Here is a 72,089-nt window from a genome sequence, read left to right on the forward strand (position 1 = left end):
ACTGCACAAAATAGCATCTTCATATGCTTGATTTAGTACCGGTGTAGTTCTGATTGTCTTCACAAAAACCCTCCTTCAATTTTCAAATGATGTCTGCATGTATAGCTCTGCTTATTCTTGCATATACCTTCACACAATCCTTTTTCGCATTCCACATCTGATCTTACAAATAAGATCTTACATTTATACCATAACCTAAGACCAATTTTAGTAGGTCAGCTCTACAAGGTATTACAATAGAAACATTTTACAAACAATACAATATCCGATGCAATAAATGATTCAACATGTCGGCTTAATGCATTTACAACAATAATTAATCATCTCCATAGCGTGCCATGCTGATCTGGAAAAGATAAACCTACCGGTGTAACCTTGGACCTATTTGCCGGTAACAACAAATATGCAAATATGAATATACCTATAAACAAAACTCTAGGACAAGATGTCCAAATGATGTCTTCAACATTACCAAATGTTTTCCATATCATTCCAAGTGTAGGTGATCATAATATCTTGTCAGTGTACCAGATACCGGTGACTGTGCATGAGTCACTTGCTTGCCGGTGAATGTTGCCGATTCTTCAAAGTGCCAGAGTTGATAAGTGTTTAGTAGGTGTTGACATCAATGACAAAACCATACCAAAATACCAACATTAGCATAATAATGAGGTCTCTTTGGGGCTCTTGAAAATCCACCCTCAGGATATTTGTTGCTTTGAGACCGGTTTTTTTTGGCTCTAATAGCCATGCATCATTAATATGCCGTTTTTAAATTAGAAGTGTCTTTTATAAACAAAGAAATATCTTTCTCTTCTGTTGTCACCAATACCTTTTCCGTTACTGGTATTACAGAAGTCATTGCTATCATGTCTGGGGAAAGGTCCACAATTACATTTCCATTGGCATCCACACATTGTCTTATTTCTAGCTAATAGTATTTTGCAATAGTTAAGATGAGCTCAAGTGACTGTGTTTCTTGAGGGAAAATGGTTGCTTCTACCAAGCTCGATCTTTTGATCCTTCTATACGAGGCTTCTAATGCTTCGACTTGCAATTGAGCTTCAATATCCTCCAGCTCTATGTGGCCAATCTTCATATCAGTTACCCACTACACTTCGTCTTCCATCTTGGAAGCTAGAGTCTATCCCTAATATTGATATTTCATCATTATCGACTTCTTGTCCAACTTTATTTCTTCTTTGGTCTTCTTCTTTCTTGGGGATGGGTCCATCAATCTCCTTTATCTTGCAAGAAGAGATCCATAATCACCTATTATATCATATTATAAAATCATCACATACTCCAGAACTCTTGGGTTCTGGGGCATGAAAACCCTTAAAATTAGCTAATTTCAGGACTCCAAGGTTTTGGGGTTCCGAGTTAAGAAAAGCTAGAAAACAACTAACTCTGGAACTCTGGGGTTCCTGGGTTCCGAGTTTGGTAATAGATCTCAAAAGGTTGACTTCGGAACTTTGGAGTTCTGAGGTTAAAACACTATAAGGATCAACTTCAGAATTCTGGGGTTTCGAGGTGAGTAAAAGCACTCTAAGGATAAACTTAGAAACTACAGGGTTCTGGGATTCTGAGGTGGGTAATATTGCTCAAAACATAAACTCTGGGATTTTAGAACCCTAAAATCTCAGAACAGGATAAATTTCTCAAGGACATATCATCGAAACTCCAGAGTTTCGTGGTGGGAAAGACCAAAATTTTAAATTGAGCTCAAGGATTCAGGATTCCGGAGTTCCGAATGTTACTACTTATCAAGTTGCCATTAGTTTTATGTTCAAAGTTATTCTATATACTCTAGTCGGTTACTACTACTGAAATATTCAGTTGGTATGAACAGTCCAGTCGGTTATTGAAGAAAGTAGTCTCAGAACGTAGTATACACCGAGCTGTCTACCGAGTATCATTCCATGTCTACCGAGCAACAAAGATGACACATCGAGTTGATATACACCGAGTGAAATGTGTTACCAGATTCATTGAACCTGGACATACATATGAAAACGTGTTACAAGATCGAGGAACATCTAACCGTTATCACATTGGAAATTGCACTTAAAGATTGTGTATGATTTTGAGGTCATCTAACCAATGAAATATTTTGCATGGTTATTCATTTGATAAAACATGTTTGTAAGATCGAAACAATGAAAGGATCACCATCATAAGAGATCTATTTATACAACATGGATTAAGATAAAAAATATACATGTAGCATGACATAAAAGAAGATATAGAGATATATGAAGCAAGACATGTGAAAGCACTAAGTGTTATGACTGTTACAGAGACACAGAGGTCACCGAGAAAGATTTCAGAAAACAGTCAAAGAACAGAGTAAACAGAAGGGTTTACTGAGTTACTATATGGTTTACCGAGGTATGCTATAAGCAAGGTAATCTTATTCTGAGCACATAGAATCTGCTATAACATTCCAGATGTAAAGTTGTATATATTTGTAATGATTTATTGTAATATTTTGAAGTTGTAAGAGAAACCTTTAACAGGGTAAAAGACTCTAATCAAGTCTATAAATTGTAAAGCCTCTAACCAGGTGCAACATTTAGTTTAAGTGTTGTAAAATCCTTTAGGAAGGTAGATCTAATAGATCTTGTTACTCCTAACAGGGCAAGCTATTAGAAATAGCTAAACATGTAGCTCTAACCAAGCACTCTTTATTATTGAAGTAGTGAAGTTGTGGGTTCCATCCCCACCGCAATTTTTCTCTCTAACCAAGAGTTTCTGTGTAACCAAAATATATGCGTTATGGAGTGAATCATGTATGCTTGTTATCTATTTGTTTTAGCTTTATATTATGTTACTGCACTATTCCGTTTATGCATAACAGTAAAGTTATTATTGAAGAAAAGTTTTGAAGTACGGATTCACCCCTCCCCTCTCAGTGCATTAGCTTTCCATATTGGGCCTAACAATTGGTATCAGAGCTTGAATCTTGGAAAAGGGTTTAACTGCCTAAAGAGAAAGATCTTATCAATGGAAGGCTATAAATAATCTCGGAGGATTGTGTATCTGCAAGAAGAGCTGGATCATGCTAATCAAGTAATTGCAAACATGAAAAGGCAAATGCAAAAATCTCTGAAAGTGAGAAGAAGATTATCTGATGATTTGTAGGACTCTCAAGAGTTAGTGGAACAAATTGAGACATCATCTGAGAATAGTATATCTGAAGAGACTGAAGAAATGATTGGAGTATTGAGAGAAAAAAACAAAGCACTGGCTGATCAACTAAAAGCAATGAAAAGAGAACATGAACATTTTAGCACACAGATGACTGAAAATCTTGATGCATTGAGGACAGCCGAGGATAAATTAAGAGATCTACAAAGAGAGAAACAACAAGTTGAAGTCTTAGTATCTGATAGGAATGATGAAATCACAAGGTTGACTGGAATTCAACAAAATCTATCAGATCGACTAGGTTATGCACATCATGAAGCAAATCTGAAGGATGATGAGAATCAAGCATTGAAACTTGAAGTATCAAGGTTGACCGATGAACTTAAAATAGAGAAGAAATCCAAAGAAACATTGAAGAAGAGTTATGAAGCATCAAAGATGTTGGATGAGCAACTGAATACAAGAAGACCCAACAAAGATGCATGACTCAGTTACAAAGGAAAAGACTCTACCGAGAAGGGAATTCATACTACCGAGAGAGGATAATCATCAAAGCAAGCTGGATTCAAGAAGAACATCAAAGGAAAGAAGCCTATTTGCAACTACTATGGAAATCAAGGTCATACAACCAACATGTGCCAAATCAGAAAAGGTAAGCAACCAAATGTCACTAAGTCCAATGGTTATTGTTACAATTGCAATAAATATGGTCACACATCTAATCAATGTAGGACAAAGTCTGTAAACAATTATCAGAAGGCAAAATTCAAAGGGTTTTGTAAAAACTGCAATAGATATGGACATAGTACTGAGAAGTGTTGGTTTAAGCAAAAGAAGTATATGTGGTTTGCACATCGAACAAATGCTAGAGGTTACCGAACTCATACAAATCCTTACCGACAGTATTCTGTAGTACCATGGGATTACAATATAAGGATATGGTGTAAATGTTGTGGAAGATATGGAAATATAAGTGCCAACTATTTTATAAGGTTTGGGATGTACAACTAAAGATCATGGAGAAATCCTGGTATGGCATGTTTTCATTGTCACAAAGTTGGACACTTAGCTAGAGATTGCAGAGATCAACCTAGAAAAGACACTGAAGAAATAAAAGAAAAATTACAGATGATTCAGAAAAAGAAGGAAATTGTGTCAAATGAAGAAAGAACCTTACCTACCGAGTTAGGTGCTCCTATTCCAAATTAATCGGTAAAGGTATGAAGGGACTGCATTATCTCAAGGTTAAATCTTAACAGTTCCTATTTTATTATGTACTTAATTCAAAATCTGCATAATTGAGATGTATTAGTAAGTTTGAAATTCTATCAAAGTCTTTTGAAGCACTTTATAGGAAACCTGTCAAGTTGATGAATACAGGAAGCTTGTCAAGTCGGTAAATGAAGGAAGTTTGGTTACCCGGTTAAAACGAAAAAGGAGAGTAAATCGGTTAAATGGAACCGAGTGCATTTAATGTTTTTGACCTAACCTGCACGGAGCCCGATAAGGCATATTGTGTACTTAAAAGCATTTTCATGGTCATTTTCAACTCACCAAGTTTTCAAGAGAGTAGAGCAAAGTGAATCTAAGGTGATCAAACCTCCTACAAAGCAAATTCAAGGTATTTACATCAATCTCAACGCATTGTTAAGCTGGTTTACCGATCTTATCAAGTTGCTATTATTTGCTAAGTGTGAAGCGTCTACCGTTTGAAATCCTAAAATCCTAAGGATCTTTTGTTAGTTTTTATCTGAAATGTAAAATGGCACCTAAGATCCAAGATCCCATTGTTGTCAAGAATGTAGAGAAGCCCTAAATACTCTTTGACTCCCAAAGTTGCATCTGAATCGGATGACAAAACCACATTTTCACTCATCCTGAATAGAGTGTTGTTAGTCGAGGATGTGAGATTCTTCACCAAATGTCGTGTTGAAGAACTCGGTCATGTTGAAATCAAAGACACCTATGATGAGCTGTGTACCGATGGTAAATTGAATAGCAAGTATGAGCACATTAAGATCAAGGGATCAACTGAAGCCCTAACCTATCCTTGTGTGTTCAAACCCCAGTGGGTCAAGTTTGTTCTGAGCAGAGTTCACGATGATTTCATGTGGCTAGAAGAGAAACTATTTAAGATTACCAAGGAAATCATTCATCTGATTACCAGTTACCCTATTTATGATCATGCCCGAGCCCAAAAGATGATATCACAAAAGGAATTGATCAGTTTAACCGGAGTGGAATCAGATTGCAAAGGATTGAAATTGAACAATGTCACAGATGAAGAACTAAAATTTGCCATAAGAGTAATAGGTTACTGTTTCTTCCAATCAGCAAGGGAAAACAATGTACCCTATGCAACAGTAGACCTAGCATACAAAATTGTGAAAAAGGGAATGAAAATTGATCTATGTGAGGTGTTGCTGAAAAACCTGTTTGAGAATTTGAACACCATCAGGAAGCCGAAGAAGAACAACTCGGCTAATACACTAAAGTTTGGATCATTACTTGTATGCATGTTTTTCTATTTTGAAAAATTCTTTCCATTAGTCGGTAAAGTTGTTTGGGAACTACATCGACCAATCACCCATAAGATCAATGACTTCATCAAGAAGTTAGGTGATAATTTCAATGATATTATGGATGATTACTTCAGTAAATTTCAAGAGAAAATGCATAACAGATATCGGATTCCACCCTAGCTAGTGGAGAAATACAAAAATGACATGTTTTGAAGTAGACACTGATTACTGTTATGTGAATGCCGTGGAACCAAGAACTCAATATTTGTCACCTATGGGTTACGAGATTGATTTTGACATCACACAATAGCAAATTGATGCATTTCTTACATTGCCAAGACATGCTACCTAGCTGAGGTATGGAACCTATGAAGAAGTAAAGGAAAAAGTAAAAATGAGCATTGTAGTACCCAAAGCTAGAAGAAAGGCAACAAAGATGATAAAGGCATTATCGGAGAAATTCAGAGAAGACTCTTCCTCTACACCTATCAAAGGCACCATTACCATTACCGAAGAGGAATTTGAAGCCCAAGAGGCAGCTATAACACTGAGAATCGAATTGCCTAAGGGAAAAGTGTTGAAGAGAAAGAAACAAGACACATCAAAGGCCTCACCAACTCCACCTCCAAAGCGACCTAACACTAGAGCATCTGCAGCTTCACCGAGTAAGAAAACAAAGAGTGTTACCGTTCCCAAGGTAACAAAGACCTACAAGAAATCTACTCGGAGACTCATTTTGGCAAAAGAGTCTAGTGATACCGAATCAGAGGATGCAAGCAAATTTCAGATTGTCAAGAGCAAGAAGGCAAATGTACATAGTGTTGAAAACTTTTGTGTTAATCTGAAATAATATGGAGGATTTGGATCATTCAGATATGTAAAGTATGAAACCAAAAATAATGATGAGAAGAGACAAATTGAAGAAGATGTCATCTGCACACTTCTAAAATTTCAATTAGCTCCATTGGAACTAGCTAAGTCACTTCCGAATGAACTTTATTTGCATATTGATAATAGGTGGAAGTATGCAATGGAATCGGAGAAATAGATCAGAGAAAGAAGTCTAGTACATCTCTTTCCTGACATGTCAGTAGCTGAAATAAAAGAACATCTGACAACCTACAACTCAAAGTTTCTTGTCAAACAGAGAGCCTTAAAACTGATGAATGGGCTGTATATTGAAGTTGAAAATGAGACAAAAGTAAAGTGGCAGGAAATATTTAAACTCAAGGATGCCGGTGAGCAAGCTACAATTGAAATTGTTGATGTCACCGAGCAAGATCCTGATGTTACCGAGCAAGACCCTGCTGACACCATTCAAATAGATGAAGATGTCATGGATACAGAGGCACCAGAACAAGAAATGATAGAAGGAAATGCATATGCAAAACTTGTATCCAGTGAATCAGTCTTGGAACAAGTTCAGCCTTATCCACTGGTCAAGCAACCTGTCTCAACCGAAACCCCTCAGGATACAGATCAAGGCACTGAAGGTCACAAGTCTACAATGGGAGAAGGTGCTACTCAAGGATAGACATCTCAAGCACCTTCTAGCACTACAAATGTTGCAACTAAGACACCAAGTACCGAGACACCAAAGGACTCTACAGAGGCTAAAGAAACCGATCAAAGTGTTGCCTCTACCGAGCAACCTACCGAGGGTCATCAAGCCTCACAAGACATTGTCTTAGTTCCATCGGTAAAAGGTAAAGAAAAGAAGATGAAAAAGCATAGTTTTAAAGTTGATTTGTCAAAACCAATAGTGTTGCCCAATGTAGATATATCAAAATTAAAGGGGCAAGCACTCATTGATTTCGGTGAACTATGCAAAGCAAAGGCTGAACAAGAGAAGCAAATGGCAATTCAAAAGAAAAATAAGGTTCTTCAGAAGGTGAAAGCACTCTTAATAGATATGTTACTCGAAGCTACAGTGTCAACAGATGCAGCCATCCACATTCAACTGGATGAACTCCTAACAAAGATAGAGACATCTGGAGTAGATGCATTGGAGTATTTGAGCAAGCTAAAAGACAAAGAGCTCACTGCAAAAATGATAGAAGAGGTACAAAAAGCTATAGCTATTGGCAAAGTTAAACTTGTTAAATTTATTGCTGAGTTTACTCCTCAACTCAAGCACATTTTTTATTTATTTCAGAAACTCTGCACATTTTCTTTATTCATTAAAGACATTAAGAATAAAACAAAGGCAATTGAGAAAGAGATCACCGATCTCTCAAATAAGTTGACCACAGAGCCTAATTTAGTTTAGAATTTCTATACAAGGTTCCAACAGCTCATGGCTCAACAATTGGACCTAAGAAATGAAGAACACAAGATCAGGATGGACATAATGACACTTCAGACATTATTCCTTCCTCATCTTTCATCCGTCCAAGAACAGATCAACCGAGCCACTTCCTTATCTACTACACAAGAGGGAAGCACTCTAGATGGCTTAATATCATTATTGGCTGATATTCAAGCACATAATTCTTTAATGGACAGTGTAAAGAATGCACTCTCTATTGCTCTCACCGAAGCCTGGACCAAGTACAAATCCATTTTTGACTAGTTACCACCCCCGAATGGTAATTAAGTTTTGATGTTTGTCCAAAAGGGGGAGTGATACAGTATTGGGGGAGTGCTATAGTATTCAAAGTATCAAACAAAAGGAGTATAATATATAGGGGGAGTATACCGAGTAGAGTAAGCAGAGTATCTAGGAGCAGTGAACCGACCAGTAAATAGAACAGTAAGCAAAGAACGAGAACAGATCAACCGAGCATGCAAAATTAGAGTTTTGTACAATTATATTGATAAGGGGAGTATATCTTCATTGACTATTGTATATACTGTTAGTATAGTCAAATTTTGCAAGTATATAGATTATTGAGTTATAACTTTGAAAGTAGTTTTTGTCAGACATCTCAACTAATGTAAAAAGGGGAGATTGTTACCACTTATCAAGTTGCCATTAGTTTTATGTTCAAAGTTATTCTATATACTCTAGTCAGTTACTACTACCGAAATATTCAGTCGGTATGAACAGTCCAGTCAGTTATTGAAGAAAGTAGTCTCAGAACGTAGTATACACTGAGCTGTCTACCGAGTATCATTCCATGTCTACCGAGCAGCAAAGATGACACACTGAGTGGATATACACCGAGTGAAACGTGTTACCAGATTCATTGAACCTGGACATACATAAGAAAATGTGTTACAAGATCTAGGAACATCTAACCGTTATCACATTGAAAATTGCACTTAAAAATTGTGTATGATTTTGAGGTCATCTAACCAATGAAATATTTTGCATGGTTATTCATTCGATAAAACATGTTTGTAAGATCGAAGCAATGAAAGGATCACCATCATAAGAGATCTATTTATACAACATGGATTAAGATCAGAAATATACATGTAGCATGACAGAAAGGAAGATATAGAGATATATGAAGCAAGACATGTGAAAGCACTAAGTGTTATGACTAGTACAAAGACACAGAGGTCACCGAGAAGGATTTCAGAGAACAGTCAAAGAACAGAGTAAACAGAAGGGTTTACCAAGTTACTATATGGGTTACCGAGGTATGCTATAAGCAAGGTAATCTTATTCTGAGCACATAGAATCTGCTATAACATTCCAGATGTAAAGTTGCAAATATTTGTAATGATTTATTGTAATATTTTGAAGTTGCAAGAGAAACCTTTAACAGGGTAAAAGACTCTAATCAAGTCTATAAATTGTAAAGCCTCTAACCAGGTGCATCATTTAGATTAAGTGTTGTAAAATCCTTTAGCAAGGTAGATCTAACAAATCTTGTTACTCCTAACAGGGCAAGCTATCAGAAATAGCTAAACATGTAGCTCTAACCGAGCACTCTTTATTATTGCAGTAGTGAAGTTGTGGGTGCCATCCCCACCGCAGTTTTTCTCTCTAACCAAGAGTTTCTACATAACCAAAATATATGTGTTATGGAGTGAATCATGTATGATTATTATCTATTTGTTTTAGCTTTATATTATGTTACTACACTATTCAGTTTATGCATAACAGTAAAGTTATTATTGAAGAAAAGTTTTGAAGTACTGATTCACCCCTCCCCTCTCAGTGCATTAGCTTTCCATATTGGGCCTAACACCAAAATCCTAAAATGGGTAAAACCTTTTAGATAGTCACTTCAAAACTTCATAATTTTGAAGTTATGGGGTAGGTAAGATGAGGAAAAAGATGAGGGCCTCAGGATTTTGGGGTTCTGGGATCCCGAAGTGCCAAGACTAGGTTCCACGAGGTGAAAAAAATGAAAAAGGCCCAAAATTAATGGAAAACATGCAAATCTAATCTAACCCTAGCTAAAAAAAAATACAAAAAATAAGAAAAGAAAGCAACACAATAAAGGAAACCAACCTAGAAAGGAGGCAAGATGGAAAGCATGGGTGACTGAGGAGGCCAAACAGGCAGGAGGAAGAGGTCAAATTTTGTAGAAGTAGATTGCATAAATGAATGAAAATCATTCCTTTTGGCCTATTTATACTCCCCCCTTTGCGACTGTACGACCTCAATAAACACGACCTTGGGACTTCAGGGTTCTGGGGTCCCGAGACAAAACAAAGAGAAGCTCAGAACTCCGGGGTTTCGAGGCTTTGAAAATAACACAAAAGCATACCTCGGGGCTGTGGGGTTTCGGATTTTTGAGGTGGAACACAAAACAAGCTCGGGATTCTGAGGTTCTGAAGTTCCGAGGAGAACACAACAAGACATGAAGAACTCGATATTCTAGAATTTCGGGATTTTGAGGCTTCAACAGGAAAAAAACCACAAGAATTTGGAAATCCAGGATTTTGGGGTTCCAGGGTCTTGAAGAAAACAAAAAGGGAGGACCTCGGGACTTCAGGGTTCTGAAGTTCTGGGGTCCTAATAGAGAACAAAAGAACAAAGGGACAAGGAAACCATTTTGGAACTTCGGGGTTCTGAGGTCCAAAATGGAGCAAAACAAAACAAAAGAGCAATGAGACCATTTCGGAACTCCGGGATTCTGAAACAGAATAAAAAAGAAGACAAAGATCACCTTAGTACTTTGGGGTTTCGAGTGAATAGAACAAAAACACAAAACAAAAAGAAGAAAGACAAACAAGAAACAAAAAAAGGAGAATACTATTTTAAATCAAAGAAAATGATGGGGTGGGTATGCAAGGCATAACAAATGACGACTTTATGGGAAAAGTGACTCTAGGCATTTTAGAACTTCAGAATATTTGGTTTCGTAGACCTCCAAACCTACTATCATTCAGGGTAACATATAAAGGAAAAAGAATGAATGAACCAAATATTTAGACGATTTAATTAGGAATAAAACAAAATCAACTATTAAGTGTGTGTGTTTCATTTATTACTCCATATTTTTTATCAGGAAGGTAGACAACAAATCCTGGGCCCTAACTACATGGGTGAAGTCACTTATGTGTTTTGTGCAATGTTATCCTGGGCATAGCTCTGCTGCTAGCCAAGCATTTATATCCGCGACAGAGATACCTCTGGTCCCTATCAAGCAGTGCTCCACTACCAGCCAGGCATCTATAGCCCCAGTGGAGATTACTTGAGACACCCTAATAAGCTATTAGTTCTGATACTTGATGTAAGGTATAGATGCCAATAGCTAATCAAGATGAGAGGGGGGGGGGTGAATCATACAAACTTAAACTTCCATAAATCAACAGATTCAACCTCGGTAACTTATACTTCAACAACTTAACCAAAAACTGTTAAACATGAAAACTTATAAACAGATAACACCACAAAACATATAACACCAGATTTAACGTGGAACCCAAATAGGGAAAAACCACTGTGGGATTTAAGACCCACTAAGAAATATACTCTTCTAGAGTATGCTTGGTTAAAAGCAAATCCTGTTAAAGATTACATTGCTAGATGTGACCTGGTTAAGGGATTTCCCTCAGATCTGTTAGGATCTTCACCTTGTTAGAGGTGACCTTGTTAAAGGGTTTCAAACACTCAATCATAATGTCACCTTGCTAGAGGATTTGCAAATAAGACTGTTAAGTCCACTCAGTTAAGAGATTTTCTGTCACTTACAAATAAACAACAGTAATGAGTATGTCTGCAACTTTGCATTTAAAATGCTAAAGCAAATTCTTATTTGCTCAATACAATCTAGTCATAGGACTTATCTTGTCCCTCTGTTGGGCTCCTCTACTCTGTTATTCAAATAGGTCTTCAAGCTTCTGTGCTCGTTAATCACTATGTAGCATCCCTGTGCTTACACTTGCCCGCATACATTATTTATTAATAGTTCCTTATTTATAAACAATTTGCTATCTGCTTAATCTTTTTGATCATATTTCCCATGATCAATCATAGCCATCAGATCTTCAATCTTGACTAGGTTCATTGTATCCTTTCAATCTGAAAATGTTTTACCTCGCCTTGGAACTTACATACATTTCTTGGAACTTGTGCTAGGGTATTGCGGTTCAATTTGAGCTGTAGATCTTTCTGCCAATCTTTCAATGCCATAGATCCTTAACAAACTTCATACACATTGTATCAATCATTTAATCATATCCAGCTCATCAGCTTCCATCATTAAATAATGCATGTATTCATCCAATGCATTCTGTTATTACTCAGTTTCAACTCGGTAAATACTAAACTTCACTCGGTAGACTTCATTAACCGATAGCGATAACCTTAGGGTTTACCGACTAGGTTCCTTGCTTGGTAACATAGTATAGTATTAACCTTACAAACAATAGCATAAGTAGAATATCAAAACAATCTAAATATCATGATCTCATCATTGTCTAACTCGGTAATAGTTACCTATTGAATAACTTATTCCTCCCCTTATTCATCACATTCTTTCTGTGTCTTTTACTGACTTCTTAATTCTCTTCAAAACATACTTCTTAAGATATGGCAACATCATACTAAATCAGAAAATCAATTTCTTGACATCAATGACAAAATAATATTGTTAAGACAGTAAACATTTTTAATCAGTTATATCCATAATCATCAACAACCTTCTCAATATCCTTATTGAAATGCCAACAATCTCTTCTTGTCTGTTATAATGCCAACAATCTCCCCCTTTGGCATTGATGGCAAAACCAATTGATTTGACCTAAATTATTTGAATTCAGATTGCTGTGACGCTCTCCCCCTTTCATTAGTCTTCTCCCCCACACATTAGTCTTCTCCCCCTTTGAAAACAATGCCAAAAGAAAACTAATACATATTTTCTTCCTGTGTGAAGTAATTCCTTTGCTGTTCGGTATCAACTCAGTCTCAGTTAGAGCATTTTGTCTTCAATTCCTCTTCCCTATTTTTGTTTCCTGCACACCTTTAGTGAAGCCTCCTAAAGTGTGTAAATCAACATCAACTCCTAAAAGGTATTCTTTAGAGTCATCTAATTGATGCTTTCACTGAACTCGGTCAGTGAGTAGAAGATAGGCGTAGGACCCCTAACTTACTTCTGAGATACTCAAAAGTGTCCCTTGGCAGTGGCTTGGTGAAAATATCTGCTATTTGTTCCTTTGAGCTAACATATTCCAATGCCATTTTCTTCTCTTGAACTTCTTTTCTAAGATAATGATATTTGATAGAGACGTGCTTTGTCTTAGAGTGCATTACAGGATTCTTTGAAATGTTAATGGCACTAGTATTATCACAAAATATAGTTACTGGCTTGGTAACTTTCTCATTTATGCCTTCCAACAGCTGTTTGATCCATGCTATATTGGTACAATTCAATTTTGCAACAACATATTCAGCTTCTGCTATTGATTGTGAAATACATCCTTGTTTCTTGCTAAGCCAACTTACTAGTCTTTCTCCTAAAAAGAAAGCTCCACCACTTGTGCTTTTCCTATCGTCTATGTTGCCTGCCCAATCAACATCAGTATAAACTTTTAAATCAAAGTCATTTCCTTTCTGATATACTAAGCCATAATCCTCAATGCCTTTCAAGTATCTGAAAAATCTATTGATTGCTGTCATATGAGTTTCCTTAGGATCTGCAGAGAATCTTGCTACAATACCTACTGCATGTGCTATATTTGGCCTGCTGTGAACAACATATTGCAACTTTCCAATCATAGATTAGTAAAGTGTCTCATCAACAGATGTAGATTCATCATTCTTTGATAGTTTACAGTTGGTAGTCATAGGAGTACTTACTGGTTTTGAATCCTCCATTCCAAATTTCTTCAAGATTTCCTTTATGTACTTGGATTGAGTAATGAAAATCTCATCTTTCATTTGCAGTATATGTAGACCTATAAAATACTTTATTTCACCGATTAATGACATCTCAAATTCTTTGCCCATTTCATTTCCAAAGTTCTTGCATAAAGAGTCATTTCCACAAAATATAATGTCATCAACAAATATGGCTGAAATCAATATTCCATTGTCCTCATCTCTCTTCTTGTACATATTGCTATTTTCACTTGTCCTTATAAAACCAATCTTGATTAAATAAGAGTGCAATCTTTCATACCATGCTCTAGGTGCTTGTTTCAGACCTTTTAAAGCTTTGTTCAGTTTACATACCTGATCTTTACTCTTGTCTTCAACAAATCCTTCAGGTTGTTCAATGTAAACTTCTTTTAGTATACCACTAAAAAATGCAGATTTGACATCCATTTGATATACCTTGAAATTTTTGAAAGCAACATATGCCAACAATGTTCTTATTCCTTCAAGTCTAGCCACAGGTGCAAAGGTTTCACCATAATCTATTCCTTCTTCTTGAGCATAACCTTTGCAAACTAGTCTTGCTTTATTTCAAATGACCTCACCTTTTTCATTTAGCTTGTTTCTGAAAATCCACTTTGTACCGATCACATTTTTGTCCTTTGGTCTTGGGATTAGTGTCCATGTGTCATTCTTCTTGATTTGATCAATCTCTTCTGTCATAGCATTTACCCAATCTTCACTGTTAAATGCCTCTTTCACTATTCTCGGTTCAAATTCAGATATTAGACATGTGTTCTGTCTCAGTTTGTTCCTTGTCATCAATGGATCATCCTTATCTCCTATAATCTGACTTGATGCATGATGTCTTCTGACATATTTGGCTAATATAGGCTCGATAGGTTCTGTATGATCTTCTTCATCACTCGGTAACTGGATATTCTCTTCATTTCCTTTAGCAGTTTTCTTGGTAGGACTTCTTGGTTGAACATATACAAATCCTTCATTATCTTATTGTTCTTTGGAGTTTCCTTCATCATTTCTTTCTGCAAATTCATCAATTTTCACATTTGGACTTTCTAGTATTTTGTTAGATGATTTGATCAGACATTTAAATGCTTTGCTTCTAGAAGAATAACCAAGAAATGTTCCTTCTTCACTTTTCTGATCAAACTTACCATTTCTGTCATCTTTGTGAACATAGCATCTACTTCCAAAGATTTTAAAGTAACTTACATTAGGTTTCTTGTCATACCAGATCTCATATGGTGTCTTCATAGTTCCTTTCTTCAATTGAACTCGGTTCAGGGTGTAAACAACAGTGCTTATTGCTTCTCTCCAAAATTTTTGTGGTACTTTCTTTTCTATCATCAAGGTTCTTGCACAATCCATAATTGATCTATTTCTTCTCTCGGCTATCATATTTTGCTGGGGTATTCTCAGTGCAGATACTTGCCTCTTTATACCATGATCATTGCAGTATAAGTTAAATTCATCAGAAGTGAATTCTCCTCCTCTATCAGATCTAAGACATTTCAGTTGTCTTCCTATTTCATTTTCAACTCTTGCCTTGTACCATTTAAACATTTGAAAAGCTTCTAATTTTTCTTTTAAAAACATTACTAACATCATCCTTGAGTAATCATCCACAAATAATATGAAATATTTATCACCATAATAACTCTGAACTTTCATAGGACCACAAAGATCAGTATACACTAGATCTAAAATTCCTTTAGAAGTGTAGGACTTACTTGTAACGCTTGATCTTGTCATCTTACCCATCTGACATCCTCGACACATAGCATTCTCAGGTTTTTCAAGACTCGGTAGACCTCTTACTCAGTGCTTCTTGCTTATTTTGATCAGATTATCAAAATTTACATGACAAAACCTTTTATGCCATAACCAGGTATCATCTATCTTTGCATATAGACACTTATTTCAAGTTGAGTCAAGGTGAAATGTGTTACCTTTTGTTTGTGTCCCGGTAGTTGCTAACTTTCCATGCTTGTCATGAACTTTGAAAATTCCTTTTTGAAACTCTATTCGGTATCCTGTATTGTTTAGCTGTGCTACACTCAACAAATTGTATTTCAAACCTTCAACCCAATAAACATCATCACATTTAGTATTGTCAAGAAGTGTTATATATCCTTTACCTTTCACTAGACATGGTGTATCATTACCAAATCTTACATAACCTCCATCATAATCTTCTAATATAACAAACTTGTGTTTATCACCTATCATGTGATGTGAGCATCCACTATCTATGATCCAAGAATCATTAGTATTTATGTGAGATATTAAAGCTTTTTCTTCATACCTTTCTTCATCTGATCCATCTTCGATAGCCACATAAACAACTTCCTCTGTATCAGTTTCATCTGATTTATCATCATTAGATTCCTCATCAGCTATTAGACATGTCTTTTTATCTCTTCTTCTGAAGTCTCGATGTCCTCTGTAATGATTATCTTTCTGTCTGTCATATCAGTAATCTCTCTTTTCACTGGATTCTTTGTCAGGATAATTAGAAGCCATATGTCCTATTATATCAACGTTAAAACATTTCGAAGGCAACTTTCCTTTGTACTTCCCTTTTCCTCTCGGTAGCCTTTTGGCTAATAGTGCTTCAAACTCTTCTTGCTTTCTGATTTCTTCATAAATTTTGTGTACCTCCTCCATGTTTTTGTGAAATCTTTCACTTGCTCCACTGTGATTCCCTTCAGAATACTTATACTTTCTATCATTGTAATCATCAGATTCATCAAGATGAAAAGAAATAAATGCAGACTCATTTTATTTAATGAAGACCCACTGTTATCAGAGTTACCTAACTCAAATGCATGTAGCTTACCAATAGTAGCATCCAAAGAAACTGGCATATTGGGTATAGACCTCAATTCATTGATTGCAGAGACTCAGATTGCATAAGTAGGTAGAAGGGTTCTTAATAACTTACTTGTGACATCCTTCTCTTCAATGGTTCCTCCTGCTCCTTTGATTTGATTGACAATCTCCTTTAACCTTGTACTGTACTGGGTTATGTCCTCTTAGACTGTCCACTTTTGCTCTTTGAACATGTTCATCACCACCATACACAGATATGAGCTTGTCCCACATTGCCTTGGCATCATTGCAGCCTTCTAGATCATTAAACTCTGAGTCGGTCAATGCAGATGTTATTTCAATCATTGCTTGAATATGTTCTTGCTTTGCCTTTATCTCTTCCATTGTCAATGGATAGGTGCTAGGTGTAATGAAATCATTCTCTAGATAATATACAACATATTCTCTAGGTGCAGCTTCATCCTTTTCTGCCATGTAGAGAAACTTGACTTGTTCAGCTTCGGTGCATCCCTCTTATACATCTTTGGATCTTTTCCTCAAGTACCTTTAAACTTTTCTTCCAGAGTCCAAAGCTCTGATACCAATTGTTAGTTCTAATACTTGATGTAAAGTATAGATTCCATTAGCTAATCAAGATGAGAGGGGGGGGGGTGAATCATACAAACTTCAACTTCCATAAATCAACAGATTCAACCTCGGTAACTTATACTTCAGCAACTTAACCAAAAACTGTTAAACATGAAAACTTATAAATAGATAACACCACAAAACATATAACACCAGATTTAATGTGGAAACCCAAATAGGGAAAAACCACTATGGGATTTCAGACCCACTAAGAAATATACTCTTCTAGAGTATGCTCGGTTAAAAGCAAATCCTATTAAAGATTACAAACACATTGCTAGATGTGACCCGGTTAAGGGATTTCCCTCAGATCTGTTAGGATCTTCACCTTGTTAGAGGTGACCTTGTTAAAGGGTTTCAAACACTCAATCAAAATTTCACCTTGCTAGAGGATTTACAAATAAGACTGTTAAGTCCACTCGGTTAAGAGATTTTCTGTCACTTACAAATAAACAACAATAATGAGTATGTCTGCAACTTTGCATCTAAAATGCTAAAGAAGATTCTTATTTGCTCAATACAATCTAGTCATAGGACTTATCTTGTCCTTCTGCTGGGCTCCTCTACTCTATTATTCAAACAGGTCTTCAAGCTTCTGTGCTCGTTAATCACTATGTAGCATCCCTGTGCTTACACTTGCCTGCATACATTGTTTATCAACAGTTCCTTATTTATAAACAATTTGCTAACTGCTTAATCTTTTTGATCACATTTCCCATGATCAATCATAGCCATCAGATCTTCAATCTTGACTAGGTTCAATGTATCCTTTCGATATGAAAACATTTTACCTCGCCTTGGAACTTGCATACATTTCTTGGAACTTGTGTTAGGGTATTGCGGTTCAATATGGGTTGTAGATCTTTCTGCTGATCTTTCAATGCCATAGATCCTTAACAAACTTCATACACGTTGTATCAATCATTTAATCATATCCAACTCATCACCTTCCATCATTAAATAACACATGTATTCATCCAATGCATTCTGTTATTACTCGGTTGCAACTCGGTAAATACTAAACTTCACTCGATAGACATTCTGCCTTCATTAATTGATAGCGATAACCTTAGGGCTTACCGACTAGGTTCCTTGCTCGGTAACATAGTATAGTATTAACCTTACAAATAATAGCATAAGTAGGATAACAAAACAATCTAAACATCATGATCTCATCATTGTCTAACTCGGTAATAGTTGCCCATTGAATAAATTATTCCTCCCCTTATTCATCACATTCTTTCTGTGTCTTTTACCGACATCTTAATTATCTTCAAAACATACTTCTTAAGATATGGCAACATCATACTAAATTAGAAAATCAATTTCTTGACATCAATGACAAAATAATATTGTTAAGACAGTAAACATCCTTAATCAGTTATATCCATAATCATCAACAACCTTCTCAATATCCTTATTGAAATGCCAACAATCTCTTCTTGTCTGTTATAATGCCAACATAAGCTTCATCAGACTAATATTTTCACTCTTATTCTTTTCTTTCTTTTTTTTGTTTAGAACATATTTTCACTTTGCTAGATACAAAGCCTTGACTGCTTGAAATTTTGAAGCAACTTTCAAAACGATGAAGCTTTGAGACTGGGTTGGGGACCATAGTGGACAATGAAAACAACTTAACTTCATATTTTTCACTCGGAAACAAGTTCTGCTAACACCTTCAATAATTTCATGATGTATCTTAGTGTGATGATAGTGCTGGGTAATCATGTTAGTCCTCACCAATCGAATATCAAAATTCAAATCATTATTAATCTCTTATATCTGACCTTGGACGAATGTAGGCAAGGATTTCAAAACTAACCAATAGAATTATGAAGTTATAAAGAGCTAAGAGTTGAATTCTCCCCAAAGATAACCATGTCATGTAGAGAATATCAACCATGCCAAAAAATTTGAAACTAAATGCTTTCCCAAAATAGAACAGAACAACCGAGCAAAAGCAAAGGAACATGACAAAAGGAAAAACAAGCAAAGCATGAAAACAAGCAAAACAAGACAACAAATAAAATAACTAAACTAATATAGTACAAAGGATCAAGCTCCACTAAGGGTTAATCAAATTAATGCTTGAGAAACTGACCGTTGATGGGAAACGGTACAGGTTCTTTAGTCAAGGAGCTCAATAGAAAAGTGTTCTCTCCTAAAATCTCGGCAATCTAGTAAGGACCTAACCATAATATCTCAAACTTATTGTGATCACCCTTCTTCTCCTTGGCCTTGTCCCATAAAAGAACTAAGTCAAAGATCTGAAAGGCTTTCACCTTGGCTCTTTTATCAAAGAATCGCTTAACAATGACTTGATGCTTAGCAAAGTGTTGTAGGGTATTTATCCTTTTCTCATCAAGTTTTAACAAATTCAGGAGGCAAACTTCTACCTGGTCCTCAATTCAAGTTCTTTCATCAATTGGAGGATAGGGATTTGCAAATTGACTGGGAAAACAAGGTCTTGGCCATAAACAAGATAGTATGGGGAAGTTCCTAGGCCATCCTTAATTCTTGTTCTATCAACCCAAAGAGCATATTTCAATTGGGTATGCCAGTCTCTAGGATTCTTCTCAAGCAGTTTCTTAATGACATCTAAAATATTCTTATTTGTTGACTCAACTACTCCATTTTGCTGAGGATAATAGCTAGATAAAAATATAATAACTACCTTGAATTCATATGCCTATTGCATTAATTGTGTAGAAGTAAAAGCTAGGCCATTGTCACATACTAGAGTGAAGGGCATTCCAAACCTGGTGACAATATGTTCTTCAAGGAATTTTAGGACTATTTCTGCGGTGGCATTCTTGCATGCTTGAGCTTCTATCCAGCAGGTATAATAATCCATGGTGGTTAATATAAAATTATGTCCTACAGATGAATTAGGGTTAATTAATCCAACAAAATCCAATTCCCACTGGGTGAAAGGTCTAACTTCAAATACTGGTTGGAGGGGCAAGGTGGGATTCCTTTCCTTGGAAGCTGCAGTCTGGTAGGTATGGCAGTGTTTGATGTGCTCATGAGTGTCTTTAAAAATGATAGACCAATAGTAACCTGCTTTAAATATCTGATGCGCTGTAGTATCTGCCGACCCATGACTGGTGCCATATTTCCCATGAAATTCCTCAATCATCTTGCAAGCTTCTTGCCGATCAAGACACCTAAGATAGATGCCTTCATAATTCTTTCTATATAGTGTTGAATCTTTGATCATGTAATTAGCACTCTTGAGCCTCAAGGCTCATCTTTGTGTAGTAGTCAATCCCTCAGGATACCTATTGTTGAGCAGGATAAAGATCAAGTCTGTATACCAAGGATCCTGAGTGAATGACTCTAAAGTGTGCTGTTGACATTGAATATGAGGAGAATCGACTTCTATAGCCTAGGACAAACCCTGGCATGTTACCAACCTCATGGGATGCATCTCTAAATCAAACTCTTGCAAAATATCCATCCATTTTCCCCAACGTTCTCCAAGTTCACTTTGCATTGATAGTGATTTAACTACTTGGTCAGGTACAATTGCATATATCTTACTCCATAATATGTAGTGTCTAAATTTCTTCACAACTCTTACTAAAGCAAAAGCCTATTTCTCGAGAGCAAAACATCTTACTTCAGCATTGTTGAAAGGTGAACTCATGAATGCAATTGGATTTTCATTACTTGCTTGTCTCTATGTCAAAACAACGACACCAAAATGCAATGAGGCAAAAGAGTATATGTAAAATGGCAGAGTATAATCAAGACTAGTCAACACAAGAGCTTCTACAATGGACTTCTTGATCTAGGAAAATGCTTCTTTTGCTTCAGTGTTCCACTATATCATGGCATCCTTCATCATCATCTCGCTTGACTATCTCTGCAAATTTGGTGATGAATTTTCTTACAAAATTAATCTTTTCGAAGAAAGACCCCATCTCTTTTTTACTTCTAGGCATCTGCAATTTCAGCAATGCTTCTACTCAGTCAGGGTTGATAACTATTCCTCTTTCATAGATCATGTGACCAAGGAGCTTCCCTTTAGCAACCCCTAATACACACTTTTTGGGATTGAGAGATATCCCACTTTCGACACCTTTCCAGCACTTTACTCAGGTGGTCTGGATGATCTTTCTTGATTTTGGAGAATATGGTGAGGTCATCCATATATATGATGACACATTTACCAATTAACTCCTTGAAGGTTATGTCCATCACCGTTTGAAAGGTTTCCTTGGCATTAATAAACCCAAACGACATCCGACGGTATGCATAAGTGCCCCACTTAGTAGTAAACATTGTCTTCATGCGATCTTTGTGGTTCACCAACACTTGGTTATATCCATAATAACCATCAAGGAATGACATCATCTGTGAACCATTAATAATTTGTAGCACTTCATCCAGGGAAGGTAGTGAATAATTCTCCTTCTCTGATGCTTTATTGAGGCTGCGAAAATCAACACACAGTCTAATCTCTCCATTCTTTTTTTGTACAGGCACCAGATTAGTAACCCAAGTGGAGTGGCATATAGGGAAAATAATCCTAGTAGCGAGCAACTTTTGAACTTCTTTGAAAATTAGGGGCTCTATCAATAAATTAATAGGTCATGTTTCTACTCGAATGGCTTCGTATTTGGTTTCAAAGGTATAACATGTGTAATAATAGATGTGTCAAATGTTTTCAGGTCTTCATATCCCCATGCCATAACATTAATATACTCTTCAGGATTTGTATGATTTTCTCCCTCTTAGTGGGAGTGCAAATCTTCCTAGTGTAAACTATCTTCTCTTGACCTTCTTGACCAATATTGTGTGGTTCATATTTTCCAGCATCTGAATCAGTGGTCAATCTTTCTTTTATCTTGGGATCGGAGTCAAAAAGCCACTCTAAAGTGATCATACCTTTAAGAACTACATTCATGGGGAGATTGACATTTTCTTCATTACAGTCTTCATCGACAGCATCCGATCTATCATCTTCATCCATAATTTGCTCCTCAAAAGCATTGGAATTAGCAAGGAAAGCTAGGATGTGTCTATCATCTTCAAAGAATTGGAAATGCTTGATGTTGTCTGGTATGATGGGTGTGGAGACCAGCTCTACATAAAATATTTTCAAAGGAGACTGGCTTACTGGTTCCAATTTACTTGTTGCTACAACCAATGCATTTGATATTCCATTTGTTTTTCTGGGTACTAACTGGATGTCAAAAGCATTGAAGTCGTCAATCAACCCCCATACTCAATTCCTATATGCTGCTAGACTTTTATCATGAGATGCATACTGACTTCTTATTTGCTTAACCACCAACTCAAAATCTCCTTGCACTTTTAAGAATTTAGCTCCCTTTTTATGGGAAAAGAGGAGTCCTCTAACTAGGGCTTCATATTCAATCATATTGTTGGTGCAAGAGAATTGGAGTCAATAGGAAGCTAAAAAGGATTTTCCTTTCGGACTAGTTAATTCAACTTCGGATCCACTACCTTCTTTGGATTTGGATCCATCAAACTTTAGAAGACAAATTTCATCCTTTAATTTTTTATATCCTTTGGCTTGGGTTTAGTGATCAACAGGGGAAGATCAATTTCTAAAACTGGTTGCCGCCCCTTTAGTTTGATATCTTCTAGTATCTGAGGTTGTTCATTTGCATGTTTTGGGAGAACTTTGATAATAGTGGAGGTGAGTTGCTCCGTTTGAAGTTCCATGGGAGTTCAAGTCTCCTCATTCTCCTACTTGTCTACTTCAATTAGAAGGACCTCCTTTTTACACTGCTCTGGCTGGGGAGCTTCCATTTTAATTTCCTCTCTTTGAAGAATTTATCTCTCATAATTTAGTTTTTCACTTTCTTTAGGTGGGGTATCATAATCAATATCTTCGCAAGGGATTGGACTCATCAACTTTGTAACTTCATTTTGACAAGGGATGCAAGATACTTCTGAGTGTTCCTGATGATGTATCCTACACCATTGGGGGAGTAGTAAATCCCGTACTCTCATGTTATCTCCCAACAAGAACATCCCTTCTTTTATTCCTACAATGAAATCCTTAATTCTCCCCATATGATTTGCAACATCCACTTGATGGAGCTAAAAAATGGGAGGTGTAGAGAAAGTGAGAATTTCATTCACTTTATAAACTCCCAGGCTTACTTCAACATATGCTACCTCATTGGGAGCCCCATAATCTATAACCAATTTCTTCAACTTGGGTTCACTGTCAATCCATATCTGGTTACTTACACCCTTCCATGGAAGCCATAAGTATTCAAAGAAAGTTGAAAAGTAACCTCCCAAAGTCTTTTACCAATCTCTACTAAGAAGCATCCCATATACTTCTGGAATACCAACTACTTGAATGTTGATATAACGAGATATGCACGGTTCATCCCCCAATTGAATATACACATCTTTCAACTCCCCAATCACATTCATCTTGGTCTTGTCTAATTGTACCACTTTTCTATTTGCATGCACCAGATTAAGACCAAGCTTTTGACATATGGAATAAGGGATCACATTTCCAGAAGCACCTAAATCTACCAAACAATTATGTAAATTCTTTTCGCATATCTTTAGGCTAGGCAAGAATGGAGGGTTCTCAATGGCATCATTGTTAATATTAGCATTGACTTCATTCAAATCAATCATCTTAACCTCACTACTCTGAGATTCTAATTGTTCTAATCTCTTGAGAAGGGCCTTCTTCTATTCAAGATAATATCTTAACACTTCCATTAATGACATAGTCATTGTAGTCCTCTCTATTTCCTTGGTAATGTCATATGATCTTTTTACAACATATTCTTGGCCTTGTCCTTGTCTGGGACATGTCCCTTGAAAATATTGACAAGGAGGAGGATTGTTACTTTCATTTGCATCTGGAGGTACAAATCCACCTTTTTGTGGAGGTGGTTATGTCAATGGTGCCTTGCCTTGACTTTTGAGATTGTAATTGTTTCTAGTTTGGAAGGCTTGCACATTGTAAACATATGGGTCACTTTTGGCTTCTTCTTGAAACTCTTTGTAAAGGAATGTGTCAACCAACATCGCTGTATTGACCTTCTCTGGCTCCTCAGTAGGACACCCCTTTGGCTGCAAATTTGCTTGAGCAATCCTAATCATTTTTTTGAATTGAGCATAGTTGACTTCCGAATGCAATGCTGTGTCATGAAACCTACACCAATTAGTTAGTAAATTCATATCTACTAGATTGACACTTTGCGTGTTGTTGTGGTTATGTCTTGCATCATGATGGTCATAGTTTACTCCGTCGTTGTTTGAACCTATGTTCCATTGTCTGTTGTATGGTTTTGAGTTATATATTTGGTTTTGATTCTGATTATTATAACCACGCTGATTATTATATGATTGGGATTGGTTGTATCCTCCTTGAGGATTCATCTTTAGTTGACTAAGATCTGAGTAACTTGTGAAATCATCTTCTTCAAAGCTTCTACCTCAGTGGATATGTGTGACCCTTGAATCTCAGGTGCTGAAGTTGGGGTTTGGTTTGTTGTGTTTACATTACCATACTGTTGTCTTGTCCCATGTATTTGTTCAACGTATTGCATTTGGACAAGGGTAACGTTGGCATTTTTTTTCCATTGCAAAGCTTGTACAGAAAATTGTTGGTTAGATTATGGTTGGGGTGCATAAAGGGGTACTGTGTTCATCGTTGGGGCCCCTATCGGTAAGGATGAAGGTACACCATGGAGTTGGTTGTAATTTCATAAGTTTACTCCTATAGGATAGTTGTATCCAATCCCCCAGGTGTCGGATTTAATTCTTGATTCATGTTGATTGCCAAAGCATAAACTTTTGCCAAGGTATCTCTTTAATCTTCAGGCACACTCTTCTTAATAAACATTGCACTCTAGGGGTCAATGGCCCTCAAATAGGAATCAATGGCTACATTTGGTGCCACTTGGTAAGGAGTTCGTAATCTCTTATATGCCCTTTGGGAGTTGGTATTGAAAGTTTTCAAAGGTTCATTAGGAAACTTCTTTAGGGAGGCAAACTAATGGTATAGGGTCCCAGGATCAAAATACACCTGAAACTAATTAATAAAAGATTTTTCTAAAAGGTCCCAACCATCAATGGAGTTAGCTGGTAAAGTCAGATACCAATTATACTCGTTCTCCCCAAGTGAATATGGGAAAAGTCGGCATACCACATCTTGATGTTGAATGTTGTTACGAACCACTACATCCTTAAATGCCTCAATATTCTCTTATGTGGACCTAAGTCTCCCAAAGTAAAAATTACTACAAAATTTTCCTGGATTTCTAGGTAGGTCATGAGCTCCCCCAAGTATGTTTCTCAATGGTGTATGATTCTGGTTGAATTAAGCCATTGTAGGTGATGGTGGTGGATGTTGAGTTATGAAAGGTGCAACAATGGGTTGAGGACTAGGGATCAACTAGTCTTCTACATTGGATTCAGATGACTGCACTGGTGGGTCTGTTGAAGATTTTCCTTTAGCTTTGTTTCTCTTCTTCCTAGTTGCGGGTTCTAATTCTACTAAGTCCGATCGGGAAGAATTACTCCTAAGGAATTTATGAAACCTTTTTGGAGAGAAAGATGACATACGCTCCAACTTGGTATCCCAATTTCTTGGTTGTTGAGGAAGTGGCCGAGGGTTTCTTTGGGAAAGGAGTTGTCTTTGTGCCTCAACTTCTATGTGTATACCCTTTTGCCTTTCATTGTCAAGGACTTGTGTACGCAACCAATCACTATGATTCCTTCTACTATCCCAAGCAAGAGAATATAGTTGGGAAATGATTTCATCTTGTTTGTAATTAAGGTTGGGTTATGTGAATGGTAAAAATTTGTCTCCTTGGATTACATATTAAGTCATATTGTGACAGTGCAATTGAAAGGGGAGAAATTTCTCTTAGGCCCTCCTTCTAGCACCAGTTTCTGTTGACGGGTGTATTGACACACTCACCAATAGTCAGGTAGTTTATGTGAACACTCAACACCTCTCCTAAAAAGAAATAAGTTTTGGAAAACTAACCACTCCAAGGTCTCTATAGTCAGGTCTCGATGGTGATTGTACCTATCAAGGGGCCTGCTAGTTGAAACAAAACAAACAAAATCCTTTTTTTGGCATTTTTTGATTTTCACCTTCTCAAAAATAAACAACAAAAGATAGATCGGGGGAACAAGGAAATAACAATGAAATTGATACAGTAACAACTAAATGATCCACATGGTTAGAGTTTTGTAATCCAAATATTATCAATACCACTAACTCAACATTCAAATGATGAACTCTGGAAAATATATAAAGTCAGACGACTTTACACATTGACAGAAATGAATATCACCTAACCAATAATCGCCGAATCAATTTAATCTTCATATACCATCTACATGCGCAATATGATTCATAAAATAATAAAGCATCCAAAAGAACTTGTTGCTAGTTCAAATGATAGAAGTTACCAGATCATGAAGAACACAACCATATAGAATACACAAGTAGATCAGGCAATCCACAAGCCGCTTTTTGTATTAAACTTCAAAGAGTATTACAAAATCTTCTAAACTTATAAAAATCTGATGCAGTCAAGGAAGGGAGATCCAATGAAGGACAACCCAACCTTGTAGGTTAAAACATAAACCATGCAAAGCATACCGGTAATTGGTAACAAGGTGCTAGAAACAACAAAAATAACAACTGGTAACAACACATAACACATAACCAGTAAACAATGTGAATGAATCTTATTGCAATCTTAAGTATTATACATGCCACACGCTGGATCATAGTCCAGGATACAAATAATACTTATAATACAATTACAAGATCCACAAATCATCCACATATCAAATTGGCTTCCGATAACAGTCTACTAGTTCTACCATAATCCGGACCTCAGCCTTCCGACCTCAGTCCTACAGGATGAGGATCTCGTCAGTTCTACATCTTCGCTCAATCTGAAAACAAAGTCTCCAATCTTCTAAATTCTCTCTCTCTCTCTCTCTCTCTCTCCTCAAATGATTCACAAGCTTCCATTTATACCATCTGCAAATAATTACAACTCAATCAAGTCGACCCAAAGACCAACTGGTTCATGAAACGTGCAACAGTAACATGTCGACTCAAATCACTAAGAACAATCTCCAAATCATAAAATGATGCATGGACTTCTGGGAATACTGGCCAAGACCGAAAGTAGCACCTCTAATGATCCATAAGTCACGGAGATGAACCACAACCCGAAATCATCTTCGCTCAACATACAGCCAGGCTAACCGGTAAGAACATATCAATCAAGACAATACCGGAATCCACATCTCACTGGAAACAAAGCCAAATGCTATGAAACTCAAACATGATAAAGACCATGAACAAAATGAAATAAACCCAAAACCACAATGCTAAACACTCAAACATGAAGAAATGCCATGCTCTCAAGAAATTCCACTGAAAACTGCCCAGCCGATAAGAGCTAAACCGGTGCTCCTGCATCAGACTCTTGGGGTTAATTGAAACATGAGTCCCATCACTTTCTCTGGTTTGGCAATCGGTCAGTAGGTACTTGCAACTACCTTAAGAGATTAGACGATCTAAACACAGCTTCCAGTTGCCTCTCTACGACAATCTACCTGTGCAAACTATAACCTGCCTCAATCAGCGATTTGTTCAAGTCTCCACCCACTAACTGCCTCAAGCTCAAGCTCTAGGATCGAAGATCTACCTAAAAACCTTGCTCTACCTCACGTTCGGTGATCTGAACAAGTCCACAAGTTGCCTCAATCTTCTCTCCAACCGACTGGTGCATAAACAACACCCTGTCCAACAACAGGTTCACAAACCTTCTTTGATACCATTTGACGCAGTCAAGGCAGGGAGATCCAATGAAGGACAACCCAAACTTGCAACTTAAAACATAAACCATGCAAAGCATACCGGTAACCAGTAACAAGGTGCCAGAAACAACAGAAAGAACAACCAGTAACAACACAGAACAAATAACTGGTAAACAATGTGAATGAATCTTATTATAATCTGAAGAATTATACATGCCACATGTTGGATCGCAGTCCAAGATACAAACAATGCTTACAATGCAATTACAAGATCCGCAAATCATCCACATATCAAATTGGTTATCGGTAATAGTCTACCGGTTCTACCATAATCCGGACCTCAGCCTTCCGGCCTCAGTCCTACTAGATCAAGATCTTTCTAGTTCTACATCTTCACTCAATCTCAAAACAAACCCTTCAATCTTCTAACTTCTCTCTCTCTCTCTCCTCAAATGATTCACAAGATTCCATTTATACCATCTACAAATAATTACAACTCATTCAAGTCGGCCCAAAGACCAACCAATTCATGAAACGTGCAATGGTAACATGTCAATTCAAATCACTAAGAACAATCTCCAAATCATAAAAAAATGCACAAACTTTTGGGAATACCAACCAAGACCTAAAGCAACACCTCTAACAATCTGCAAGTCATGAAGATCAACCACAACCCAAAATCATCTTCGCTCAACATACAACTAGGGTAATCAGTAAGAACATATCAACCAGGACAATACCAAAATCCACATCTTACTGGAAACAAAGCCAAATGCTATGAAACTCAAACATGATAAAGACCACAAACATAATAAAATAAACCCAAAACCACAATGCTAATAACTCAAACATGAAGAAATGCCATGCTCTCAAGCAATTCCACTGAAAACTGCCCAACTGGTAAGAACTAGACTGGTGCTCCTACATCAGACTCTCGAGGTTAATTGAAAAGTGAGTCCCATCACTTGCTCTAGTTCAACAATCAGTTAGTAGGTACTTGCAACTACCTCAGGGGATTCAACGATCTAACCACAACTTCTGGTTGCCTCTCCACGGTGATCTACTGGTCCAAATTGTAGCCTGCCTCAATCGATGATCTATTCAAGTCTCCACCCACTAGATGCCTCAAGCTCAAGCTCTAATATTGGTGGTCTACCTGCAAACCTTGCTCTACCTCACGTTTGATGATCTGAACAAGTCCACAAGGTGCCTCAATCTTCTCTCCAACCAACCAGTGCATAAACAACACACTGTCCAACAAGAGGTTCTCAAACCAACTCTAATACTATTTGAAGCAACCAAGGCATGCAGATCCAATAAAGGATAGCCCAACCTTGCAGCTTAAAACATAAACCATGCAAAGCATACTAGTAACAGGTAACAAGGTGCCAGAAACAACAAAAAGAACAACTGGTAACAACACATAACACATAACCGGTAAACAATGTGAATAAATCTTATAACAATTTGAAGAATTATACATGCCACATGTTGGATTGTAGTCCAGGATACAAACAATGCTTACAATGCAATTACAAGATCCGTAGATCATCCACATATCAAATCAGCTTCCGATAATAGTCTATCGGTTCTACCATAATCTGGACCTCAACCTTTTGGCCTCAGTCCTACTGGATCATGATCTCGTCGGTTCTACATCTTTGTTCAATCTCAAAACAAAGTCTTCAATCTTCTAACTTCTCTCTCTCTCTCTCTCTCTCTCTCTCCTCAAATGATTTACAAGCTTCCATTTATACCATCTGCAAATAATTACAACTCAATCAAGTCGGCCCAAAGACCAACCGGTTCATGAAACGTGCAACGGTAACATGTCGACTCAAATCACTAAGAACAATCTCCAAATCATAAAATGATGCATGGAATTCTAGGAATATTGGCCAAGACCCAAAGCAACACCTCTAACGATCCACAAGTCATGGAGATCAACCGCAACCCAAAATCATCTTCGCTCAACATATAGCCAGGCTAACCGGTAAGAACATATCAACCTGGACAGTACCAGAATCCACATCTTAGTGGAAATAAAGCCAAATGATATGAAACTCGAACATGATAAAAACCACAAACACAATGGAATAAACCCAAAACCACAATGCTATACACTCAAACATGAAGAAATGCCATGCTCTCAAGCAATTCCACTGAAAACTGCCCAACCAGTAAGAACTAAACCGGTGCTCTTGCATCAGACTCTCGGGGTTAATTAAAAAGTGAGTCCCATCACTTTCTCTGGTTTAGCGATTGATTAGTAGGTACTTGCAGCTATCTCAGGGGATTTGGTGATCTAACCATAGCTTTCGGTTGCCTTTCCACAATGATCTATCGATCCAAACTATAGGCTACCTCAATTGGTGATCTGTTCAAGTCTCCACCCACTAACTGCCTCAAGCTCAAGTTCTAGGATCGACGATCTACCTACAAACCTTGCTTTGGCTCACGTTTGGTGATCTGAACAAGTCCACAAGTTGCCTCAATCTTCTCTCCAACCAATTGGTGCATAAACAACACTCTGTCCAACAACAGGTTCACAAACCATCTCTGATACCATTTGATGTAGTCAAGGTAGGGAGATGCAATGAACAACAACCCAACCTTGCAGCTTAAAACATAAACCATGCAATGTATACAGATAATCTGTAACAAGATGCTAGAAACAATAGAAAGAACAACCAGTAAAATCATAGAACACTTAACTATTAAACAATTTGAATGAATCTTATTACAATCTCAAGAATTATACATGCCACATGCTGGATTGCAGTCCAGGATACAAATAATTCTTACAATGCAATTACAAGATCCGCAGTTTATCCACATATCAAATTGACTTCTGATAACAGTCTACCAATTCTACCATAATCTGGACCTCAACCTTCTAGCCTCAGTCCTACCAGATCAGGATCTCGCCGGTTCTACATCTTCACTCAATCTCAAAACAAAGCCTTCAATCTTCTAACTTCTCTCTCTCTCTCTCTCTCTCTCTCTCTCCTCAAATGATTCACAAGCTTCCATTTATACCACCTGCAAATAATTACAACTCAATCAAGTCGGCCCAAAGACCAACCTATTCATGAAACATGCAACAGTAACATGTCGACTCAAATCACTAAGATCAATCTCCAAACCATAAAATGATGAATGAACTTCTGAGAATACTGGCTAAGACCCAAAGCAACACTTCTAATGATTCGCAAGTCACGAAGATCAACTGCAACCCGAAATCATCTTCACTTAATATACAACTATATGCGGGAAAAGCGGGTCGATAGAACTCAATATGTGAAAAACGGAGCTCTATGGAGCTTTGCTCACACACTCACAGGACTTCTTGGTGTAGGCTATGGAGTAATGAAGTATCACTTAGCTTCCCAAGGTTGGTCCCATGGTTCTCTACCTTACACGGTCCCTCAAACCAATGTTTTTGCTCTCAGATCACTGAGCAAAATGGTTTAGGGATGGCAAATGCAAGAACGAGGGATGTTTTGATAAATTTTAGAATGAGATGCCTTCTAAGCTATGCATGATTCTATAAATGCAATAAACTAATTATAAGATGACAAGATTAGTATAAATACTATCCTAACATGATATATTAGTTAATGATTTAAGCTAATGATAATAGAAATACTCTAAAATGCATATTAGATTAATTTCTATTTTAAAGAGAGGCTAAATGATGAGCATATATGAAAGCTTGAATGTATTTGAGCATAAGTATGATGCTACAAACTTGGATGATCAAAATGGAGGAATGAGAGCTCTATTTATAGCAAAAATAGGGCAATGGATGGTCAAGATTGAAAGAGTTGATCAAGGGTTGAGTTTGAAAGCTGGGAATCCATGTTTGCAATTTGTACCATTGAAATGATGACAATTGTCAACATAGGGTTGGGTTGAGAGAAGGGGTTGGAGGCATTAAATGCCTGAGAAGACCTTATGGTTATCTAGAGGGTAAGGGTCAAGCTTAAGTTAAGATTACCCATTGGATTAAGAGTTAATCCAAGGATAAACTCTTGTGCAAATGATTAAGGAATAACCATGGTCAAAGTAATGAATGCTTGAAGAGACCCTTGGGTTGGATGAAGGTTAAGTTAGGCAAAAAGTCTCTAACCATGTAAGAGGGTTGAATTAACCATTAATGGTTTGGGAGACTTTGGAAAATTAAGTGGTTGAAGACTTGAAGCCTTTAATGGTTATCAAAGACTTTAAGGGTTTGAGAAGTGACTTCCCTTTGTTTAGGGATGTGACAAAGTTTAGAAGATGGGTTAGGTTAATTTAGAAGTGATTAGAAGGGTCTAGAAGAAATTTAGGAATAGGTTTAGGAAGCAAGTGGGAGATGTAGGAAAATGCAAGTGGATGGAGGGATAATAGGATTTAATTGAAATAAAGTTAATTTAATTCAATTTGGTTGCAATTTGGGGAAATTAAATAAATTAGATTTATTCAATTTAGGATAACTTATTTAATTAAATTTGAATTTAATTAAAAGTGGATAGAAGGGATTTAATTGAATAAAACGATTTATTCATTAAATGGTATAGTGAATTTAATCGAGTAATTTACTTAATTAAATAGAGGAATGTGGGTAATTTAATTAAATTGGATTTAATTAAATAGAGAAATGAACATAAAATATTCATTTAGGAATATGGTCATTTTTATACTTCTACATTTTGCCCCTCTTTGAAGTGACGTGTGTGCACATGTTATTTCAAAGAAAATGATGTGTTATCATGATTTATAATCAGATGAAATTTTTGTGTTGCTCTTATGATTTGCAAGTCATGCCCCAGATTTGATTTGATGCGTGATGCCCCCTCGGGAGATGAATCAATATTTTGAAAATTTTGATTGGATTTGATGATTTGTGTGTGGTGTGTATGATTTTGTCTATGTGAAATGTGTAAATTGATTCATCTCCCGATAATTTATAGTTTTTAGGGTATAAGGGAGACCGCGAGCAAATTACATGCCCAGTTCCCTAACCCTAATTTCATTTTCCTCCTATAAAAGGGGAAAAGTACTTTGATTTGATTCATTTGTGCATTGTTGACTTTGGAGAAAGAGAATTTGGAGAGAAGTCAAAATGCCTATTTCGTATTCTAGGCATCGTTTTGAGCATGTTCGGAGGTACCGGAGATCTGTCGCATATGGACCACCAATAAGTCAACACTTTTGACCCTTTTTTGATTTTTGATTTGTCATTTTTGGTCAGTTTTTGATTTTTGAAATTCGGTTTTAGCGGTTTAGCACGTCAAAGTCGCAATTTAGCGCATACAAAAATTTAGGTAGCGCATGAAGTTTGAATTTTAGGGCTGCGTCCGAAACAAAATAGTGTAGCGCATAGAAGGTCGAGGTTAGCGCATTAAGGGAAAGTAGCGCATGTCAAACGTTGGATAGAGCTTCAAGTCAATAGGGTAGCGCATGAGCAAGACCTAGCGCATAGGGGTCATAGGGGTTCGTATGGGTAAGAGGTTTTAGCGCATAGGGTAGACCTAGCGCATAAGGTCAAATAGGTAGTGTCAGCGAGGTATAGGTTAGCGCATAAAGAGGTTTTAGTGCATAGGGTAGCTTGGGTGGCGCATTGGGGAAAAAGGATAGCGCGTAGAATCATTCTAGCGCATAGGGTAAATAGTTTAGCGCGTGGAGAAAATAGCTTAGCGCATGGGTAGATTTTAGCGTGTAAACAATCTGTTTTAGCGCATTAGGAAAAATTTTGTGAGATGGGGTGATTTGTGAAATTGTTGTGTTTTGCTGTCATGGGTTTTATCGATTTGTCCAATATGAGTGTTGATATAGCTTGTTTTGATTTGCGATATTTCAAGTTATGCATAGATATTAATGTGTTGGTTTGATCAAAGCATGATTTGTTTTTGCACTTTGTTTCAAGTTCAATGTGTGAAGCCTGATTTGTGTTACAAGCTGATATGGGTTGGAAACTTGAGTTGTTTTACAAGCTGATATGGGTGGGAAACTTGAGTTGTTTTACAAGTTTATGTGATTTGGAGACTTGAGCTGTGTTACAAGTTTTGATATGGTTTTTGATAACTTGAGTTGTTTTACAAGTTGATATGAAATGATAGGATGTTGAACTTGATGTAAATGAGCAAATTGTTTCATGTTGTTGATGTGATTTGGATTTTGATATCTTTGTTTTGATATGGAAACTGATATTGGACTTGTTTTGCTGGTTGACAGGAGCGATTGGGCATGGTTCAGTCGCGTGAGCGATTTCCTAGGCCTTGGACTCTGATACCACGGTTGACACAGGCCGACCTGGATATTATTGAGAGATGCAGTTTGACGTCCCTATTGGATATGCCTCGGTTCACTGTGAACCGGGGGTTACTGACAGCGCTCGCAGAGAGGTGGCACAACGACACGAACACCTTCCACTTTGCCATAGGTGAGATGATAGTCACACCAAAGGACTGTTACAGGATTCTGCGCATACCAATAGTAGGTGCACTACTACCTTATGAGCAGTCGGAGGAGGGTGGCACAGAGGCACTTCGTCGTATATTTCAGGATGAGACAGTATGCGGATATGAGATCTTGTGGCAGGAGTTCCTGGACTTGGATTATGCACCGCTTCCTTCAGTATTGGCAGGGTTTATAGGTGGATTCCTTTGTCCTGATCGCAGGTCAAAGGGATTCTCTATGGGATGGGGGCTGGTGTTAGAGGACATGGTTACACAGGGGCGCAGGTTTGCGTGGGGATCGGCTATGCTAGCCCATCTGTATAGGGACTTGCACGAGGTGGTATACCTAAGTTACGACAGTTTGTCAGCTGGCGTGACACTCTTATAGGTATGGTGCTAGGAGCACCTTCCGGCCACCAGGCCATTAGCAGACAGAGATAGGCCCATTGGATGTGCCTATGCCTATGGGTACAGAGGTCTAGTTGTCCAACGGAAGCTGGGAAAACTAGAGCATTGTAGGAGAGTGCTGGATGACATTGATATGGTCACATGGCGACCGTATAGAGGGTGTGAGGTGTAGGTGGAGGACGGGCTGGAGATGCCCTATGTGTTTATGACGAGATACCTGATTGGGAGGACCCCATTTGTTATTGAGAGGTTCGTGGTGACCAGAGTTTTGCGACAGTTTGGGCGACAACAGGGTATACCTCAGGGGGCCTGTTTATATGCGTGGCGGAGGCAGGACATACCATATTGGGGCCCGACGATTGATAGTGCAGTGGCTATGGAGGAGTTTGTTAGTTTGGCAGGCCAGATATGGGATTATGCCCCGAAGATTTTGGATGCGGGCATGACAGATGAGTTCGCGAGATTGTTCGTTGCGCGGGCAATGGTGAGGATTTCAGATCCAGAGTAGATGCAGACGACATTTGATGATGATGAGGAGGAGGGAGGTGGAGATGATGAGGATGATGGAGATGGTGGAGGAGGATGACAAGGGAGAAGAGATAGAAGGAGGAGGGGAGATAGAGGGAGGAGAGGAGATAGAGGTTCGAAGAGAGCAGTTAGACGGGCGGTGATGGATAGGGGGAGAGGCAGTTTGGCCATTGGCGTAGGTGGAGAGGGGAGGATGGGAGAGGTTCTAGCTGCAGTGGGGGGGATGGACGAGGCGATATGACCAGCTTAGAGGAGGAGGACGGATGTGCTCCCACCTCCAACACCGAGGATAGGTAGAGTTAGAGGGGATGCCCCTGCACAGGTACCGCTACGGGTTCGGATCCCCATTCATGTTGAGGATGCACAGATTCAAACCCTGTAGGTGACTGTACAGTAGTTGCAGGCACAGGTATTGACATATCAGCGGCAGATTGCGCAGTTGACCACTAAGCGAGACATGGAGATAGAGTGACGGGGTCGAGCGGAGGAGCTTGCAGCGAGTGTGCAGAGAGCAACAACGGGTGGTCTGATGAGAGACACCCTGAGAGAGCTATCTTTGAGAGCTCAGGAGGTGGAGTACTACCATCAGCACTATGAGGCTGCGGTACCCAGGGATCACCAAGTACAGAGCTTCACACAATTGAGATCTAGTCAATCTCGAGATACTGGGTCGCGGTCCGAGAGCCGAGGTGTGACAGGGCCATCGAGACAGGATCCCCCTGGAGATCCAGGGGTGGGGACATCTGGAGCTCGACCATCTCCGTCAGGGGATAGCCATACTTGAGAGACATGGTCTCTGTTGTATTTTTAGATCATTGCATTCTTTGTACTGGACATAGAGATGATAGATTTTGTACATTTTGATCATTTTTGGATATATATATATATATATATATATATATGACATCATTATCTTTGATCATGTGGTGTGTTATATGGATGTATGTGCTTATGTGTGCTTTTCTTTACTTTATGATGATGCAATGCTTAAATATATGATATAATGTATGATGCAGGATGTATGCTTTGATATGTTTGTGAGATGTATCTTGAAAATGAGATGTATGATTTTATATGCTGTGAAATGTATCTTTGAGATGTATGAGAATGATATGTAACAAAGTGTAAAATGATATGCAACTAATTGAAAAATGATATGAAACTATGTTAAAATGATATGCAACTAATTGGAAAATGATATGCAACTATGTTAAAATGATATGCAACTAATTGTTTTTGGTAGCATCTTCATTCTGCATTTGCCATCCGATATAGCCACATGTTGTTTTCTTTCTTTGTAGGTATCATCATTGAGCATTGATTTGTTTAGGACATGTTGAAAATTTATACAAGCACAATGGTATAATTGAACCATAATGACTTGAGAAAAATTTACATGATATTTGATTTTGCAAGATAGCACAAGCGTCAAGTTATAATTGAACAAGGACGACCTGAGTGCGGATTGCGTAAACAGACAAGATTAAATCATTTGTATGCGTGAAGTGGAATCATGCCTTCAGTGATATTCGATGTATCACGTCTCGAGGCAAGTATCCACACAGTACAAGTGATCGCCTCCCAGATAGAAGACTAAGAAAATATTGGAGTTTCCCCATGATCTCTAGCTGTGAAGCATTTTAGTGAGAAAAGGGAGAAAATCCAATAATTTAAAAAGTTCAATAATGCAAAAATAGTCAAGATTTTATGTGATAATGCAACATGTAGTACTTCAGAAAATCATCCATCCTTGGTTTTTTGTGTTTCTTTGTTTTGCTTTGCGATGAAGTGTAGTTTTGGTTGTTGGATGCCATGCTTCTGAGTTTTGTAAATAGTTTTGATGTCTTGAATGTTTGCAAGTTTTTGATGATTCATTGCCCCTAGCTGAGTGTGCCTCTTGATGTGAATATGTACAGTGATTTCCAAGTCATGGTGGAATGTGGTAAGAGGATATATATGGATAGACCAGGATAGTGACTATGCTAAGTATGTCTTGAATAGATATGTGCTAAGTGTTGGGCGATGGCTGATAGTGTTTTAAGGATACAGATAAAATGGTATGGAGATAGATAGAGGAGCCATTCTTTCACAACAACGCCTGTTACTAGGTTTTCACTAGTTGCTTTTATTGTACTTTGTTGTTTGCTTTTCTGGATTTTTTGGTTTTTTTTTTTTTGCTTGTTTTGGCTTTTTCCGTGCATTAGGCTACTTAAGTGTAGTACTTTTTCAGATGGATGCTGTTAGTTGGTTCGTCGAGCACATCTCCTTTTGAAGTTGTTAGGTGATAGGCACCTGATCCATAGACTGATATGATGACATAGGGACCCAACCAGTTAGGTTCAAACTTCCCTTTCTTTTCTTGATCTTGCTGATTTCTTGGATTTTCTTTGAGGACTAGGTCACCAACTTTGAAGTTGCGAGGGATGACCTTGTGGTTGTAGCTCTGGCACATGCGTTGTTGATATGCTTTGAGATGAGTGTAAGCATGCTGATGTCTTTCATCTAATAGTTTGAGTTCTTGCAGTCGGTTAACTCGATACTCTTCATCTGGGATTAAACCTTTCAAAGAGACTCTGAGAGATGGGATTTCTACCTCCAGGGGTAAAATGGCTTCCGATCCATATACCAATGAGTATGGTGTTGCTCCTGTAGGTGTACGGATGCTGGTTCTGTATGCCCAAAGTGCTGGATTAAGTTGTACATGCCAATCTTTGCCTGCATCATTCACTATTTTCTTTAGGATTTTTAGTATTGTCTTGTTAGATGCTTCTACTTGACCATTTCCTTGTGGGTAGTATGGAGTAGAGAACCAATGTTGGATTTTGAATTTTTCACATAGTTCTTGTACATCTTGGTTTTTGAAAGGCCGTCCATTATCTGTGATGATTGAACTTGGAATACCATATATACAAATTAGATAATTTAGGATAAAAGAGGCAATTTGTTTCCCAGTTACTGTGGTCATGGGAACTGCTTCTATCCACTTGGTAAAGTATTCTGTTGTAGTTATAATAAACCTGTGTCCATTTGAAGATGAAGGATGAATTTTTCCAATTAAGTCTAGTCCCCACTGACAAAAGGGCCAGGATGTCGTGAATGGCTGTAGTTCCTGTGCTGGTGCATGTATTAGATTGCCATGGATCTGGCATTTAGGACATTTCTTGGCGAAGTGGTATGAGTCTTTCTCCATTGTAGGCCAGTAGTATCCCATCCTTAGAAGCTTTTTAGCAAGAGTAGTCCCACTTGAATGTGTTCCACAAATACCTTCGTGAAGCTCGTGTAAAGAAGAATTAGAATCATTATGATCAAGGCAACGAAGAAGAGTACCATCTAGACCTCGACGATACAAAGTATTAGCGATAAGGGTATAACGGGCAGCTTGCCGGATAAAATTATGTTTCTGGTTACGGGATTGGTCAATAGGTAAGATATTGTTCTTAAGGTAGTTATATATTGGTCCATATAGCAGAGAATCTGAACCAGTCAAGGCATAGATAACATGGGATTCAGAGTGGTCATAAGATGGGGAGAAGAATTGCTCTACCAGGAACTCGTAACGACTCTGTTGCTCTCGAATTTGTAGTAATGAAGCGATAGTAGCCATGGCATCAGCTGCTTTGTTGTTCAACCTTGGTATTTGCTCGAAGGTGATGTGCACAAAATACTGTTTGAAGTCATCCACCATTCGCTTGTAGGGTAGCAGCTTGTCATCCTTTGTCTGATAGTTGTTGTTGATTTGATTAATGACTAGTTGTGAGTCTCTGTAGACCTTTAACTCTGTGATTTTCCATTCTACGGCCATTTTGATGCCTATAACCAATGCTTCATATTCAACCACATTATTTGTGCATGGGAACATAAGCCTATATGATTTTGGTATAGTGTGTCCTTCAGGAGTGATGAATAGAATGCTAGCACCTGAACCATGTTGTGTGTAGGATTTGTCAAAGTATAGGGTCCATTGTTTGGTAGAAATAGCAAGAACGTCCCTGTCCAAAAATTCAATCTCCATAGTTTGTTTTCCTGGTAGCGGTGCTTTAGCTAGTTGATCTGCAATTGCTTGTCCTTTGATGGCTTGTCTTTCTGTGTATTGGATATCAAATTCACTGAGAATCATGACCCATTTCGCCAATCTTCCTGTAAGAGCTGCCTTGCTGAGTAGATATTTGAGAGGATCAATTTTTGCCACTAGCTTAATTGTGTGTGCTAGCATATAATGTCGGAACTTCTGAGATGCGAAGACCATTGTTAAGCAAGCCTTTTCAATGAATGTATAGTTGAGTTCATAGCCATTCAATGTCCTACTGATATAGTATATGGCTCGTTCTTTTCCTTGTTGATCTTCTTGTGCCAATAGTGCCCCCAACGATATATCTGTTGTTGAGATATAGAGGATAAGTGACTTTCCTATGACTGGTGGTACCAGAACTGGTGGATTCATCAGGTACTATTTGATTTGGTAAAAAGATTCTGCACACTTGGTCTCCCATCTGAATGGTACATTTTTGTGTAGTAAATGGTTAAATGGGAGACTTTTATCTGCTAGCTGAGTGATGAATCACCTGATTGATTGAAGTCATCCTTGTAGAGATATGAGTTGACTGATATTCTTTGGTGGTGGCATTTCCATAATGGCTTGTACTTTTGCTGGATCTACTTCAATACCTTTAGCTGAGACTATGTAGCCTAGTAACTTGCCTGATGTAACCCCGAAGATACACTTCTTAGGGTTGAGTCTGACTTGGAATTTCTCCAATCGATCAAAGATCTTTATCAGGATGCTGAGATGTTCCACTCTAGTGAAGGATTTAGCTAGTAAATCATCCACGTAATCTTCCATAAATGTGTGCATCATGTCATGAAAGATTGTTGTCATTGCTCTTTGATAAGTGGCCCCTGCATTCTTTAAGCCAAAAGACATAACATTCCAACAGTACGTTCCCCAAGGACAGGTGAATGCGGTTTTATCTTGATCTTCTGGGCCTATTTTGATTTGATTATAGCCTGAGAAACCATCCATTAGTGAGAGCATTGCATGGCCTGCTGTGAGGTCTACAATTATGTCGATACTGGGCAGAGGAAAGTCGTCTTTTGGACAAGCTTTGTTGACATCTCTGAAGTCAGTGCATATTCTGATACTACCATATGGTTTTGATATTGGAACAATGTTGGAAATCCACTTTGCATAGTCAATGGGTTGGATGAATTTGATATCTTGTAGTTTCTTTAGTTTAGTTTTGACCATGAGTGCCACCTGTGGATTCATCTTTTGTAGCTTTTGTTTGACTGGTTTAACTCTTGAAGAGATGGACAAGTGATGCATGATTAAGTGTGGATCTACTCCGGGTATATCAGCATATGACCAAGCAAAGTTAATTTGCTGTTCTTTAAAGAAAATGATGAATGCTGATCTTTCTTCCTCTGTCAGAGATTCTGCAAGGTGTATGTTTTTGACTGCTTCTGTGGTACCAATGTTGATTGATTGAGTGGGCTCAATCAATATGGGTGATCGCTCATGAAAGTGCTCAGGAAGAGTGTCAAGTCTCCCATCGTTAGGTGCCTTAAAAAGGTTTTCACCCTCAGATGCGTCCTTTATTTTTACTTTTTTGTGATCTAGAGCTGCCATTGACTGGTTTTCAACATCAGATCTTTTATTTGGTTTATTTTTGCGACCGAGAGACTTGGCACTCCTTGATTGGCAGACATCATTACTTTGTTCACTGGTAGAGCCTATTTACGGATTTACGGTACATAGGTAGTGGATAATAGATTCATCATCTGGGAAAATTGGTATATCATGGATTTCGGGTTCATCCCAGTCGATGAGGTCAGGAAAGACAAGCAGTAAGGTATCGTTTGGTGGATTAAGTTCTGCTACTATAAGTGTCAAGACAGAGGTTTCATCATGATTGTTCTTGGTTGTAAAGAAGTTCAGGATTTCGTCGAGGTTTTCAATGGTATTATCTTCCGTATAGACTTGTTCATAATGTTTCTGTTTGCTTTCCTTGGCATCATAGATGTTCTATGGTCCAAATTCAAGAGGTCTATCTTCTGCATTATGCTCTTCCTGAGAAAGGGATATGGTGTCAGTATCATGAGGGATATTTGTAGTAGCATTTGAGCAGGTACCCCATTCATATTCATTGGAATCAGTCTCTGAGGCATCATCCCAGATTCTATTAGTGCTGTAAACTAGTATGTTGTATGGTGAAAATAAATCTTTGATGATGGATACCATTTTGATAGTTTTTGTTGATTCGGTGTCAGATCCTACTTCTACTTTCTGTATTTGTTCATAGACTGTGCTTCCTCGGGGAGGAATAATGGTATCTAGAGATGATATTATTTGTTCTTGAGATATTGGTGTTTGAATATGAGCTACTGCTGCAAATATGGCCTTCTTGTGGCTTAGAAGCTTTCCTTGATGTAACTTTTGTTCTTGACGTTCCCATGCCTTGCGGATTGTTTCAGCTAACTCAAAGAGTGCTTCCTGCCAAGATTCTTCTTTGTACTTCTTCTTTACTTTCCATTGAGGTTTTGCAGTTATGCGGGGTAGCTTTCTTAATAGGAAAGTGAGCTTACAACCCAATCCTGTTTTGTCTCTATTGGGTTGTGAAGGAAGATCTATGGGTTCAGTGACTCCTTCTTTGCATTTCCCAATAGGTCCTTTACCATCATATCCCATTTGCTACATGATTAAGTATCCTTTTCCATATAGGTGTGTAGGTAGAACAATGTACAGTGCAACTGCTCTGTTATCTTCTTCCTCATCTTTGTATAACTAGCTAAGAATATCCTTATCTTCTGATTCATGTGCTAGAGTTCCCAATTGGATGAAGGTACCATCGAATTTGGTGATGGGCTGAGTGACCAGATGTGTTGATGTAGTAGGCAATCCATGAGATCTGGGTGATGTTGGCAATTTGGCCAAACATAAAGGCTCCAAAGAGTATTCTCTGATGCCTTGGTCTTTGATTTGCATTTGCTGCTTGAAATCTCCAGATAATGAGTTGGGCTTTGATATTTGTAGATCTGATGTTGAAGATCGCTGCTTTTCTCTATTATGAGGAACCAAACTGTCTTGGGCTACCCCCATTGCGTTGCAATGTTGAAATGGATTGTGATCAGCAGATATGGAGATTTCTTGTCTGCCATAAAGAAATTTGACACACTGGTGATAGGTAGAGGGTACTGCTTGCATTTCATGTATCCAGGGTTGCCCTAACAAAATATTGTAGGTGAGATCTATGTCTAAGACCTGACGCATAGTATCCTTTTGCACTGGTCCCACTTGAAAAGGTAACATCACAGTTCCTTTAGAGGACCTTTCCTCATCATCATATGCCTTTATGGTAATCTTCTTGCAGGGATCAATAGACTCTTCTGAGAAGCCTAATGCACGAATAAGCTTTAAAGTACATATATTAAGTCTGGCTCCTCCATCTATTAAGACTCTTTTTACTCGGTGTTTGCAAACAATGACTTCGATATGGAGAGGAGTGTTATGTGGATGACTCAAGGAAGCATTGTCATGCTCTGAGAAGGTGAGGTTATGAGGTCCGGTCATATGGGCGACCATGGCTTGAAATCTGTCCATATCCAGATTTCGAGGTACATTGGTTTCCAATAGCGCTTGTTCCAATATGTCTTTTTGCTTCGGTGATAGTTTCAGCAATTCTAGTATAGATATCTGAGTTGGAGTTTTGCGTAGTTGGCTAACCAAGTCATATTGAATTTTTGGTATAGTAGTTATAGGCGCAGCATGTCCTTTTAAGACATATTTTTGAGTTCGGGTTATCACATTGACAGATTCATGATCATGCTGATCTCGGATGGTGATGACATTTACTTGATGATCTTCAGTTGATATGTGATTTATGGTGTTGTTGTAGATATGGTTGATACGAGCTCCGCGTGTATCATCCGAGGTTGAAGCTCCATCTTTGTTGTAATTTGGGAGAGGATTTTTAAAGGCTCTGTGATCACCATTTGTTTTGAGACCATCTACTATTAAGTCACCTCGATCAATCATGTCTTGCACAATGTGTTACAATCTCATACAATCGTTCGTCCAATGACCCTTGTTACGATAGAAATCACAATAGTGTGAATCATTCCTCCAAGGTGGTTTGATTTGGGGTTCATAGTTGCTGATCGCAAGCAAGGAGAGAATTTTGTTTGCCAGAAGTTCTCTAAATGCTGATTCTAGTGATTGCCCCAGTGGTGTGAATATACGCTTTTGGAAATTGTTCGTGCTATTGCGTGAATTGTTGTTAGGTCCTGGATTCATGTTTTTGCTTTGAGTATCATTGGTGTTGTTTGTGTTGAGTTGTCCTTGATCGATATTTGGCACATATGTGTTAGCATTTGGATTAGCATTTTTAGGATTCTTCGTAGTTTGAGGATTTCTGGATAATGCAAGCACTGGTTGCTTAGATTTGGGATCATGTGAGTCATTGTTGCCTTCGTTTTTGTTTCGAGTCCAAAATCGAGATTTGTCTAAGTTGCTATTGTTCTGGTTATTGTAGTTTGATGAGTTTGTTCCTTCCTTGTAGAATTTGAGTGTTCCCTTTTTGACACATGATTCCTCTACTTGAATGCCATTTTCAATCAATTTAGCGAAAGATGGTATGCATTGAAGTTTTAGCCTGTAACTCATTTCACCATTCAAGTTGTCGATGAAGATTTCCATTTTCTCCTTTTCAGGAATATCTTGAGGATATCGTGATACCATACGTCGCTAGCGTTGAAGGAATATCATGAATGTTTCGTTGTTCTTTTGTTTGGTGTTGCAGACGTCCAACATGGTTATGGCATGTTGAATGTTATAGGAGTATTGGGTTATGAACTTGTTAACTAATTCATCAAACGATCTGACAGGTGGTGTAATTTTGGATAACCATTCCATGGTTTGTCCTCCCAGGCTTCTTGGGAATAACCTCATCAGATAGGTGTCATCATGAGCAAACTCAAGACTCATGGTACATAATTCTCTGACATGATCACGGGGATCGCTTTTTCCATCGTATTTGTCAAATTTAGGCACATCTGAGTTTGGAGGAAAAGGGATCATGTGCAATCTCCTGTCGAAAGGATAAGGACAGATTTCGTTTAAAGAGTACCGTACTGTTGTCCCTTGTTGCATGTCCTGTATTTGCCTTTGTAACATTTGCATTTATTGAGTAAGGGCAACCAAAGGTACATTGTCTTATTGAGGGAAAAGTTCTTCCCTTGTATTAGTTCTCAGCTGAAAAGGTGTGTTAAATGGTATATTTTTCTCTGGAGTTTCTAGCTCGGGTATACACATTTCTGGTATACATTGTTCTGGAATGTGTTGCTCAGGTATGTGTTGTTCAAGGTTACGAGTTTCCTCTTCTCTTTGTTGTTCTTGATATGCATATTGTCGAGATCCGGTTCTAAAGATGTTTGTGTCTAAATCTTCGGGAAGTTTAATGCCTTTACTTGTGAGCATGAGCAAATATTTTTCTTTGTCATTTTCCATAAGCCTTTCTACAAGCTTTTGGAATGAAGGGTTTTCCTGACATTCCTAAAGAAGCGCTTCAGAAATTTCAGTCTCTTCTAGGTGTGGACCTTCAAAAGGATTTGACAACCTTCAATTCATACTAGACTCTGTGTGTGTCTTGCTTTGTTGGTTTCTTTGAGAGCGAGTAACAGGCATTTTAGTAGAAACTTTTAGTGACGAAGGGGACAAAATCCTCGTTGATATGTTGCTCGGGGGTGGGTGGTTCTGGTTGAGATATGTTATAAGTGATACACTCGTCGGGCAAGAATGCCAGATTGATCCTTCCTCCGTGGTTTATGATTTGATTAAAAGCGAATTTCTGACAATATGCTCTTGTTTTTAAAGGCTCTTTGTCAAATTCGTTGGATTTGTTTTGGATATAACATTTGACGTGATGAAGGAATACTTGATGAGATTTGAAGAGTTGACGATTGATGTATAAAAACTTATTTCTCTTGATGAATTTGGAAAAAATAGGTTGTTGTTTCTTCAACGTGATGTTACGATAAAGACTCTTTCTTCTCAGAATATGGGGATTAGTCATGCATGAGTGATCAATGGTTTCCTTTGATTGGTTTGGATTCAGTTGATCTTGTTTGGAAAATTTCAAGTCTTACTCTATCAAAATGAAGGTTTAGATGCTCCTTCACGACAAAGTGCGTCAAATGATATGGATAAAAAGCCTCCCAATATGGAGACTTGATTTGACAACCTGGAATTGTTTAAACAAGTGTTTTTGAGATGAAATCTGTAAGATGGTAAAGGATTTTGTTGATACTTATGATGAGGTTTCCGGATTATGATAAGATAGATATGTTTTATTGTGCGATCAGTTTAGGATTTTTACAACGTTTGTTTTGACACAAATTTAGCTCAAGAAATAGTTTTAACGGTTTGTTTTTGCTACTCCGCTTTGATAAAAAATGTTGTTGATAACAAGAGGCTTCTGAAAATGTTTTCAAAATTTTTAAAATTCCTCACTATTTTGCCCTCTATCTATATGTTTTTGGTCACGCACTAAAACAGGGACGAAATGCGCTACCAAAATTACTCCACGCGCTAAAAGAATGACCACACATGCTAAGTTGCCCCCAGACACGCGCTAAAGTTTTGTTTGTTCAAAAATTTGTTTTCGATCTTTAAAAAGTTACGCGCTAACCTGGGTCTGTGATGCGCTAACTTTTAAACTTGATGCGCTAATGTTTGGTTGCCATGCACTAAGCTGATGCTTCCACGCGCTAGACTATTTCTCTGATGCGCTAAATGTTTTAACACTATTTTGATTTTGGGATAAAACACTACTGCTTGGAACAGACGCGCTAACTGGATGGCTTGATGCGCTAACTGAAATATCCTATGCATTAAGGAGTTGTCCTCACGCGCTAATCTGCCCTGATTTTTCTTTCAGTTGGTTTTTCTGCAATTTTTGGTTTTGATCGTGAGTTTTTCAGGTTAGATGGATGATTTTCTGAAGTAATAAATGCAGGCACAGCACAAAAAGTACAACCATTTTGCCTAATCTAACAAAAAGTGTATGTTTTGTGAGGATGTGTTCAAATCCCCAATGTTTCAATAGGTTTGGATACGAATAATACACTTCAGAAAGACTCTTTATTGAAAGGTCATAAATAACATCATAGCCCACTAGTCTTGATACTCCGTCAGCTCAAATAGCCGTGTCGCCTCCTAGAGGGCGCCCGTTTTTTTGCCTTTTGCCAGAAATTAACTCAAAGTGAATCGCTTCATAGTTGAGTAGTTATCTTGGGAGATATATGGTGAGTAATCTTGGGGGCGGATTCTTCCCCACCTTTGCACTAGGATGTTATAAATGTCTGGTTACTGACTCGGTTCAAAGCTTCTATTTTTATGGTTCGTAATCAGGCTTGCTATTCGGCCATCAATGATAAACTCCCTCAGGAGGCTTCCCAACCTTTAGAACAAAGACTTTATGTATCTCGAGGATATTGGGGGAAGGCTAATCGCTGCGCACAACCATTGAAAAGGACTTTCATCACTTTTCACTTTTGATTATAGTGGGTTGGAATACTTGGCGTCAAAGTCATTCCCCACTTAGGTCGTTCCCTTCACACCAGCCATAAATGGCTTTAAGAGTTGATTTCAACTCCTCAGGAAGGCAGGCCTGCTAAAGGATGTAAATGCTTTTGAAGGAAAGAAAGCTTTTTAAGAGAGGTCTAGTTTTTTGGATCACCCAGTTAAGGGGAGAGCATATACCTTCCTCTTTCGATTCAAGACAATCACAAATTCTTTTTAAACCTTTAATTCAATGATTTTCTAACATTTACTGGGAGATGTTGCTCCAAGAAAAGCATGGTGTAAATTTTACTTCCTCAAAGCAATGATTATTTAATCTAAGGAAATAACCGAGTCAACAAAGCAAAAGGTTCGATTTGGTCAACAAATAAAAATCAATAAACAAAAAGGGGAATAACTTCCCTCTTTAATTGCAACAAAGCTTTTTGAGGTGAGGTTCTTTCCTTTGCAAAATTTCAAAAGTGAATCCTTTTATGCACCAAAGGATGGTGAGGTTCATTTTATAGCTCTATTTTTACAAAAAGAAATTTTTTGTGTTGTTCGTTTTAGAGCTTAAAATGAAGGTTTTCTCCTATGAAAGCAAGAAATTTTTTGATAGTGGTTCTTTTTATAGCCTAAAAAAAAGGTGAGTTCAATTTTAAGAAAAGAAAATCAAATTTTAAACTAACCTAGATAAGTTAGTAAAAATCTAACTATCTTAATCCGAAGATGAAGCTCCTATCTGCAATAAAGTTGTTAGAGACCTGCAAAATAACCAGCTAGCTAACTCAAAGGAATTCTACAAGTCTAATTTCAAACTTTCGGTTACAATAATTATTTTTCTTATTTCGATCTGTGATGCACTACAGAACAAACTGTACGCGCTACAAAATCATAGTAATGCGCTAAAATAAGCCAATGATGCGCTATACTATCCTCGGGATGCGTTACTCTGTGCACCCAAGACGCTGCTCTGTTTTTCCCCGCGTCGAAACCTATAGGAAAAATTAATAATTTTATGCGCTAATAAATGGACTTGAAGCGCTAGAGTATGAACTCCACGCGCTGAACAGTGAACCGAATGTGCTAGGCTGTTAACCGGATGCGCTAAACAGTTAACTCAATGTGCTAATTTATTTTTTTCCGTGTGCCTGCAAAAGTGGATATATTTCAAAACCGATTAGATATGTGGGTTCGGGCCCCACGGTGGGCGCCAAAAATGTATGCGGGAAAAGCTGGTCGATAGAACTCAATATGTGAAAAATGGAGCTCTATGGAGCTTTGCTCACACACTCACATGACTTCTTGGTGCAAGCTATGGATTAATGAAGTATCACTCAGCTTCCCAAGGTTGGTCCCATGGTTCTCTACCTTACACGGTCCCTCAAACCAATGTTTTTGCTCTCAGATCACTGATCAAAATGGTTTAGGGATGGAAAATGTAAGAACGGGGGATGTTTTGATAGATTTTAGAATGAGATGCCTTCTAAGCTATGCATGATTCTAGAAATGCAATAAACTAATTATAAGATGACAAGTTTAGTATAAATACTATCCTAACATGATATATTAGTTAATGATTTAAGCTAATGATAATAGAAATACTCTAAAATGCATATTAGATTGATTTCTATTTTAAAGAGAGGCTAAATGATGAGCATATATGAAAGCTTGAATATATTTGAGCATAAGTATGATGCTACAAACTTGGATGATCAAAATGGAGGAATGAGAGCTCTATTTATAGCAAAAATAGGGCAATGGATGGTCAGGATTGAAAGAGTTGATCAAGGGTTGAGTTTTAAAGTTGGGAATCTATGTTTGCAATTTGTACCAATGAAATGATGACAATTGTCAACATAGGGTTGGGTTGAGAGAAGGGGTTGGAGGCATTAAATGCCTGAGAAGACCTTATGGTTATCTAGAGGGTAAGGGTCAAGCTTAAGTTAAGATTACCCATTGGATTAAGAGTTAATCCAAGGATAAACTCTTGTGCAAATGATTAAGGAATAACCATGGTCAAAGTAATGAATTCTTGAAGAGACCCTTGGGTTGGATGAAGGTTAAGTTAGGCAAAAAGTCTCTAACCATGTAAGAGGGTTGAATTAACCATTAATGGTTTGGGAGACTTTGGAAAATTAAGTGGTTGAAGACTTGAAGCCTTTAATGGTTATCAAAGACTTTAAGGGTTTGAGAAGTGACTTCCCTTTGTTTAGGGATGTGACAAAGTTTAGAAGATGGGTTAGGTTAATTTAGAAGTGATTAGAAGGGTCTAGAAGAAATTTAGGAATAGGTTTAGGAAGCAAGTGGGAGATGTAGGAAAATGCAAGTGGATGGAGGGATAATAGGATTTAATTGAAATAAAGTTAATTTAATTCAATTTGGTTGCAATTTGGGGAAATTAAATAAATTAGATTTATTCAATTTAGGATAACTTATTTAATTAAATTTGAATTTAATTAAAAGTGGATAGAAGGGATTTAATTGAATAAAATGATTTATTCATTAAATGGTATAGTGAATTTAATCGAGTAATTTACTTAATTAAATAGAGGAATGCGGGTAATTTAATTAAATTGGATTTAATTAAATAGAGAAATGAAAATAAAATATTCATTTAGGAATATGGTCATTTTTATACGTCTACAACAGCCATGGTAACCGGTAAGAACATATCAATCGAGACAATACCAAAATCCACATCTCACTGGAAACAAAGCCAAATTCTATGAAAATCAAACATGATAAAGACCATGAACACAAGGGAATAAACCCAAAACCATAATTCTAAACACTCAAACATGAATAAATATCACGCTCTCAAGCAATTCCATTGTAAACTGCCCAATCGGTAAGAACTAGACCAGTGCTCCGGCATCAAAATATGCATAAAATCTCTAATAGAATCTATAAAATGGACCTCAAATCATCAATTCGCGGACCCTTACAATGACCCAAATCCTACAATTTATATAGTTTTACCCAACATCCTAGGAAATAATCATCCCTAAATTAAGGATTACAAAAAGAAAGGAGTCGTAGTTGACATGCAAGTCTCTGCCTTTGAACTCCAATTAAGTACTACAAAACTAGTACTCAAGGTTCACTTCCAAAATGGTGCTCTAGAAGTAGATATTTTGTAACATGCATAAATCTCGCCAAAAATGGAAGTATGAGAGGCAAATCCAGTTGAAAACTCAGTTGGGGTGATGGTGACGGTGCTCTAGCATGCATTTTCTTTTTACAACTACTTGTTTTGCTTTTGTTGTTCTTGTAGTTTTGGTAGTTCGTGAGGAGACATTCCATGGAATCAACCAGTGGGTCAACAACATACTTAATTTGGAACTTAGATACTCTAAGTATCTCTTTTGAATTTTCCAAACTGTTGACCATATCAGCCATTATTGGCTCTGCACCCTGACATTGAAACACCACATGCGAGTACCTATCCATGATTTCCATAGTAAATTCCATGGTGTTTGCAAAATGGTCAGCAATGTATGAATCCCATCTGCTGAGTATGGTTTCTTGATGTAGCACTCCTTCCTGCTTAAGGCTATAATCATACTTTCCCAACAACTTAACTATGAGTTGTTCATATTGATCAAGTGTCTTTAGAAGTGGAGGCTTCTCTTTAAGAACCTTATCATGACACTACCCCACGATCTCTATTTTTAAATCTGTGATATCTATATAAGACTGTAAATTATAAAAAAATTCCCCTCCTAAAAAATCTTCCTTTGTAATGATTTCCTCTCCCAGTGTTTGAATTTTCTTGAGCATCTTTTTTAATTGGCATAGATGGGAGATCTATTGTTCCCATTGCTTGGAACATGAAACAAGAGCCTTTTCATTATCATAAGCTTCTAAGACCACTTGCAATGTGCCTTTTAAGAACATTCTGAATTTATCAAATTGATCGCTTGCCCGCCTTAATTGTTGAGGCCACCTTTCTCATCTCATACAATGCTTTTATGTCACCTTGAGGAAGTGATGAAGTAGATGGTAAAGGATCATCAGTTCTGGAATCAAGAGGTTTGGATATCTCTCTGATTAATTGTTTTTACTGCCTCAATTGTGCCTTAAACTTTCCCTTGGTCTTGTATTCCTTCTCCATCCTTGATTGGACCTTAGAAAATTTAGCAACTAATGTAGCCATCTCTTCCCACTTAGTCTATTTTCCCAAATTCACTATAGACACATGATATTAGGGGGTAGCTTGAGAGGTTCCTTTAGCATCTTGCATTGGTGCTGCTATATCGGCGACTACTTCTCTGGAGTCTATTCTTGAAAGATGATGAATAGTTTTTGGTTTCTTTGTCCTCCTTGTAGATTTTGTAATCGCATCTTGTAATATAATACTAGGGAGGAAGATCTTCCCTTTCATTTTAAAAGTGAAACTTAACCATTGTGGGATAGTGTCATCATGCTTCTCTCCCTATACTACTACTTCCACAGTGACCTTATTAGCCTTTAAATTTTGTTCTCCCTCTTGTTACTATTGACCTTCATCTTTCTGCTCCTCCTGTTGATGATCTTGTTGATCCCGCTGATTTGATGAGTTGGTGGTCTTTGCTGAAATTGAGCAACTTGTTGGGAGAGACTAGTTTGAAGAGATTGGTTGAGCTATTGCTGCATTTTTTCTAATTTTTCAAAAACCTCTTCTTCAAATTGCCTTTGTGTTTCATCTTTATTCCCCTGCTCACCTCCTCCCAATTGTTGGAGTAAAATCTCCTGGTCCCGAGGAGTGAGGATCATCCTTTCATCTTGTTTATCTTCTTCATCATCAAGTGCCCCTTCTCCTATAACTTGTATATGAATCTCCATTGGTTGCACTTGTATGGTTGGCTCTTTTGTAGCTGTAGCAGGTTCCTCATGTGGTTCTATTAATCTCTTTTCCACTTTCCTCTTTTTTGCTACAACTGCAATAGGCTCATCATCTTCATCTAAATTTGTTTTAACATTGTGGATGATGATCGTTTCTTGTGCTGGTACGAGAGTAGGTGTAGCTCATTTTGGAGAAGAAGCAGGTGGAGGTTGCACTTCAACTTCCTTTTCTTGAGAGGTAGAAGGTAGTGGTGTTTTAGCTATCTTAGCTTGAGAAACACCTTCACTTGGAGAAAGACCAATTGTAGGAAGGATGGGAGTGATAGAAGCCTGCGGGATAGCTTGTAACCCCGTAGTAATCCAATGCTCTGCCATAGTTTTCAAAAATTAGGACTATTTCATCTTTGCATGTAATTGTCTCTTGAGCTCTCAACTGTCAATTGGCATTATTGCTTCTTCTGGATCAGTGGAAGTGTTCTTTCATGAATATTACCTCATTCTCCTTATATATTCCTTGTGGAATTTGGTTTAAGGGTTATCAGATTCTTTCCCCTTCTTCTTCTCCTTAGTAGCACTAGGAGGGATTCTTAAACTTAACCATTGCCTCATCCTTTCCAAAATTTTTGTTGTAACAATTTCAATATCCAACTCTTCTTGATTGGGCCATTTGATAGGAGTGAGCGGTCTTTGGTCAATTCCCTTTTCTTTGAATACAGGGTCAAGTAGTTCACCGTTGTCTCTCAACTCCTTAGGGATATTTGTTTCAATCTCAAAATTCCTGATTTGGGGCACTGACAACCTATAATATCCCTTCTCTCTTACTTCAAAACTATCTTGGAAATTGGCCCAAAAATCCTCCAACGCGGTCTTATGTCCTTCATATGATTTTGGTGTCATTTGCTTCAATTTTCCATAGGGATCATACCATTCGCAAGCATAATCAAACTCCTTTAAACTCAAATCTTTTAATTCTTGCTTGGCTGCCCTTGATTCTTGAATGTTTGGACATGTATAGTGCTCAAGAGAAATAGGCAAGGTGATTCTGGTCTTATACTCGAGTGTTAATAATGTCTATAGAACCACAACTGCCTAGCATACTCCAAAATAATTATTCTGTTGCTGCAATATTTTGGTAGGAGGAATGGGTTACTTGTTAACCTGCTAACCTGAATTTAAGCAGATCATTGGTTTTGCAAGAACCAACACCCCCACATTTTAATCAGTTGCATGGCTTAAAAGGTTAGCGTATATCCTACATCTCCTGTCAAATTTTATTATTACAACATAAAAAAATGCATCATTTATCCTCTTAAAATGTAGCTTATCTTGAGAAAGAGGTAGCTGAGTATAATACTCCCATACCCTTTTTTGTCCTTGCTCTTCTCCTAGTTTTCCCTTAGTCTTTAACCCCAAAAATTTACCATCTCAAGCGACCACCCATACTACATAAGAAGTCATGAATAAATTCTTCATCTGCTCGACTGTAATTATCTGATTATGGATATTGTTGGAAATGATATGAGGCCAGTCAAAATAATCTTTTCCAATCAAAACTGTGGTCATATAGTTAAACATCCATGTATGAAAGGTTCTACAATCTTCTTTCCCAAAAGCTTTGCTTAGCATAATAATAAGGTCTCTTTGGGGCTCTTGAAAATCCGCCCTTAGGATATCCATTGCTTTGAGACTGATTTTTATTAGCTCTGATAACCATGCCTCATTAATATGCCTTTTGTAATTAGAAGTGTCCTTTATAAACAAAGAAATATCCCATTCTTCTGTTGTCACCAATACCTTTTCCCTTACTAGTATTCCAAAATTCATTGCTATCATGTCTGGGGAAAGGTCCACAATTACATTTCCATTGGCATCCACACATTGTCTTGTTTCTGGCTGATAGTATTTTGCAATAGTTAAGACGAGCTTAGGTGACTGCATCACTTGAGGGAAAATGGTTGCTTCTACCAAGCCCGATCTTTTGATCCTACTATACGGGACTTCTAATGCTTTAGTTTGCAATTGAGATTCAATGTCCTCCAGCTCTATGTGGCTAATCTCTATATCGGTTACCCACTGCACTTTGTCTTCCAACTTGGAAGCGAGAGTTTGTCCCTGATATTGATATTTCATCGTTACCGATTTCTTGTCCAACTTTACTTCTTCTTTGGTCTTCTTCTTGCTTGGGGATGGGTCCATCAATCTCCTTTATCATGCAAGAAGAGATCCATAACTAGCTATTATATCATATTATAAAATCATCACATACTCTAGAACTTTGAGGTTCCAAGGCACAAAAACTCTCCAAAGTAGCTAATTTCGGGACTCCAAGGTTCCGGGGTTCTGAGTTAAGAAAAGATAGAATACAACTAACTCTGGAACTTCGGGGTTCCCGGGTTTCGAGGTGGGTAAAAACACTATAAGGATCAACTTTGGAACTCTAAGGTGGGTATAAACACTATAAAGATCAATTTAGAAACTCCAAGGTTCTGGGGTTCCGAGGTGGGTAAGACTTCTCAAAACACAAACTTTGAGATTCGGGGCTTTTAGAATGCTAAAACTTCAGAATTTTGAAGTTCTGGGTAGGTAAGACGAGAAAAAAAAATGAGTGCCTCAGGATTTCGAGGTTCTGGGATCTCGAAGTGTAGAGACCAGGGTTTCGCGAGGCAAAAAAAATGAAAAAGGCCCAAAATTTATTGAAAACATGCAAATCTAATATAACCCTAGCTAAAAAAAAGCATGAAAAAATGAGAAAGGAAAGCAACACAACAAAGGAAACCAACCTGGAAAGGTGACAAGACAGAAAGCACGAGTGAGTGAGGAGGCATAATGGGCAGGAGGAAGAGCTCAAATTTTGTAGAAGTAGATTGCACAAATGAATGAAAATCATTCATTTTGGCGTATTTATACTCCCCCCATTGCAACCGTACAACATCACTAAACACGACCTTGGGACTCCAAAATTCTGGGGTCTCGAGACAAAACAAAGAGAAGCTCAGAACTTTGGGGTTCCGGGGTTCTGAGGCTCTGAACAAAATACAAAAACATACCTTGGGACTTTGGGGTTCTGGAGTTCCGAGGTGGAACACAAAACAAGATCAAGATTCTGGGGTTTCGGAATTCCAAGGAGAACACAACAAGGCACAAAGATCTCGGTATTCTGGAACTCTGGGATGTTGAGGCTTCAACAAGAAAAAAACCGCAAGACTTAGGAACTTTAGGATTCCGGGGTTCCAGGGTCTTGAAGCAAACAAAAAGGGAGGACCCCGAGACTTCGGGGTTCTGAAGTTTTAGGGTCATGATAGAGAACAAAAGAACAAAGGGACAAGGAAACCATTTCGGAACTCTGGGGTTCTAAGGTTTTGAAATAGACCAAAAGAAAGAAAAAGAGCAAAGAAACCATTTCAAAACTCCAAGATTCTAGGGTTTCGAAATAGAATAAAAAACAAGACAAAGATCACCTCAGGACTCCTAGGTTCTGGGGTTCTGAGGTGAATAGAACAAAAACATAAAGGCAAAACAAAAAGAAGAAAGACAAACAAGAAACAACAAAGGGGGGACCAACATTTTGAAATCAAAGAAAATGATGGGGTGGGTATGCAAGGCATAACAGTACCCAAATTTATCTCTTCAGTTATTTCCACAGACAATGTTGATTTGTCCTTACCTGACGGGGTTATGTCCAATCTTCCACCTTTGGGCACCTCAGAGAGGTTTTCACCTGCAAGAACGTCCTTTTTTTTTATTTGTTGGTGGTCAGAGAGCACCTTGCAGTTTTCACCTGGAGACCTATTCTTTTGATTTTTTTCTTTTTAATTTTCTTTTTCAATTTTGCGAATGGAAGATGGAGTTGACTCCCCAAAATATGTTGTGGAATCTAAATCAATAGCAAATCTGGCCTTGTGATCACCTTGTGGTATGCCTTCTCTAAGCTCAAGGAATTCTGCTATTGCCTCATAATTTTCAAAGAAATCTAATTGAAGTGGTCCTTGTTGGCCGCATTGAATAAGTTGTGGGTATACAAGAGGCATGTCATCATTCATTTCAGTAAAGGTTTGGATCAAGATAGTAAAGACATGAATGTCAGTGGTATCACTATCTGAGCTACTTGTGTCAAATTCGGTGCTAGGATTCCAAAATGATTCTATCCAAGCTTTAGGGCATGTTTTGGGGGGAGGAGGAATTTTATGTTTGTCTTCCATAGGCAAATCATCAGGGTTAATAAAGACATTATCAAGGGCATAAAAGCTAGAGAAATAAGAGTCCCACTCCCATTCATTAGAGTCAGTTTCAGGATGGGTGTCCTTAGGTGTTGTTTCATCATCCGAATCATGCCCTTTTTCACATGTAGTCACCTTGATAGATGAGATTCTGATTCACAATGGTACAAAACCTAAGCCCAAATTTTTATGTTGCTTCTCGGGAAGGACATGCTCTAATATTCCTTTTTTGTCAGATCTCAAACCATTGCATCCATCATATCCCTTCTTCCGCATTATGGTAAATCCTTTGCCATATTGTTCTACTGGAAATTTGATAGGTGGAGTGTATGTTGTTTCTGCTTCATCTTTATAGAGACATCTTGATACGTCATCATCCAAAGTTTCTCTGTTCAGTTCACCCCACTTTGTAAATGCAGTGGGAGGTTGATATTGGATGATTGTTTTAGATTCCTTTTGCAAAAAATGTTGCTTTCCATGTGATTTTGGGGACATAGGTGTAGCATCCTAAAATTGCGACACTTGCAATTTCGACTGCATTTGGGTCTTCACGATGGCGGCGCAACGTTGAACCTGAATGGAGACCCTAAAAATTGCTTGTGACACCAAAAACTACATTTTTCTGCACCTTGGCATGATCCCTCCTTACACCCTGCTGTCCCGGGAGGTGGGACCATGGCGCCCAACGCCTTGGTCCCTGGCCCTATTTTGGGCCTGGTCTCTTGTTGGGCATCGGGTCTTTAAGTTTGCAATTTGGAAACTAATGTTTCTAGGTCGGCCTAAGGTCGGGAAAATTAGTCTCTCAACCCTAATTGACAAGTATATAAACTACTTTTCCTCTCCTAGAAAGGGAGGAGAAAAGAGGAAGAAAATAAGCAAGAGCAAAGGCAGAAGCGATATTCAAACATTCAAACATTCAAGCATTCAAGCATTCCTTCAAGTAATTGAGCATTCTAAGTCTCCATTCAAGGCTAAGTGTTGCATTCAAGACAAGGATTCAACCATTGAAGAGGAGATCACTTACAACACATTACATACAACATACATTACACCTTCGCATGGAAGAATACAAACATTCTTACAACAAGGTATCAGTACTTGTTTACATTACAAACATTTACATTTACAGCATTCTCATTTCTTGGTTAATTCCAAAACCGGGGTTTGACCTAAAGGCAAACCCCTAATCCCTAACCCCACAATCATCCTCTCTTTTTTGTGTGTAGGTTGCAGGTACGCGGCTGTAATTGAAGATCTGGAATCCTTGTGCAGAGATGAACAGATCCCCCTTCGTTTCGCGGATTTTTCGGAGGACCGTGTGCACGCCGGGCGCCATCGTCCCGTCAACTTTCGCTCAAATTTGCAGAACAGCATTGTCTCGACATTTTACTGCTAATTCCAGGTCCGCAGCTTTATCCCGTATCCCTATCTCTGTTTATAAGTGAATCTTTCTTACTTTACATGCATTCCTAGTTCAATCATTCTATCTACATTCTTTACAAAAGAGGGTATCCTTGATGTCTTAACCCTTGAAACTCATTTAAAATCTAGTCTTGCATTGCGTGGGATTGGATCTTGTGGGTTTCAACCCCTCTTTTGAATGTAAAGTCTCTCCTAAGTGAAAACCATCAACCCTAGTGACCTCCCTTCTCTCTCCTTGGAGTTGGGGAGGGGAGAACAACTAGGGTTTGATTTTTCCGCTTTACATTTTGGTGAACCTGACGTGAACAGCCTAATTCTGATTATTCATGGTTAGATCTGAAAAATTTGCTTCCTTAATTACATTTCCATGTTTGATCTTTTGCAAATTTTAGAGGCTAATTGCATAAAAACCCTAAAATTTTCTTTTTAGTAATTAAGCTTGTGAAATGTTTAATTGTTAATGCTTGTTTTAGATCTACCCTTCTATTGCAAATTGTCAATGCATATTTGTGCTTTAATTATGAAAATTAAGTGGTTAAGTGTCAAAACCCTAATTTTTAAAACCTTCTTGGTTCAACCTTTGACTGATAATTTTACTAATCAAAACACCTCCAAATCGACTGTAACTTTGGATTCCGCAATAAAATCACAATATCTCTCATCCCTGAAAATTTGGAAAAAAGTTGCGAGGACCGTGTGCACCCCGAGCGCCATCGTCCCCGACATTTTTTCTGAAATTTCAGGAGCTAGATCTTACTGTATTTTTCTGCTAAAATCCAGAATTTTGGCTGATTTTATCAATTCTAACACTTTCAAAATTAAAGTCAAATTTGGTCTAGTGATTGCTTGGATAAAGGCTTATAATCATTCAAAAATTGTTGAAATTAAAATTCATATCAAAATTGTATTCCTTAGTGTCCTAAATCTGAAAAGTGTGTTGGCATTCATTCGAAATTTCAGTGCTTTATTCAAATTTTTACAATTTGTGACTTTTGAAATTAGGTGTTTAACTACAACAACTTTGATTTCCACTTTCAAATTTGAATTTTGCATGAAATTGAGTCAACTTTTAAATTTCAAAGCCTGCATTGCTTTCAGTATTCCCTCTAAAATCATAAAATTCAAAATTTCAGTTTCCCTCTCTTTTTCAAAATTCAAAATTTGCATTTTTCAACAATCTTGGTAGGGTTCAATTTTGAGATTGCAACTTTATTTTGGCCTATCTACAGATCGTAAAATCACTCAATTTTTTCAGATTAGCTTTAAAATCATCATAACTTTCATCCCTGAAAATTTCAAAAAAAGTTGCAAGGACCGTGTGCACTCCGTTCGCCATGGTCCCTGACATTTTTTCTGAAATTTTGGGAGATTGTCCTGATTGCATTTAACAGCTTAACTCTAGGAGATTGGCCGATTTTATTGAAATTTGCTACCTATAAAATTCAAAATCTTCTCTCTCTCTTTAGTGCATGAGTTTTACAACAATAAGCCCTACTTACACTATTCCCGTTAGACGAAGCCTTAGAATTAAGTCTTTCCAAGGTTTAATTACTGAGGAGATGGAACCTAATTTGAATGGCCTTTTTAACGAGGACATGGGTAATTCCTCTAATCCTCTTAATGATGAAGAAGCTCTCCATGAGGTCTCTGTAGAACAACTTTCAAAATTGGATAACCAATTTGATGATTTTCAACAATGGATGTCTCAAGAATACCTTGATAGTCAAGCTCTTTCATTAATTGAGGGTCTAAAACGTATGGTTCAAAGTGATAAGAATGGAATTGATATTTTGCGTGGTATTGCACACATTGTGGATTCGAATGTGATGCCGATGAAAAGTTGTGCCGAAACCTTAGGTTATACACAACCTCCTACTCAAGTTAATCATTCTATTCCTTTGACAACTCCTATTGCTAGTATACCTACTTTTACATCAAACATAATGACTACTTCAATACAAGACATTCCTCCTATGATCACCAGTCATGGGGGCAATCCTTCCTCTTCAATCAACCCTCTTCCTTCATTCAATCCAACTTCTTCATTCATTCCTTCAATGAGTGTTCCTATTATATCTCCACAAATGAACATGACACAAGGGGGCAATTCATTTAACCATTCCATTCCTCCTTGTAGTGTTCCTCCTTTCCAATCATCTCCTATGACTAACAATCATAGTATCCCACCACCTTACTCTCAATCAATACCTTCTTTCAATAACATAATACCTCCATCACAATCTAACACGTCTAATATGAACTCTTCGACTGAAGCGACCATTAACAATCTTGCACAAACTGTCTCTTCTTTATAGCAACAAATTGCCTCTATGAATCAATCTAAGTTTAGTGTGCCCACATTTGATGTTGCGAGCCCACTTTCTCTTGACATTGTTCGAGCTATCCCCCCTAAACATGTTGAAATCCTACATTTGGAGCTTTATAATGGTAAGGGTGATCCTCTAACACATGTTAAGATATTTCAAACAATATGCACCGATTTTGCTTATGACCAAAGGTTGCTTGCAAAACTGTTTACTAGAACATTAAGAGATAAAGCCCTACAATGATATTGCTCGTTGCCTTCTTATTCTATTTTTTCTTTCGAACAACTTGCAAATGCTTTTATTCAACAATTTCAAAACAATATAAGTCCTAAAGTTACTTTGATTGATTTAATGCATTGTAAACAAGGTGTTAAAGAAAGAGTGACTGATTTCATTGGTAGATATAAGCATTTGTATGCTCAAATTTCTTTTCCAATACCTAACAATGATATTCAAAGAATCTTTATTTCTAATTTACAAAAAGATATTAGAGAAAAACTTCTGTTTTCTGAGTTTACTTCTTTCCAACAGTTGTGCGCAACTCTTCACAATTATCAACTAACTGTGAGTCAAATGGAACAAGCAAATCCTATGGCTCTGAGTGATAAGGGTGATAGTAGTCAACAACCATTTGGGAAGTTTAAACCGAACAGAGAGTCAATTAAATTCAATGAAAACATCATCAACAACAATGTGAATGCAGCATCAGGTGTGCCTCCTATTTCTAAGTTTTTCATGAAAGAAAGAAAGTTTACTCCTTTGAATGAATCATTGCATAGTATTATGAATAAGTTATTGGAACAAAATGTGCTTACTCTTCCTCCTATAAAGCAAATAGATCCTGCAAAGATTAATTCACCCTATTTTGATAACAAATCTTTTTGTCAATTTCTTCGTCATCCTGGGCATGATACCGAAAAATGTTTTGCTTTAAAGGGTAAAATTCAAGATTTGATTGATAATAATACTATCTCTGTTTCTGGTGTGAATGATGAAGGCAACACATCTGTAGCTCCTCCTAACCAAAATCTTAAGATTTTTACTGATCCATTACCTTCTCATACCTCTAACGTGATTGATACTAATGATTCCTCTGTCTCACCTGATGATCTTGTGTCTATGACTCCGAATGTGATTAACTTTGTGGAGCAGCAGAAAATCCCTAAAGAACCTTCCATCACATTTGATTCTAGTGAAACTATCAGGGCACCTGATGGTCCTTTATATATAGTTGCAAAAGTCAAGAATACACCTTGCCGTGGAGTGCTTATTGATCCTTCTTGCATGGTTAATGTCATTATTGAAGAATTTCTTTTTACTTTGCAATTGAATGAAGTGATCTATGACGAAACAAATGTGGTTGTGAAATTATTTGATGCATTTTCTTCTCCTGCAATTGGTTCTATTACATTACCTATTGAGGTCCATAACAAATCCCTTAATGTGAGCTTTGCTATTATTCCATCATCTGAACAATTTCGTGTGAAGCTAGGCTATCCTTGGCTATCTTCCATGAAAGCTATTGCTTCTCCTATTCACAAGTGCTTGAAATTTCCCCATAATGGTGAAATTGTTACTATCAATCATAGTCTCTTTAAACCAGCTGAAAGAACTTCTAGCATTCCTATTGATTATTTTTGGCCTAAACAATTTCAATCTCTTCCACCGCGAAGTGATCATCTTTTCAAATCTTATCAAAAGTGGAAAAAAGATATGATCCTATCTCTATGTGAACCTAGAACACCCAAACTTGACATTCCTATCATTCTTGAGAAGGAAGTTCTTCCTTTGAAAGATAAAACTAATGTCTTTCCTCAAGAAAATTCCCAACCCATCCCTATGAATGTGACTACGTCTATGACTAATAAACTTTCTAAAGGTAGACCTATACCTCCTCGTCATGATGGACTTGGTCTCCTTCCTAAACCAAATATTCCTCTTTTATATGGAGCAGTTCCTCCTCCTTCCTCTTATAGAGAGAAGAGACCTTCCTCTTCTCCTATTGTTCAACCTAAGAGATCACAACCTAAACACCCAAGTGATAAGGATGAGAACATTCCTCCTCTTCACTCTTCTCAACTTCCTACTAAGACTAGATGAAATTGTTCTGCACGTGAACATCGACGAAAGCGTCGTCTTAGAGCTCAGGCAGCTACTTCTCAAACTTTGCAATCCCCAAAAACACCTTCAACTAGTATTATTCCATCTTCTCCTCAGCCGAAAATTGAGCCAAAATCTCCTAAACATAAGATGCATGATGGTCTTGATCCTGTGCGAGTTAAAGATCCTATTTTTATAAATCTTGATGATGATATAGATGAAAATATTATTCATGATGAAAATGTTATTCATGATGAAAATGTTACTCCTCTTTCTTCTGATAGTGAATATGAATATGTTGATGTTGATAACCATTTATCTAACGAATTTTCTAAAGCGCTTATCCTAGCTCCTAGACAAGAACAACGTGGCGTGGAACATGAACATAGGCCTTGTTTGGATCTTGTGATAGCTCCATCTGTTGTGTTGGATGTTCCTCCTCTAGCATGTTTCCTGCCTTCCCAAAATATTGATCAGCAAGATCAGGGGGTAGATGACGTGCTAGACTAGTTTCATTAGCATAGCAGACACTCTCCTCCTCTCTTGATCTCTTTTGTTACTTCTTCTATGTGTTATTCTTATTCTTCTTTTTTTTGTCCTTAGTGTTGTCTACTTGAGGATGATGCAAAGCATTGAGATCTCTTGGTCTCCCTCATGTTGACTCAAAAGACACATGTGTTCCCTTCTTCTAGGCGACCTTCCTTGATTGGGGAATGAAGAACAATTATGCATACATACATATGATATACATGAATTATCATACATCATACTGACCCCAAGGAAAGTGAAGTCACCTCATGCTTTGTGTTTTGTGTCTATTATCCTTGGGTTTATCTCACACTTGGGGGCTAAATCCTTGTGATAACGTGCTCCTTTCCCTTCTCATTTCTTATATGTATCACTACCTTAAAGCAAGCACCCCCGATGAGGTGTGTGCGATCGCGTTAACGTAGGGGGGCATACACCCCATCCATATCTCTTCAAGATACTTGAAAATTTCTTGACAAATTTAGCTTTGCCTTGAAAATTTTTGATATCTTTCTTGCATGACTCATAGTGAGGGAACCTTACTACTGACAGTCATGGTTCTCCCTCGTGATCTTCCCTTTTACTTTGTCAATCAAAGTCGTAAGATCCTTAGTCCACTGGGGGCTTGGTGTATCTTGCCTCCTTGACGTGGTGAAAGTTTTTCAATGTTGTTTCCTTGTACTTTACCGGAAGTATTGGCGTACGCTTATACTCCCGCTAAAGTGGGGGCTAAATGTAGCGTCCTAAAATTGTGACACTTGCAATTTTGACTGCATTTGGGTCTTCACGATGGCGGCGCAATGTTGAACCTGAATGGAGACCCCGAAACCTGCTTGTGACACCAAAAACTGCATTTTTCTGCACCTTGGCATGATCCCTCCTTGCACCCTGCTGTCCCGGGAGGTGGGACCATGGTGCCTAGCACCCTAGTCCTTCAGGACCATGGCGCCCAGTGCCCTGGTCCCCCAGGACCATGATGCCCAGTGCCCTGGTCCCTGGCCCTATTTTGGGCCCGGTCTCTTGTTGGGCATCGGGTCTTTAAGTTTGCAATTCAAAAAATAATGTTTCTAGGTCGGCCTAAGGTCGGGAAAATCAGTCTCTTAACCCTAATTGACAAGTATATAAACTACTTTTCCTCTCCTAGAAAGGGAGGAGAAAAGAGGAAGAAAATAAGCAAGAGAAAAGGCGAAAGCGATATTCAAACATTCAAACATTCAAGCATTCAAGCATTCCTTCAAGTAATTGAGCATTCTAAGTCTCCATTCAAGGCTAAGTGTTGCATTCAAGACAAGGATTCAACCATTGAAGAGGAGATCACTTACAACACATTACATACAACATACATTACACCTTCGCATGTAAGAATACAAACATTCTTACAACAAGGTATCAGTACTTGTTTACATTACAAACATTTACATTTACAACATTCTCATTTCTTGGTTAATTCCAAAACCGGGGTTTGACCTAAAGGCAAACCCCTAATCCCTAACCCCCCAATCATCCTCTCTTTTCTATGTGTAGGTTGCAGGTACGCGGCTGTAATTGAAGATCTGGAATCCTTGTGCAGAGACGAACAGATCCCCCTTCGTTTCGTGGATTTTTTGGAGGACCGTGTGCACGCCGGGCACCATCGTCCCGTCAACTTTCGCTCAAATTTGCAGAACAGCACTGTCTCGACATTTTACTGCTAATTCTAGGTTCGCAGCTTTATCCCGTATCCCTATCTCTATTTATAAGTGAATCTTTCTTACTTTACATGCATTCCTAGTTCAATCATTCTATCTACATTCTTTACAAAAGAGGGTATCCTTGATGTCTTAACCCTTGAAACTCATTTAAAATCCAGTCTTGCATTGCGTGGGATTGGATCTTGTGGGTTTCAACCCCTCTTTTGAATGTAAAGTCTCTCCTAAGTGAAAACCATCAACCCTAGTGACCTCCCTTCTCTCTCCTTGGAGTTGGGGAGGGGAGAACAACTAGGGTTTGATTTTTCCGCTTTACAATAGGTAGCTTGCCAATAATATTTGTTTGGGACATTGAATACTCTCTGCAGCCTTGATCTTCTATTTTCATCTTACTTTGACATATTCTAACAATGTATTGGGATCCACATAATTAGGCAAGGACACCTCTCTGGCACTTGCTGTTGTAGAGTATCCTTTAGGTTAGCACAAAATTGAAATGGATTAGGATCTCTAGAATTGTTATCTCGGTTCCATTGTATGAATATTTTAGACACTGGTGATAAGTCGAAAGAACTGCTTTCATTGCATGAATTTATGGACAACTTAGAATCATATTGTAGGGAGATCCAAATCTAGCACTTGTAGCACAATGTTCTCTGTTGCTAGACCTACTCTGATAGGCAAAACAATCACTCCTTTACATGGGTGTTTAACATCATCGTAGGTTTTTATTTTTATCTTCCTTGAAGGATCTATGTCATTTTTTAGACTAACCAAGGCCAATTATTACTCTCATAGTGCATATATTCAGGTCTACTCCATCGTCTATAAAAACTCATCTGATTTTGGAATTATGGACAAAAACTTCAAGATGGAGGGGATCATAATGATGGGTTTTATCGCAAGGTATATCTTTGTCTGAAAAGGCAACATGCTGGGAAGTCACAAGGTGTCCTATCCTAGCTTGAAATTGGTCAATATTTAAATATCAGTAGGTACCGTTGACTTGGTTAGGGATTTGTCTAGGACAGTGCGATGCATGGGAGACATTTTTAACAACTCAAGGATCAAAATTTGTGCAGATGTTTTTCCCAAATGGTCAAAGAGATTGTATTGGTTTGTTGGGGCTGGTTTAGGAGGATTAGAAGGTGCTCCTTTTAAAAACAATTTAGATCGGCGGGTGGTCACTGCACATGAGGGATCTTGTTATTTTATTCTTATGGTTGACACACACTCATTTGACACACAAAAGCAATTAATGACATTGTTGTGACTTGCGCTGGTATAATTCAGATTGCCTTTTTTATTTTAATTTGAAGATGAGGCTTTTCCCTTGTCATGATCAAGTAAGGGATTCATGAAAATTGTATGATTAGCATTAGAAGTTCCAGTGGATAAATCCACCTCAATTATACCCTGATCGATCAAATCTTGAATATTGTGTTTCAGTTGAAAACATGACATAGTTTTATGTGCCTTAGACCAATGATATTCACAATATGCATTATCATTCCACCAATGTGGTTTGACCGATGGCTCCTCTTTGATATCTGACAACTTAATGAAATTAGCCTGAATCAACTATTTCATGACTGATTCAATTGGCTCTCCCAATGGCGTAAACTATCGAGGAGGCCAATCTCTTGATTTGAAAGGTCTACGTTGTTGACCTTGTTACTGACCTTGATATTGTTGATTACGTTGTTGATTTTGTGGTTGTTGGATAACATTACTTGTTCAATTTTGCATCTATTGATTCTATTGGAATGTCAGAGGATTCAACGCACTTGGTCCTCTTATAACAAAATTAGGTTGACTAGTGCTTACAGTTCTTGCATCAACTACACCATCATTAGTGACATTCTTGCTTTTGGACCAAAACTTATTCCTATCACTCAAGTTGGTTGGATTGTTGTTTTCTTTATTAACTTTAATAACCCCCTTAGCAATAAGAGCATCCTCAAAGTCCATTCCCTTTTTAATGAGCTTCATAATAGTACTAGGACCTTTCAATTTAAGCTCATACATCATTTATGGTATCAAGTTTTGAATAGATAAATTGACTTGTTGTTCCTCCGGGATGTCAAGTGAACATCGACTAACCAGGCCCCACCATCTTTGTTAGAAATTCATTAATGGTTCTCCTGAATTTTGCTTTGTGGTGCATAAATATGACATGGTTATCTCATTGTCGATGTTGAATGTGAAATGCCAAATGAATTTCTCAGCCAATTCATTACAAGATTTTATATTCCCGGGAAAATGTGCATACCAATCCATAGCTTGTCCCATGAGACTGTGCAGGAAAAGGCACATCAAATATGTCTCATCATAAGTCACCTCAGGGAAGGCTACATAAAAAGATCAGATATCATCTTTTGGATTACCCTTTCCCTTGTATTTCTCAAAATTTGGTGCTTCCAAGTACTTAGGAAAGGGAGGCATATACAAACTTTTATCAAATGGATTAGGACATAAGTCTTGCTTTGTGTATAACTTCTTTGTACTTTTGGTTTGTAATGTCTCTTTTTGTCATTGCATATTTTCAATTTGTTGCACCAACACATCTGACTGTGAAGGCTTTTGAGGGTCATCATTCATCCTTGGATGACCTTGTTTTTTGATATACAGTACTTCCAAATGGTTGTTGACGTTCAAAAATCACTGTCTTTAGTGTCTTTGGAATATACTCATTTTGATATTGCTCGTGTTGTTGAGGCACTACCATGCTTTGGTACTGAGTATTTTGTGTGCCCATTGAGATGGAATTTCCATCTGCATCTGTGGTTGATATTGCAATTTGGGTTGTTGAAATTGCATTTGTGGCTAGTAATGCAAATTTATCTATTGTTGTTGTTGTTGTTGTTGGGGCATATAATAGCTTGCTTGCCCTTGTTGTTCATATTGAGGTGCATACTATTGTTGATATTGATTTTGTTGACTTTGAATCAGAATTCATTGATTTTGTGCCATTTGTTGCTATCCTGATGTAAACCCCATTAATTTCATAAAGTTTTTCTTATGTGCTTTAGGTTGTTTCACTTTTACATGTGGAATGACACTTGTATTTACTTTATGTGAATTTTGTCCAAATGATTGTTGTTGTTGCAAGTTTGTATTTACTTGTAGTGGTACAGAAGGCACCATTGTTTGTTGTTGAGTATAATACTATCATTGTGCATTACATATTTGCATATTCAATGGTGCTTGTTGTGCATTTTTTAATTGTTGCAATACTTGTTGTTACGTGCCACTATTTGTTCTTTTTGTTGCCATAATTGAAGGTCCGGTCGATAAACTTTGTGTCATTTGTGAATGTGTATTTGTCGTATGTACTGAAATTGAGTGCACATAAGAAATTTTTTGTATCATTGGATTGGTTTGGACATCAATAATGTTTGGCATTCCAGTTGTAAAATGCTCTTTCATTTGTGATTGCGATCCACTTTGAAAAAAATTTGATGTCTTTGGATACGTTGTGTTTGTCAATGATTTCACCATCACCATTTAATCTTGTGGAAATCATTTAGTGTTGTATAATAGATTATTAACTACCTCAAATGTTGATTTCAATGGAACACTCACACTTAAAGATTTAGAGGCACTCTTCTCAAGTAGTGCGATTGGTCCTTCCTCTTGTTCATTTGTTTCATCTGGATGAGGTTCAAAACTCAAAATATTACCAAATTCATGTTGCGTTTGTACATTAGTTTGATCATTCAAGGTTGTAGCAACTTTAAGCATGCTTCTATACTTGTCGGGAAATGATCTATACACTTTACTGAAGAACTTGTTTATTTTCTTCTCCATTTTTGGATTGCTAACAAACATTTCAAAATCATCTGAATCATCAGAATTTGACGAGGAATCTAATGGGTTATTTGGATCCATTTCTTGTTGAAGGCCTTGGTTTGACTCAAATCCTTGTATAAGGTTTTGTTCCTCATATGAATTGGAGTTTGTGTGTCATGTTGCTGGTTTACTTGATTGAAATTGAATTGTGCACTCCCTGATGGTGTTGGTGGAACACTTCCAGATTCTGGTTTCATTGGCACAAATATGGGTTCATAATATGGAGGTGGTACCAATTGTATTGTCCTATATTGTGGTGGTGCATTGATTGAGGAACCCACATTTGGATCGAGTGATTGAGTCTGATATTGTTGCATTTGTGTGTTATCCATTGGATAGGACATGGCTTGATACGTTGATTCATGTGATATCTTGGACTTAGACCTTGTTTCAACTGGCATATCAATATGAAATGTTTGTAACTAAGACAACCTAGATGATTGACAATGCAGCTAAATATTTTTTGGTCTTTTTAAATTTTGGGAATGACAATTAGATGCAACTAAATGCAACCTTAGCAAATGATAATGGAACTTAGGGTAAAAGTGCAACCTATGCTTTTGTTATTTTAGGATGTTTTTGAAAATGATATGCAATCTTAAGTAATGGTAATGCAACCTATGTTTTTGTTGTTTTTGAGGTTTGGACAAACCTTTGAAATGCAATCCTAAAGACATGACCCTTGGGAAACTGAAATGAAGTCTAGACCTTAAAAGGACAAAGGTGTTAGGCCCAATATGGAAAGCTAATGTACTGAGAGGGGAGGGGTGGGTCAATACTTCAAATCCTTTCTTCAAGAATAACTTTACTGTTAAGCATAAACCAAAATCTGCTATAACATAATATAATGCTAAAACAAATAAATAACAATCATACATGATTCACTCCATAACACATATATTTTGGTTACGTAGAAACTCTTGGTTAGAGAGAAAAACTGCAGTGGGGATGGCACCCACAACTTCACTACTGCAATAATAAAGGTTTCTTGGTTAGAGCTACATGTTTAGCTATTTTTGATAGCTTACCTTGTTAGGAGTATCAAGATTGTTAGATCTACCTTGCTAAAGGATTTTACAACACTTATTCTAAATGCTACACCTAGTTAAAGGCTTTACAATTTATAGACTTTGTTAGAGTCTTTTACCCAGTCAAAGGTTTTTCTTACAACTCAAAATATTACAATAAAATCTTTACAAAATATCTACAACTTCACATCTGGAATGTTATAGCAGATTCTATGTGCTCAAAATGAGATTACCTTGCTTATAGCATACCTCGGTAATCCATATATAAACTCGGTAAACCCTTCTATTTACTCTATTCCTTAACTATTCTTTGAAATCCTTCTTGGTGACCTCTGTGTCTCTGATAGTCACAATACTCAGTGCTTCCTTATCTATTTCACATGTCTTGCTTCCTACACCTTTTTTCTCAATTCATGCTGTATAAATAGATCTCTTATGTCGTTGATCTGTTCATGCTTCGATCTTACAAACATGATTCATCGAATGAATAACCATACAAAATATTTCATTGGATAGATGACCTCAAGATCATACAAAATCTTTAAGGTGCAATTTCCTAAGTGATAATGATTCCCTGTTCCTCGATCTTGTAACACGTTTACCATATGTGTCTAGGTTCAATGAATCTGGTAACACATTTCACTCGATGTGTGTTCACTCGGTATATCATTTTTGTTGCTCGGTAGACATAGAGTGTTACTCAGTAGACAACTCGATGTATACTAAGCTCTGTGACTACTTTCTTCTATAACCGATTGCTCTGTGCTTACCGACTGAATTTTTCGGTAGTAATAACCGACTAGAGTATATAGAATGACTTTGGACATAAAACTAATGGCAACTTAGTAAGTAGTAACAATCTCCGCTTTTGACATTAGTTGAGATGTTTGACAAAACTTCTTTCAAAGTCATAACTCAAAAAAAAATCTATATACTTACAAAATTTGATTAGACTGATAGTATATACAATAGTCAATAAAATAGTATATTCAGATATACTCCCCTTATCAATATACTGTACATAATTCTGATTTTGCATGCTTAGTGATCAATGTTCTGTGTTTACTGCACTTGTTCTTTGCTCTTTGATCACTGCTCGGTGTTTACTGCTCCCCTGTCAAATTCAACTGTGCATTTGGATACTCTGTTCTGCTCGGTATACTCCCCCTATATACTACACTCCCCCTTTGATACTTTGATACTATACTCCCCCTTTTTGACAAACATCAAAAATTAGTTACCATTCGGTGGAGGCAACTGGTCAAAAATGGATTTATACTTTTTCCTTGCATCGGTGAGAGCAATAGAGAGGGCATCCTTGACACTATCCATGAGTGAATTTTGAGCTGTAATGTCGACTAACAGTGAAATCACTCCATCTAAAGTGCTTCCCTCTAGCTGACTGGATAAAGAGGTAGCCTTGTTGATTTGTTCTTGGATGGAGGACAAGTGTGGAATGAATAAGGTTTGAAGAGTCATAATGTCCATCCTTATTTTGTGCTCTTCATTCCTAAGTTCCAATTGTTGAGCCATGAGCTTTTGTAACTTGGTATAGAAATTCTGAATAGAATTTGGCTCAGTGGTTAATGTATGGGAGAGATCAGTGATCTCTTTCTCAATCACTTCTGTTTTATTCTTGATATCTTTAATGAATAAAGAAAATGTATAGAGTTTCTAAAATAAAGAAAGGATGTGCTTGAGTTGAGGGGACAAATCAGCAATAATTTTGACAAGTTTTACTTTGCCAATAGCAATAGCTTTCTGTACCTCTTCAATCATTTTTGCAGTGAGCTCTTTGTCCTTCAACTTGCTTAAGTATTTAGATGCGTCTACTCCAGATGTCTCTATTTTAGTTAGGAGTTCATCTAGTTGAACATGGATGGCTGCATCTTTTGTCACTGTAGCTTCAGGTAGCATATCTGTTAATAGTGCTTTCACCTTCTGAAGTACTCTATTTTTCTTTTGTATAGACATTTGCTTCTCTTGTTCTGTTTTGGCTTTGCATAGTTCACCGAATTCAATAAGTGCTTGCCCTTTTAATTTGGATATGTCTACATTTGGCAACACTATTGGTTTTGACAAATCTAACTTGAAACTATGCTTTTTCATTTTCTTTTCTTTAGATGAGGAGGTTTTCACCATTTGAACTAATACAATGGCTTGGGAGGCTTGTTGACCCTCGATAGGTTGCTCGGTAGAGGCAACACTTTTGTCAATTTATTTAACCTTAGATGTAGCCTTTGGTGAATCCTTGCTCTGGGTCTTAGTTGTAACATTTTCAGTGCTAGAAGGGGCTTGAGAAGTCTATTCCTCGGTGGCCTAAGAAGTAGCTTCTCCTTTTGTAGACTTGTGACCCTCTTTTCCTTGTTCAATATCCTGAGGTGTCTCGGTTAAAACATGCTGAGTGACCGGAGGATAGGGCTGAACTTGTTCCAAAACTGACTCACTGGATACCAGTTTGGCATAAGCATTCCCTTCAATCATTTCCTGTTCTTGTACCTCGGTGTCCATGATATCCTCATCAATTTGTATAGTATCAGCAGGGTCTTGCTCGATGATATCAAGATCTTGCTCGGTGACATCAACTATTTCAACTTCAACTTGTTCACCAGCATTCTTGATTCGAAAGATTTCCTGCCACTTTTCCTTGGTCTCATTCTCTACTTCAAGATAAAGGCCATTCATCAATTTCAAGGCTCTTTGCTTGACTAGGAAGTTTGTCTGGTGGTTTTTCAGATGTTCATTGATCTCATCTATCGACATGTCTGAGAAGAGATGTACCAAATTTCTTTCTCTCATCTATTTTTCCAAGTCCATAGCATATTTCCACCTGTTATCAATATGCAAATACAATTCTTTTGGAAGAGAATTAGTTACTTCCAATGGGACCAATCAAAATTTCAGAAGTGTGCAGATTACAACTTCTTCTATTTGTCTCTTTTCTTCATCATTTCTGGATTCATACTTAACATATCTAAA

Source organism: Cryptomeria japonica, chromosome 3 (assembly GCF_030272615.1).
Source record: "Cryptomeria japonica chromosome 3, Sugi_1.0, whole genome shotgun sequence".
Classification (NCBI taxonomy): domain Eukaryota; kingdom Viridiplantae; phylum Streptophyta; class Pinopsida; order Cupressales; family Cupressaceae; genus Cryptomeria; species Cryptomeria japonica.